General features: G+C 46.5%; 3 protein-coding genes across 15 annotated transcripts in view; 1 reads left to right on the top strand and 2 right to left on the bottom strand.

The window, feature by feature from the left end:
* Positions 1–2364, bottom strand: part of ZSCAN1 (zinc finger and SCAN domain containing 1) — an 18934-nt gene extending 16570 nt beyond the window's left edge. The window contains exons 1-3 of the mRNA XM_027619295.2: positions 2208–2364; positions 1289–1383; positions 1–1152 (exon numbers count right to left, since the gene is read on the bottom strand). The exon at positions 1–1152 is cut by the window's left edge and continues 904 nt beyond it. The gene's annotated coding sequence lies outside the window, so the exon portion shown is untranslated. The remainder of the gene's footprint in view (positions 1153–1288; positions 1384–2207) is intronic.
* Positions 2365–28528: 26164 nt separating this feature from the next.
* LOC113936472 lies at positions 28529–35603 on the bottom strand. Of its 7 annotated transcripts, none has more exons than XR_003524259.2 (5): positions 35275–35592; positions 34760–35123; positions 33639–33846; positions 30915–30995; positions 28529–28861 (listed from the first exon to the last, which is right to left on the bottom strand). XR_003524259.2 is itself a non-coding variant. In XM_035725180.1 (5 exons), exons 1-4 carry the CDS (start codon positions 35576–35578, stop codon positions 30963–30965), a joined length of 792 nt encoding a protein of 263 aa, XP_035581073.1. In that variant the 5' UTR covers positions 35579–35603; the 3' UTR covers positions 28529–28861; positions 30915–30962. The 7 variants fall into 7 exon arrangements, 4 of the variants coding, with proteins under 4 accessions (XP_035581073.1, XP_035581074.1, XP_035581075.1 ...); XM_035725180.1 differs by having other exon boundaries at positions 35392–35603; XM_035725181.1 differs by having other exon boundaries at positions 33645–33846; positions 35392–35603.
* Positions 35604–35992: 389 nt separating this feature from the next.
* On the top strand, positions 35993–56696 carry ZNF606 (zinc finger protein 606). 7 transcript variants are annotated; one of them, XM_027619654.2, is made up of 7 exons: positions 35993–36125; positions 37359–37468; positions 38449–38505; positions 39027–39115; positions 48167–48293; positions 49074–49169; positions 54678–56696. In XM_027619654.2, the coding sequence occupies exons 2-7, from the start codon at positions 37438–37440 to the stop codon at positions 56651–56653; spliced, it is 2376 nt and encodes a 791-aa protein (XP_027475455.1). In that variant the 5' UTR covers positions 35993–36125; positions 37359–37437; the 3' UTR covers positions 56654–56696. The 7 variants fall into 7 exon arrangements, with proteins under 7 accessions (XP_027475455.1, XP_027475457.1, XP_027475458.1 ...); XM_027619655.1 differs by lacking the exon at positions 35993–36125 and adding an exon at positions 36482–36614; XM_027619656.2 differs by lacking the exon at positions 38449–38505.
* The last annotated feature ends 13576 nt before the right edge of the window (positions 56697–70272 follow it).

The following is a 70272-nucleotide window of genomic DNA, read 5'->3' as shown; positions in this document are numbered from 1 at the left end:
GCCTCTAGGAGAACTGGATTCCTGCCCTGGGAGTAGCCAGCACTGCCCCCCAGAACTTCCTGCGGGGTTGGAAATGGTCTCCATCTGTGCCATCCCGCATGGTAGCCACCAGCTAGTATGTGGCTCCTGAGCACTTGAAATAAGGAACTGGACTTTAAATTCCCTTTAAATGGAAACAGCCAGATATGCCATGTAATAGCACAACAGAGGCCTCCTGCCCTGCCTCTGCTGTCTTGCCTTTTTTACTAAGTTAAGGCTGAGGGAGGAGGCGGTGAGGAGGACAAGGGGGGAAAGAGACTTTAAAAACAGAGGGAAAGTGGGAAGGGCAGTGAAAAAATAGCATTTTGTGCATTTTCCAAGCTTCCCATAGTGAACATATAACTGAAGAAAACAAAGTTGTAAAAATAAAAATGAGATTTTTTTTTTTTTTTAAACACTTGTCCCGTGTGCTGATCCAATGGTCAAAGTACAAACTGGCACGACCTTTCTGGAAAGCACTATGGCAGCTTGTATATCAAGACCATTCTGGAAGTTCGCATGCTGTGGAATTTATCTGAAATTGGGACAAAGATTTAGGCACCAAGAATCACAACAAAAGTGCCCAACAGTCCAGCCTGGTGAGATCAACTACCCTCCCATCACAGGGCGGAGAATTTACGACTGCAAAACGCACGGGAACATAACATGCTCAAGGGAAGCAGACGTGACATACAGATGATATGAGGTACAGGGGAAAGTGGGATGTAAAATGATGTATGAGGGTCCCAAAAAGGGCCGCTGGGAAAGGCCCAAGGGCGGCCAGCCAAATGCTATGTTCTTCATACTTCCTTAATCTCCCCCAAATGGTATATTGATGTTTGACCTTCATCATGAAGAAAAAAAAAAAAAGAACAAAAACATTTAGGAAGGATTTTTAATGACATGGGAAATGCTTATGACAAGTGAAAAGTGGAGGAGTATTCCATGTGACTTTTTCCTTCTTGATCCTCTGGAGCACTTTTCATGAGCACGTGTGTGGGTTTTACAATCAGGAAGGAGAGGTGTACAAACGCAGGGAGGGCGACTCACGAGGGCTGTGCCCTGCCAGCCGTCTTCGAGCCTGCTTCTTGCCGCCGCCGCAGCCTGACTGCGCGTTTACAACCTCCGTCACCCCTGCTGAGACCACAGGCAAAAACACTCTTATGCTGTAGTAACACTTTCATATGTGTATTTTTGAAAAAGAAAAAGGGCCCGTCTCGCAGCTTCACAGGTTCAAGCAGTGCTTCTGCTCTGGGATCTCGGACCTTACCCTTCTCTCCGGTGGCAGGGAAGTGCGCCCCGGGCAGATTCTCCAGGGCGAAGAACCGCAGCCCCTCAGCACCCTCCAGGGTCCTGGGATGGAGTCTACGTAGGGAGAAGCGGAGTTGGTGGGGGATCGGGAGGGGGCAAAGCGGGGCTCCTCGCCGACAGCACCTAAGGCCTACGGGCGCGTGTCTGCGGCCCGTGGGGGGGTGGTGACCTCACGCGGGGGTCTGGGACCAACGGGAGACCCGGGCTGAGCAGAGGCCCTGGAAGAAGCGGGGGTCTTACACTGATGTGGGGGCGGGGCTTGAGGTCTGCACGGGGAGTACCGCGGCCCTGGGGTCTTGGAGGTCCACTCTGAGGGTAACCTGGATTGATGCTAGGGGGTCTCCGAGTGTCACTCGCAGGGCTCAGAGCCACATGGACAGGCCAGGCTTACCTGCGGTGGGCACCGAGATCTGCCGCTGACAGTGTCAGCTTCTGGGCGGCTGGCTGGTGGGGGTTGGGAGGGCTTGGGCCGGGCCGAGTGGGGTCCGGAGTGGACAAACGCGGGTGGAGGGGCTCTCCGCCCCGGCTGATGGGGAGGGGAGACGCGACCTGGGCCGGGGCTGGGCGCAACGGCGCGCCCCGGCCCCCTGCCCGCCTCCACCTCGCACCGCCCCCCCCCCCGGGGCCCGCGAGGCGCGCCCGTCTCCCTCATCCCCCGGGCCCCGCGACGGCTTCCCCGGCCCGGCTCGGCCCCGCCGCCGGCCTCGGGCTGCGCCTCCCGCCCGAGCTCGGACTCGTCTCCACCCGCGCTTCCTCTAACGCGACCCCGGCCAGCGCCCGCCGACTCCGGCCCCTTCCCGCGGGCAGGCAGCCCGGCGGGCGCACTGACGGACGAGGGACAGGCGGCGGGACGGCCGGACGGGCCGCGGCGGACTCACCGCGCGCGGGCTCCGCTCCGGCCAGGGCCGCTCCGTCATGGCGGCGCCTCGGCTTCCGAGCGAGCCGAGCCGCCGCCGCGCGGACTACAACTCCCAGAACCCCGCGCGCCGCGGGCGGCCGCCATTGGCCCGGAGAGGCGCGCAGAGTCGTCCCCGAGCGTCCCCCGCCGCGGGACTCCCCGGCGGGGGACGGGGTAGTAACGCGCTGGGCTGCGCGGGCCAATCGGAAGCCGCCTGGAACGGGCTTCTTCGCCCCCGCGGTGCCCCAGAGTTACCCAGGACGTATCCGGTCGCCATGGCAACGGGGCACGCCGCGTCTGAGTGAGGTGAGGGCGGGGGGTGGGTAGGAGGATGGGCGGGGCTGCCTGAGCGAGGCGGTTAGGCGCTCTCACGGCTGTGTCCAGGCGGGACGGCGAGCCAGAGATTCCGTTTCCTCAACGTGGTTTTTTGTTTGTTTGCTTTCCTATAGGAGTGTCTCACATTTAGTATGTTAAGATAGTTTTAGAAAATACAAGTCTGTTTTAGTAGAATATGTGCCAGTATAGGATTGCCAGATTTCGCAAAGAAGTAATACAGGAGGCACAGTTAGCCTCAAATGTCAGGTAACAACGAGGTTTTTAGTATTACGGTTTCACTTTTAGTGTATTTTTAAAACCTAGAAATATATAGTAGTATACGGAATTTTCAGTGTAGCTATGTCCCACGGTAGGGTTGCCAGGTTTAGTAAATAAAAATGCAGGATGCCCACCTGAATTTAAATTCCAGGTAAACAATAAATACTTTTTTAGTATAAGTGTGTCCCATGTTTATTATATTTTAAAATCTTTTTACTAATACTATATTTCGTATAACTAATTTTTGAATATGTATGTGTCAGACTAGGACTGCCAAATTTAGCAAATAAAAATATAGGACAAGTCCTAGTTAAATTTGAATTTCAGATGAATAATTTTTTTATTTTTATTTTTTTTTAATTTTTATTTAAAGATTTTATTTATTGGACAGAGAGACACAGCGAGAGAGGGAACACAAGCAGGGGGAGTGGGAGAGGGAGAAGCAGGCTTCCCGCGGAGCAGAGACCTTGACGCAGGGCTTGATCCCAGGACCCTCATGACCTGAGCGGAAGGCAGATGCTTAACGACTGAGCCACCCAGGCGCCCCAAATAATTTTTTAGTATAAATAAGTCCCAATAGTATACTTTGGATATACTAAATACTAATACTAAATACTATGTTAATTACGAACAGTGTTTCTTATTATTATTTGTTCCAATAGTATATTTGGGACATATATATATATTTTTTTAAGATTTTATTTATTGGACAGAGAGAGACACAGCGAGAGAGGGAACACAAGCAGGGGGAGTGGGAGAGGGAGAAGCAGGCTTCCCGCCGAGCAGGGACCCGGTGCGGGTTCGTTCCTGGGATCATGACCTGAGCCTCGCCAAGGCAGACGCTTAACGACTGAGCCACCCAGGCGCCCCTATTTGGGACATATTTAAACCAAATTCTAATACCAAATACTCTTCTAAATACTAATGCTATATTTTGGTATAAGCACATTCCAGTAGTATTTTTGGAATATACTTATACTAAAAAGTTATTATTTATTTGAAATTCAGATTGGGGGAAGGTAGTGATTCAAGGGGGTTTCACAGCTCTGGGACTGGGCGCAGGGTGGCTGTCGCTGCCCAGTGCTGAGATGCAGTAGCGGGAGGATGTGAGTGGGATCCGGGACCTAACAAAGGAGATGGGAACCCCACCTCCAGGAGCTTTGGACTGAATGCCATTTATCCTCTGGACAGCGGTGCCTACCATGTGCCGTTTGGGTGGGGAGTGAGGGGAGCACATCAGGGAGCAGGACTGACGTGGCTTTGACCTTGGAGGGCCCCCAGTTTATGCCCCAGTAAACAGGGAAAGCAGATGCCTGCTGGAAGTGTGAGTGCCTTAGAAAAAATAAAACTAGGCACGGAAATACAAAGTCTCAGGAGTGACAAGAGGGGCTACTTAGCTGTGTGGTCAGGGCTGTGCCTCTCTCTCATCTCCTGCTGGACGCTGGTCCCTGGAGTGTTGTATCCAAGCAGGTGCTTGCTGTGTGCAGAAGCCACAGATGGGACAATAAAATCCAAGTGCTGAGGGCTTATTATTCTCCTTCTTGCAAGTTATGCACTTATAGTGACATGAGTTCCCTGGCTCATTTTCTTGGTAGTTGAAATTGGCCTGAACCTTTGGACTTATTTATGCCCTTATAACTCTGCAACGCACCTCAGGAAATTGCCTGTGAGAGAACATTCACTTAGTTTGTTTCTAGAGCCAGAGTGAGAGGCATCATCATCATTAGGCAGCTTGAATGCTAGATCCACTGGGAGGCAGTCTGGTACCAGACACAGGTTTCCAAACATTTCTGTAAGCAGCAGAAACTTTTGTCCCAAATGACACTGAGGTACATCATTAAGTAAGTTAGCTAGAGGCTGTACTGTTGTGATCGCCAGGGGTTGGAAGGAGGAGGAGTGCAGAATGCAGCAATAGGCATGGGGTTTCTTTTTAGGGTAATGAAAATGTTCTGGAATTAGTGGTGATAGTTGCAAAACCCTGTGAATATACTAAAAAGCACTGAACTACACACTTTAAATGGTTGAGTTTTATGCTGTGTGAATTATTATACATCAATAAAAAATATCATTAAAAACAAGCAGAACTGTTTGGGTTGTAGGAAGATCTGGTGTGGCCATATCACACCCAAAAACCATCTCCAGATGAATCTGGGACTTGAAGCCAAACACAAAATATTAAAACTTTTTGTGGGAAATATTTGAGGGTATTTGAGTTTTGGAAAACATTTGGCATCTTCTAGTTCAGCTGACCATCTGCACACCCCGGGACTTAGCGTCTCCCAACTTAGGGATGCTCAGGCACCACTATCAGAAAAGCCAAACACGCATTGGAGAAGGAGGGGTGTGTTGTGCTCTATTCACATAGTGGGATATTCTACACCAGTGAAAAAACGTCATCTACAATAGAGGCCAGAACACTTTTTCTGCGAAGGGCCAAATAGTGAATATTTTTGGTTTTGTTGGCCATATGGTCTCTATCACAGCTACTCAGTTGTGCTGTTGTAGCACAAAAGCAGTCATAAACAATTTTCAGAAAGACAGGGTTGGCTGTGTTCCAGTAAAACTTTTTTTCTCTCTGTGGGATTGAACTCATGACCCTGAGATTGAGAGTTGCATGCTCTACTGACTGAGCCAGCCAGCCAGGCACCCCTCCAATAAAACATTATTTATCAAAGTAGGCCGTATTTTGCCTTCAGGATGTAGTTCATGGATCCGGAATCACAACATGGATGAGTCTTTGCCTTGTCTAGAACATCCTTCCCCCAAATGGCAGATGGGGCCTCCGCTCTAACATCAGCTCCTCAGAGAGGATTCCCTGACCACCTCAGCTAAGGCAGCCCCAGAGAGCTCTCTCAAGTCCCCTCTGCTTAGTTCTTCCTGGCACCTTTTACTTTTTAGATGATTTTTGTGTTGACTTGTTTTATTGACTTTTCTCTACACAAGGAAGTCTCTTGTGGAGCAGACCAGATCAAGGGCAAGTAAGGGTTGCATGGAGGGCCCAGAATACACAGGGAAACTGAATTCCTGGTGGGTTTTCCAGGTCACTCTCGGCTTTTGCCTTCAGGAGTTGATGGAGAAGGCGGCGTATTAGCTCAGCCACTGAGACCAGAGCACCTTTACATTAACACAGTCTGCTGTATTTATCACCTATTTTTTTTAAAGATCTTATTTATCTATTTGACAGACAGCAAGAGAGGGAACAAAGCAGGGGGTGTGTGAGAGGAAGAAGCAGGCTTCCTGCCAAGCGGGGAGCCGGATGTCGGGCTTGATCCCAGGACCCTGGGATCATGACCCGAGCTGAAGGTACCCAGACACCCCTATCACCTGTTTTATTACTACCCTCTGGCAGAATGGAGAATGTTCTGTAAGTAGACAAGGAGCATTAAGGGCTTTCCTCCATCATGAACACCCAGGAGTGAGCGGCTGCGTTCTGTGCCCCAACCATGGGTCCAGAGAAAGCGCAGACACAAGCCCTGCAGCCCAACTCTCAAAAGGCACCTCTCGCTCACACCACATAATCAGGTGCCAGAGCATTGCCACCGCCAGTGAAGAATAATCTATCAGATCTGTCAGAGCCCAGGCTGGCCGAGAAACGGAAACATAAAACACAGAAGGAGGGGAGAAAAAAAGAGGGAGAGAGAGGAATGAAGACAAAGTTCAGATGCTCCCTGGGTTTCATTCCAGGAGCCAAAAAAAGTATGGGTCTGAGCTTAACTGGCCCATGAAGTGCGCATAGGCTGGAGGGTCCCCCTGGGCATCCTGGTTGGGGACCTCCATAACTCTCAGCACCATTTAAAAGGTTTATAAAATGGGGCACCTGGGTGGCTCAGTCATTAAGCGTCTGCCTTCGGCTCAGGTCATGATCCCAGGGTCCTGGGATCGAGCCCCGCATTGGGCTCCCTGCTCTGTGGGAAGCCTGCTTCTCCCTCTCCTACTCCCCCTGCTTGTGTTCCCTCTCTCCTGCCTCTCTCCCTCTCTGTCAAATAAATAAAATCTTTAAAATAAATAAATAAATAAAAGGTTTATTAAAACATAACTCTCATACAAAGATGGAATGAACACATGGCAAGGATTTATGTACCTGGAGAGTGAGGCTGATTCAAGCATCACAGGTTTTTAATGATCCCATGGTGCCCCCAGTGCATAGACCTCGCCACGCAAAGTGCAGACCGAGAAACTTCATCACCCTGGGGGTGTTAGCCATGACCTCCCACCCCTGCACCTGTGCCTCCACGGGGTCCCCTGTTAACGTAAGAGGTGCTTTGGGCTCAGCACTTGGATGTTTCTTGATAGATTGTTACCAGAGCACCGGTTCGAAGTCAGGTCCCCCTGCGTGCCACTCAAAGATCAATACTCCAAGACAAGTGATGCTGGGAAAGGAAAAGTTGCTTTATCCAGAAAGCCAGCAACCTGGGAAGATGGCAAACAGACGTCTCAAAGGCCATCTTCCCTGTCCAGGTGAAATGGAGAGTTTTAAAGGGTAAGTCATGGGACTGGGGGGTGGGGCACTATGTGCCCGAGAAGCTGGTGCCCATGGGGTTAGTCGGTTCCTTGTTTGGTGACATGATTCTGAACAAACTTGCTGGTTTCAGCGGCAGCTGTTTTTGAATGTGGTTTGGCCTCATCTTCTTGGAAAGTTTGGTCCTTCCCTTCTCGAGACCAGTGGTCTACAAATCTCAAGGAAAGTACATTCGTTCTGCTACAGAGCAAGGGACTTAGGTCAGCAAGCGAGAGGTGCATAAGCTTGAAGAAAGTTAACCCTTTAGACCAGGTGGAGTGCCATTACAAGGTGACCGTGTCCCAGACTTTGATAGGTAGGGGGCCTGCCACCCCGCCACTGGCCCAGGACTGAGGGTGTCCATGGAATGTGGCGGAGCTTGGGTGGGTCAGTCCCCGAGCTCTGTCCTGGCTCATGTAAACCCGAGAAGCAGCCTGTGCCCGAGCCCCCACTCCACGCTTCCCTCGTTCTCACTCCTTCCCTCCCTGCCCAGGTCAGTCACTTACACAGCCCTGCCAGCCTTGGCGACAAGACCCAGTTCCTGTCCTTCCTTCAGACCCCGGCCAGTGGCCTCATGTGCTCCCGCGGCCCAGCTAGTGGTCCACTTTGGGTCGCCCTGTGTGAACATCTTGGCCCAAGATGAGGAGTGCGGGAAGCCCGGCATCTCTCTGGCCAGCTGGGGCTAAGCCAGGCCAGCGTCTGTGCTGAGCCCTCTCCATGTCACTCCCAGTGAACACTAGGGAAGATGGAAGCCATCCTCTGGGAGACAGAGGGCCAAACACCCACTAACATAGTAGCCCTCCTGAGCGACTTACTCTGGGCCCATGAAAGGCTCGCTAGGCCCAGCGAATTGGGACAGGTCGGGGTCAGCCTCCTACACCCGCGCCGCCCTCTACCAGGCCCTGGCTGATGTAGGAAAGACGTTAGGGTTCGAAGCTGACGGCCAAGAAAGAATTCTTGAGATGTCTTTGGTGCAAAAAGGTGGTTTTATGAAAGCATGGGGATAGGACCCGTGGGCAGAAAGAGCTGCACTGGGGTCGTGAGGAGTGGCTGATGATATACTTTGAAGTTGAAAGGGGGTTAGGGATAGTGTGAGTCTCTAAGGAACTTGGAAGCAAGGTTTCCAGGACCCTGAGGGGGCTAGCTGTTGTTGGGAAAGGGTCATTTATTACCGTCTAATAAAACCTGGGTCATGAGACCCTTCAGATGTATATCGGTGGGTCATATGCTTGGGGGATGATCGCCAAAGTGTATCTTGCGGGGTAGAGTAAAGGAAGTTTCCAAAGGAATTTTTGTACATTAAAGTAGACTTATGGGGTCCTGGGTGGGGCGGGGGGTCAGGCTAGGATTGCCTTTGGCCCTTAGCAAAGTATTAACCTCGAGGCAGTTGAGTCCCTAGAGGAATGTCACTCTGCCTGTTTCAAGGACTTGTCAGTGGGCTGTAGATAGTAAGGAAATTTAATAATTTTTCTTTTGCCTTTGTTTTCCACATCATTGGCCACCCCCAGTGATTCCCGGACCCTGCAGGGCTTGCTGGAACTGGTGGCCTGGGGCAAAGCCAGGGCTGGTCTGAGTCAGGCACCACACACCCCACACCATGCTGGACCAGGTGACCCCAGGAGTATCCAGAACCTCACCAGGCTTTCTGGGCCGGGTGGTCTGGGCCAGGTCCAGGGCAGGTCTAGGTCAGGACCCAGACACCCTGAGCCTGCAGGCCTAGGTCAGGCCCCACATCTCCCGGGCCCTGCAGGAATTGCTGGGCTGAGTGGCTGGGGCAGATCAGGGTCAGGCACCGCAGCCCAGTGCATGCTGGCCTCGGTCACCCCCAGATCGTGCAGGACCAGGTGGGCCCAGAGGCTGGAGACTGGTCCAGGTGAGGCCCCATACACTAACACTGTGCCAGCCCTCACCACCTCAGTGTCTTCTGGGGCCTGCAGGGCTGGCTGGGCCTGGAAAATGGGGGTAGGTCCAAGTCAGGCCCCACAGCACAGCATACTGGCCCTTTAGCTTCTCCTGGACCCTGCAGGGCTTGCTGGAGCTTATGGACTGAGGTCAGTCTGGGTCAGGCCCCACAAACCCAGCATCATGCCCACCCTGGTCCTCCAACATCTCCTGGAACCTTCAGCACTGGCTGGGTCTGGAGGCTCGGGGCTGGTCTGGGTAAGGACCCAAAGGGCCCACACCTGCAGGCCCTAGCCAGCCTGGCGTCTCCTGGAATCTGCGGGGCTTGCAGGGCCTGATGGCCTCAGGGCAGGTCCAGGTCAGGCCCCACGCACCGCACCCCACGCTGGCCCTAGCCATGCCCAAGGTCTCGGGGTACCTCCCAGATCTTGCAGGGCTTGCCAGGCCTGGTGGTCTGGGGCAGATCCTGTCAGCTGCAGTCACTGCGCCTCCTGCTGGCCTTGCAGGGTCCTCCTTCCACAGCTCAGCAGCCAGGCCCCGGTGTCCCTGAATTCTCTGCTCACCTGCACCCCATCTGTACCCCGTCCATCTGTTCTTGGAGTGGTCTGGGAGGCCACCATAGGGTACATGTGGCCCTGCAGGAGCCAGGGCCAGTGGGGAACAGCAGGGTGGCGGGCTAGTGGGGTTCTGCTCTGGAAACGGGAGTCTGAGGGGCCGGGAGCACCCCTTCTAGGAAGTGAGTACTGGGGACACGGCCCATGCCCTGCAGGGCACAGGGATGGAGTGCGTCACTTAACGCTGTGGCAGGTGACAGAGTCCATTGTGGATGATTTAGGGAAGGGCTGGGAGCAGGCCGCTCACTCTGCCCAAGGCTGGAAGGCAGGACGGAGACGGGGCTCTTCAGAGAGCACGGGCAAGAGCAGCCACATGGCTAGGGCAGAGGCAGCGTGGGAGACGCAGGGTCGCAAGCTGGCGGAGGCCCGGCTGAGTACGTCCAGAGCGGTTTGGACTCCACTGGGGCTAATGAGGAGGCTGAGGAAGGGAGTGAACGGCCCCAGTTCCTGGCATCAGCTGCACTATGACTTCTGTGGGCCCTTTCCTCCTTTTTAAAAAAAAAAAATTTTATTTATTTTTAAAGATTTTCTTTATTTTTTTGAGAGAGAGAGAATGCGAGCATGAGCAGGGCGAGGGGCAAAGGGAGAGGGAGAAGCAGACTCCCCGCTGAGCAGGGAGCCCGATGCGGGGCTCGATCCCAGGACCCTGGGATCATGACCTGAGCCGAAGGCAGTCGCTTAATGACTGAGCCACCCAGGTGCCCCCCTTCCCACGACTCTTGCCCAGAGATGGGAAGTGGGCTCAGGGAGTCAGACAATCCCTTTGCAAGTCCTGAGTAGACCCACTGGCTGTCCGAGGGGAGGTTGTGGAGGGGGAGGTGAGCAGCCACGTTCTTTATGTGGGTGTCTCAGACAGACTGAGGCACCACTGCCCACAGTGTCACCAGGCCTGCCACCATCAGACCCACCGGGGGGCTTATTTCCTGTGCTGAATCTGTGGGTGCCTCTCCAGTGTGACTTCACTGTAACTAAGGTGTTTTTCTGGTAAAAGGAGCCTTGTCTTCTTGTGCGTGGGAAGGACACTAGGAGTGCTTCCCTGGACTGCTTCTGGACACGGACCAGTCACTGACAGCACCCTCTGCTGCGGCACGACTTCCAGGATCTAGCCAGATCCCCCAACAGGGATCCCCCCACTGCTGTTTTGAGTGCAGCCCCTGCCCCGACAGGCAGTTTGCAGACCAAAGAGGTGAGGAATTGCAGAGGCTGAATTCAGAGAGGCCAGCAATGCACCTCCAGCCTCCAGATTCCTGACCTGAAGCCCTCTGTGGAACGATTGGGCTATAAAGGAGGGACAGATGCATGTCTCCTGTGTGTGGTCCATTGAATCCTCACCTAGCAAACACCCAGGTGCCTGGGCCCCAGATGGAGAAACAGAGTGTGGCCTGCCCCCCAAAGCCTATGGTACTCCTCTTCATCATTGTCCCTTCCAGCACTGCCATCTGGACTTCAGTCGATGTTGATGGGTTTTGTCTATTTTTTTTAACTCCTGTAAGTGGAATCGCACAGAATGTTCTTTTTTGTCTCACATTTCCCTACACGTGACATTTGTGTGATTCATCCTGACAGCTGTGTGTGGTTGTGGCTCTCTGGGTCTCGCGCCTGGTAGGATCCCGTGTGCGGACACATCACGCCTTCTCTTCGGGGACAATAATGAGCAGTGCTGCTGTGAATGTCACTGTCCTTGTCCCCTGGGGACAAGCAAGTGCATTTCTGTCAGGCGTGGCATCATCAGAACTTAAATGTTCTTGAAAAAAAAATGTAAGGGGATGAATGTGTTAATTAACTCGATAGGAGGAACCCTTTCACCATGTACCGGTGTATCAAGTCATCACGATGTACACTTCAAATATCTTACAATTTTATTTGTCAATTATACTTCAGTAAAGCTAAGAAAGAAGAATAAGTGAATGAATCAATAAATGGAATACGTGGAATGCTCCCTCCGTGTAGCTGGCTTCTCTTTGGCCTTGCTGGCCAGGGGTTTGCCTGGTGCCTTTGACGAGACCAAGTTCCTCACCGTCAGCATGCTGCTTTTCTGCAGCATCTGGAAGGCCTTCTTGCCCCTGTACCACAGCACCCGGGGAAGGCCACTGTGGCTGTGGAGATCTTCTCCATCCTGGCCCCAACTGCAGGGCTGCTGGATGGCATCTTCATTCCCAAGTGCTGCATCATCCTGCTGAAACCTGAGCAGAATGTTCTAGCCTGGTTAAGGCCTGGATGCTGGGCTCACTGGGGAAAGGCATGGTGAGGAACCCCGGAGCAAGCATCTCCCAGGTCCAGGCCACAGAGCCTCATGAGCCTCACGAGTCAGTCCTCACTGAAGATGCTGATGCCACAGGATTTGGACTCATTGTTTTTCTGTGGCTGGAAAGAAAAATAATCGAGAGATGGAGTACATAGAGCGGAATATTAATGACTGTTAGATCAAGATGATGGGCATATGGATGGTCATTGACTATTCTCTTTGTAGGCATTGTTGAAGATCTTCACAAATACAAGGGTTTAGGGGGCACCCGGCTGACTCGGTTGGAAGAGCATGAGACTCTTGATCTCAGGGACATGAGTCACACCCCATGTTGTGTGTAGAGATTACTTAAAGAAATAAACTTAATAAATAACCCCCCAAAAATAAAAATAAAAAAGTTGGGAAAAGGCCCATGATGCAGTAACAACAATATTAACGATAACAAGTGTTGGTGAGGACGTTGGAGCCCTCATCCACTGTTGGTGGGAATGGAAAATGGAAAACAGTTTGGCAGTTCTCCAGAAGATTAAAAATAGAATGACCACATGACCTGGTAATTCCACTCTTAGATAGATACACAAGGACAATGAAAATGTATGTCCACGCAAAAACTTGTGCACAAACGTTAAGAGCAGCCAAAAAGTGGAAACAACTCAAATGTCCTTCAGCTGATGAGTGGACAGAATACGTCATATCCATGCAATGGAATGTGATTTGGCAAAACAGAAATAAGCTACTGGAACTACGACATGGATGAACCTTGAAATACTATGCTGAGTGCACGAAGCCTGTTACGAAAGACCATATATTGTATGCCTTCATTTGTAAGCAATGTCCCAAATAGGCAAGTGCATAGACAGTCAGTTAGTGGTTGCCTAGGGTGGGGGAGGATGCGTTGGTAGGTGAAGGCTAAGAAGTGCAGGGCTTTTTGGGGGGAGGAAATATTCTAACATTGATTTTCGTGATGGTTGCACAAATATGCGAATATGCTAAAAACCACTGAATTCTACATTGTAAAGGGGCGAATTTCATGGTATGTGAATGATACTTTGATAAAACTGTTAGCAAAAAACAAAAAAGGGGATATGTTACAAAGCATAGCCCTTTGTTATATCCTCCTTTAAAAAAACTTTTTTATTTTTGTTTTTTATTTATTTTTAAAGATTTTATTTATTTATTCATGAGAGAGGCAGAGAGAGAGAGAGAGAGAGAGAGAGAGAGGCAGAGGGAGAAGCGGGCTCCCAAGGAGCAGGGAGCCCGATGCGGGGCTTCATCCCAGGACCCTGGGATCATGACCTGAGCCGAAGGCAGACGCTTAACCATCTGAGCCACCCAGGCGCCCTATTTTTGTTTTTTAAAAAGATTTATTTATTGGGGCACCTGGGTGGCTCAGCCAGCTAAGCATTTGCCTTCAGCTCAGGTTATGATCTCAGGGTTCTGGGATCGAGCCTCACATCCAGCCTCATGCTCACTGGGGAGCCTTTCTCCCTCTCCTCCCCACGCATGCTCTCTGTCTCTCTCTCGCAAACAACTTTTTAAAGATTTTATTTATTTATCTGAGAGAGAGTGAGAGAGTGCGAGCGGGGGTAGGGGCAGAGGGAGAGGGAAAGAGAGAAACTCAAGCAGACTCCCTGCTGAGCCTTTAGCTCCAGTCAGACTCCCATCTCCGACCTGAGCCAAAATCAAGAGTCGGTCGCTTAACCGACTGAGCCACTCAGGCGTCCCTCAAACTACTTAAAACCGTGGATATAATTTTAAGTTGTAATACTGAATATTCCATAGTGCAAAAGTTATTTTTTCTAAAATTTTGATAATGGAATTTTAGTTACGTTAGAAGATGGTCCTTATCTTTACATTACATATTGTAGTTAAAATAGGACACCAGAACACTGTTTGGGATTTGCTTTCAAATGACACCAAATGCCGCAGAGGCTGGGGAGGGGGTTGGGCACTAGCCCTGGGTTTGGGGGGCCTGGGTGGTGCGGTTGGTTGAGCGTGGCCCTCGTGGCTTCAGCTCAGATCCTGATCTCAGGGTTTGGGCTCCCGCTCTGCGCAGAGTTGCTTGGGATTCTCTCCCCCCCTCTCCTTTGCCCTTCCCCTCGTTCGCTCTTTCTCTCTCTAAAATAAATAAGTCTTAAAAAAAAAAAGAGGTTTTGAAAATTCCTTAGAGAACCACCACGAAGAGCACAGAGAACACGGATTTTGGTGAACCCGCCCTGCGCAGAAAACGGCCATGACGCCAACAGCGCGTGCACGGCACCGCCCCAGGACGGGCCGGGGCTCGGACGCGCGCGGAGGGAACGCGCCCGCCTCGCACGTGCGGCCGGGGAGCCGAGCGCAGGTCCGGCCGCCAGAAGAGGCGAGCAGGGCTCTGCGCCCCGCTTCCGAACGTAGGTTTCGCTCTCCGAAGTCTGACAGTTCCACTTGCCCGGACAGGAGAGTTTCTCCACCTTTTAGCCCTGCAGGCGGAGAACAAAACCACCCCCAGGATTTTCTCATTTTCCGTATTGTCAAGGAAACATAACCGTGAAAATCTCGGTTACGACAACACCGTGATTTAGCCGGGACCAAACGCCCTTCCATTTTAGGGAAGACGTATCCGATGATTTATGAGGGATGCCTGCCTTCATTCCCCACCCGATGAACGGAAGCGACGGCGCACGGACACAACATTTGAATACGTGTCTTTGTCTTACATAAAAAGGACATCAAGACACTTATTTTTACTTCGTCCCCAGGACGGTAGGTGTATTTGGGAAGACAGCGTCTTCGACAGCGGGACGTGAGGGCGGACGGCCCCCAGACACCGCCAACCCCGCGCTGCCAGAGAGCCTTGTGGGAACTGTAGTCCGAGCCTCAGCGCAGGACCGGGCCGGGATGCGCTACAGTGGACTGCAACTCCCAGAAGGCCACGCTCCTGGGGGACACCCACTCCCTGGCACCGCCCACTACGTGCCTTCCCCGGGAGGACCCGCCTCGCGGAGCCTCTGGGAAATGTAGTACGAGGCCATAGGTGTCTACGCCCGCCACCTGGTGGACAAAGCTAGTGTAACTGTAATTCCCTCTAACTTTTAGAATACTTCTCAGGCTTCGTGGACTCTCCGGAGCCGCCGATTGCGCGCTTCTGGAGTTCGGGAACCTGACCAACGGTAACTTCGGGGAATTACAGTGAGAGAACGCTGTCTCACTGCCACCTAGGCCCGGCAGGGGAGCCTAGGCTATACCAGGCACCGAAGGCCCTTTCCCGAGCCCAGGCCCGGTCGTGCATGCCCATTGGGCGGCCACCCCCACCTCCGCGCCTTCTGGGAAACGTAGTCTGACTCTCCGGGCGCGCCGCGGTGCCGACTGCTGGACTAGGGCCCGGGCTGCGGCCGCAGGACTACAACTCCCGGAATGCCCGCGCGGCGGGGTCCGTCGCCCCGGAGTCCCCGGCCGCGCTCTCCCATTGGTCAGGGGCTGCAGCGCGGGCTTTTCGGGTCGTGGCGGTTCCGCTTCGTCCTCGGAGCCGCCGTCGCCCCGAGAGGCTGCGCCGGCCGCGCGGCTCCGGTCGGCTCCGGTCGTCTCCGTGGTCCGGGGCCGCCCCGGGCGGTCTGTCCGGGGCCCCGAGCCGGTGGCCGCTGGAGGGAGCGGGTGGGGCTGCAGGCGGCTCCTCGAGGATCTCGGAGTCGGAAGAGGCGGTGGCCGCGGGGCCCCTGGCAGCCCGCCCCCCGGCGGGTGGCCGCGCGCCCTCCGGTCGCGGGCTGGGTCCGGACCCTGCTCCCGAGGCGCGGGTGGGAGTCGGGGCGGCAGCCGGTCGTCTGGCCCAGCGAGGCGGAGAACCGCAGCCGTCCTGCAGCCCTCACGTACGCCTGCGAAGTCGCGTAACCGGCGGAGATCGGACAAAACCTCCCAGCGGGGGGCTACACGCCCACGTTGCAGACGGCTTCCGCTACCGCCGTTGCTGTCCTCCCATCCTCCGGAACGATTGCCTAAAGAAGGGAACATCTCTCAGTCCGTTTTCGTGAGGCCACCGTAACCATGACTCCCAGATGTGCGAACTCCGAGCGCAGGCTCGTCTTTTGAGAGAACGAAAACCACCCCAGGAAGTGGGAACGGCTTCCAAGACCGTTCTGAGGATTAGGAAAATTTCCGCTGGGTAAAGTGCTTACTGAAGAGCAGCGCCCAGCGTGGAAAGAGAACCCTTGGCAAATGTTACCATTATTACCAGCAAATATTAACGTTATCATTTTTATGTACCTGGTGGTATAAACAAGGAAGGGGAACCCTAAAGGGAACTGATCGTTTGGTCTTGAAGATAACAGGTTGATCATGAATGTGGGTGTAAACGTTGGAGTGTCGTGGCGGCTCACCTCCGAAACGGCTGACGCGGACCCCGATTCCCCCCAGGAAGGCCCAGGCGCATCCCTCAGAAGCCGGGACGCTTTCAGGACATCTCCCTGTACACGTGGGTGCGATGCTCGCGTTCCCGCACAGCCCCTCCCTGCTCTGGGAGCTTGCAGGGCTGAGGGTCGTGGCTCGGCAGACGTGGGGGGCACGCTTCAGGGGCAGGTAACCTTCGCTGCTGGAGCCGTGGACTTCACCCAGGAGGAGTGGGGCCTTCTGGGCCCTGCCCAGCGGACCCTGTACCGTGCCGTGATGCGGGAGGCCGTGACACCGGTCAGTGTGGCGGAGGCTGTTCCCGGTGTCAGCTTCGAGTTGCCTGGGGTCTTGGCAGAGGGGCTTCCGTTTATAGCTGGGAGTGTGGAGTCCCTGGGGGATTTCTCCTCGTCAAACCTCACAGCCTGAGATGACTGCCTGGTTCATTTTGTAGAGCATGTGACTCGATCTTGGGGTTGTGAGTTCAAGCCCCATGTTGGACATAGAGCTTACTTAAAAATAAATTTTAAAACATGTTGTCACAAAATGTATATGAAAAAAACCCAAACCTCACAGCTTGATCATTCATTTGCACAGGCCCTTGGAACCTCAAGCCAGATATTGTTGCCCAGGTAGAACTCGGAGCAGAGCAACGGATGATGGACAGAGGGCTCTCCCAAGATTCCTGCGTAGGTGAGGTGGGGAAAGGACCTTTACAGTCAGTGTTTGTCTATGTGTTCCTTCGTGTCTTCCTTTTCTAGTGCTTTTCATTACCTTTGGCATTTCCCTAACTATGTCTGGGATCACTTTCCTTTTGCTTAGAGTTCTTTTAGAGTGACAAAATGCCCTCATTTTGTGTTTGCCTGAAAATGCCTTTATTTCATCTTCATTTTGGAAAGATACCATAAACAGAAAATTTTAGGTTGTCAGGTTTTTGTTGTTGTTGTTTTTTCTTTTTCTCAGCACTTTAAAGACACCATGCCCTTGTCTCCTGGACTCCATGGTTTCTGTTGAGAAGTCAACCTCCATCTTACTGTTGTTACTTTGAAGACAATGGGTATTTTTTATTTTTTTGCCAACAATACTTTTAAAGTGCACAAAATTTAAATGTACAATTGAAAAATTTTGATAAATGTATGCACATATGTAATTCTTATCCAAATAAAGTTGACATTTTCATTATTTCACAAAGTTCCTTTGTTACCTCTTTCCATTTAAGAAAGGCAACCACTGTTGAGATTTTTTTTTTTTTCCACCATAGGTTATTTTTGCCTTTTTAGAACTTCAGATAAAGAGAATCATACATTATTTCTTTCTTTCTTTTTTTTTTTAAGATTTTATTTATTTATTTGACAGAGAGACAGAGATCTCAAGTAGGCAGACAGGCAGGGAGAGGGAGAGGCAGGCTCCCCGCTGAGCACAGAGCCAGACATGGGGCTCTATCCCAGGACCCTAGGATCATGAGCCGAAGGCAGCCGCTCAACCGACTGAGCCACCCAGGTGCCCCCATATATTATTTCTTTTGTGTAAGGTTTACCCATCCATGATATTATATGCATTATTATTTCATTCCTTTTTACTTTTTGATGATTTACAATTTATCCATTCTCTTGATAATGAACATTTGGATTGTTTCTAGTTTGGGGCTATTATGAATAATGCTGCTATGGACATTCTTGTGCAATGTTTTTAGTGGACTTGTGTTTTTATTTCTCTTGAGTAAATATCTAGGAGGGGACTTGTTGAGTGATAGATTAAGTTTTGATTGGTAGTGCCTTCGATCAGTTGGGGAAGACTTTATATCTTAACATGTTGAGGCTTCTAATTTTGGGATCATGGTATATTTATTTAGGTAATTCTCTCAGCAGTATTTTGCAGTTTTTAAGCATACGGGTCATGCACATCTTTTACTAATTTTATTCCTAGAAATTTGGCATTTTTGATGCTATTGTAAGTCTTATTTTTAATTTCATTTTCTGATTGTTTGTTGCTAGTGTATATAATTTTTTCTTTGACATTCTATCCTGTGTGAGCTTGCTAAAATCACTTAGTTGTTTTAGTAATTAAGTTTCAATGTCTTTAGATATTTTACACAATCATGTCATCTTCAAATAAAGATTGCTTTATTTTTTCCTTTTCAGACTTTATGCTTTTTCATTTTTTATATTATTATACCAGCTAGGACCTCTAGTACTTTTTAAAAAAATTGATGTGAAATTAACATACAGCGAGATGTGCTGCTTCTAAGAGTACAGCCCAAAAAAGTTTTGCAAATGTATATTTGTGTGACCCATACTCCAATCCACACATAGACTATTTCCATCCCCATGCATTCATTTCCTTATGTGTTTTTCCACTTAGGACTCCCCCAGTATGGCAACCATTCTTCTGATATCTGTCACCATAGATATCCAGTACAGTATTAAATAAAAGTGATAAGAATGAACATCCTTGCCTTGCTCCTGATATTAGGGGATAGAATTCAGTATTTCACCATTAAATATGATCTGTTGCCCTTTATCAAATTGAGAAAGTTCTATTCCTGGATTGCTGAGGGTTTTTTTTGTTTTGTTTTGTTTCGTTTTATTATGAATGGGTGTTATCAAATGCTCTCTATGCATCTGTTGACATGACTGAGTTTTTTTTCTCCGTTGCATTGATTTCTGCTTTCTGTTATTTCCTTCCATTGCTTTGGCTTAATTTGCTTTCCTTTTCTCTGGCTTTTTGAGGTAGAAGCTTAGTTTTTTACCTTTAATGCTTTCTTCCTTTCTCATGTTTGTATTTATAGCTATGCATTTTCCTTTGAGTCTTATTTCAACTGCATCCTGCACATTTTCACATGTTGTATTTTCATTATTGTTTAGTTCATTATTGTTTTTGTTTTCCAAATGCCTTGAACGGAATCATAATGAAAATACAACATATGAAAGTGATTTCTTCTTTGATTTGTGAAGGACCTTGTTCAATTTCCAAATATGAGGAAATTTCTGTTATTGATGTCTAGATTATTTCCATTGTGATTGAAAACATATTCTGTATGAATTCAGGCCTTTTAAATTTATTTATTTATTTAAAGATTTTATTTATTTATTTGACAGGGAGATAGCATAAGTAGGCAGAGAGGCAGGCAGAGGGAGAGGGAGAAGCCGGCTCCCCGCCGAGCAGGGAGCCCAATGCAGACCTCGATCCCAGGACCCTGGGATCATGACCTGAGCCGAAGGCAGCTGCTTAACCGACTGAGCCACCCAGGTGCCCTTCTTTTAAATTTATTGAGAGATGTTTTTATGACACAGCATATGGTCTATTTTGAGAATGTATATTCTGCTACTGTTGGGTGCAGTGTTTGATAAAGACCTGTCATCACTTTAAAGTCTTGGCTTCTTTTTACTTCTTTCTGTCATTCTGGCCTGGATGAAGCTCCCACTTGTGTTTCAGTTCTCTCTGAAAGGCAGGCGCAGTTTATCAACTGTTCTTTCTTTCTTTCTTTTTAAAATATTTTATTTATTTTTCAGTGAGAGAGCAAGAGAGAGCAAGCGAGCACAAGCAGGGGAGCAGCAGGCAGAGGGTGAAGCAGGCTCCCCGCTGAGCAGGGAGCCTGATGTGGGACTCGATCCCAGGACCCTGGGATCATGACCTGAGCCAAAGGCAGACGCTTAACTGACTGAGCCACCCAGGCATCCCTATCAACTGTTTTTTTTTTTTTTAATTTTTTATTTATTTATTTGACACAGAGAGAGACATAGTGAGAGAGAGAGCATGAGCAGGGGGAGAAGCAGAGGGAGAGGGAGAAGCAGGCTCCCTGCAGAGCAAGGATCCCAATGTGGGGCTCGATCTCAGGACCCTGGGGATCATGACCTGAGCTGAAGGCAGCCGCCCAACTGACTGAGCCACCCAGGTGCCCCTCAGCTGTTTTTTAGAGAGCAGAGAGGGTTTACAGGGAACAAATGAATGAAATCAGAGAGAACTGATGGTTTAGTTCTTAAATCCTTGGTTATGGTGCTTTAAACCCACACTGCCTGTGAACTTTCACCTTTTTTGGGGTGTCTTTAATATGTACCCAGTAAAAAGTTATATTTTAAAAGTGGGAATTTAGTCTCATGTGTATCTTTCCCCTATAGACTGTCATTTAGAATGGTTTTACTAGCTTTATTTATAACATTGAAGTATGTAATGAAGTGCTAAAAAGTTTGATACCAGATGTCAAAATCACAAGATTTTCTCTACAGATTGTTGCTGTTGAACACTGAACACCTAGAATGGTACCTTTGATCAGTCTGGAAAAAAATCTCTGCTCTTATCTTTTCAAATGTTTCCTCTGCTGCTTCGATCCCTCTTGCAACTACAGCTACACATTAGTCCTTTTGTCAGGTGTTCTGTTTTTAAATTCTTTTCTCTCCCTTTGTATCATCATAAAATTTCCACTTACTTGCCTTTGAATTCACAGATTCTTTCTTCTTTTGTGTCCAGTCTGCTGTTAAGTCTATTCATGGTTTGCTTCAGATACTGTATTTTTATTTAATTCCAGAATGGAATTTTCAGTTGGTTCTTTTTCAAAATTTCCATGAAATTCTGTGTTATGTTTATAATAGGTTGGGCTTTTTCCCCCAGTCAGTGTAAGTGAAACTTTATTGAGGCCCCAGGGCCATGGGGCTCCGGCAGGAGGCCACCCTGTGGGAAAAGGAAGAACTGATGGAGGGGCTTTATTGACCTTCATCTGAAGGTGCGGATGTTTGGCGTGACCTTGCGTCTCCGGGAGCACAACGTTGTATTTCTGGGCGAGCTGGCAGAGGGAGGGCTGGGTGATGCCACCTCCAGGCCAAGTGCCAAGTGCAGGGTGCTCTTCCTGGATATTATAGTCTGAGAGAGTGCAGCCATCCTCCAGCTGTTTGCCCCTCAAAACAGACACTGTTGGTCAAGTGGGATGCCCTCATTGTCTTGGCTTTGACATTCTCAGTGGTGTCACTGGGCTCGACCTTGAGGGTAATATTCTTGCTTGTTAGGGTCTCCGTGAAGATCAGCTTCTGTGTGTTTGCTGCTTGGCCACCAAGTTGAAGAGAAAGAGCTATAATTGTTATTTTTAAATCTTTTCCGTCTAATGTTTGGTATATCTGCTTCTATTGAATTTTTTTTCTTGATTATGAGTCACATTTTCCTGATTCTTTACCTTTCTAGTCAATTTTTGTATACTGGATTCTGCAGACAATGCATTGGAGAGACTATGGATTCTTGTCTTCTACCAAGAGTATGAGGTTTTTTTCTAGTAGGCAGTTAAATTACTACAGGTCACCCTAATCCTGATGAGGCTTGGTTTTAGGATTTATTAAGGTAATGTTACTTTGGTTTTGCTTTAGTCCTTGGATGTAGTCCTTATCCTTAGGGTATGGTGTTTCCTCCTAAGGTACAACTTTCTAGAGTCTCACCTGAGTGCCTCGGGTGCTTTCTGGGTCACAGCTAAGTCTCCCAACACTGGGTAACTTCTGAAACCTCTGCTCAGCCCTGTTCTTTGTCAGGTCTTAGCCTTCTATGCATTTGCAGTTGGAGTCCAGTCAAGGACTCAAGGAGAAACCCTCTGCAGATTTCCAGGTCCCTCTTTGCTCTGCGTGACCTTGCAAAGACCTCCTCAAATTCAATTCCATAGCCTCTTCCCATGTCAGAAACATAAGACCTACCCCCTTGATGGGAGTCATGCTGCTGGGGAGCATGATCAGGTACCCTCTCTCTCCACCTCATAGACATGTCCCAAGCATCCCTGGGGCTCCAGGTGCATCCCCTCTGCCTGCTGTGCTGATCACTCTTTTTGTTTATCCATCTGCCTGTGGAGTCCTTTTGTTCTCTGTGCATTTTGGGCACTGGAGACACAGTGTGAACAGGATGGGCAAGGTTCCTACCACTGTGGAGCCTAAAGCCTCTAGTCTATGGTGTCTGGGGAGGTGCAGACAATAAAGAACAAAAAGAACAAGATGGTGTTGACTAATGCTAAACAGTGGTATGAGGGAAATGAAACAGGACAATGAGGTGGAAAGTGATAAGGAACCCATGCAGGCTGGGAGGTTTGGAAGGATCTCTCCGAGGAGGTGACCTGAGACTCAAGAGCTGAATGATGAAAAGGGAAAGGGTTGAAGACTTTGGAGACCAAAGGAAGGTCCTCAAGCAGAGAGGAACCGTGTGTTAATGGTGGAAATGTTCGCGCTCAGGGAGAACTAAAGAAACTGAGAATGAGAAGGATCGAGGGTAACTGAGGTAGTCTGACCCTGGTTCTGGGTGCTTTGTAAGACTAGATCTAAATTATTTTTAATTTCCTTCTAGAATGGAAGAAGAAACCTAAAAGCCAGGAGTTGTCACCAACAGAGGCCTTTTCTGGGAAGGAGTTACCCAGCAGCATGAACCTGACAAGATCCGCAGTGCATGATTGCTGATGTTCTCCCACAGCAGATGGCTGGGAATCTGGGGATGAGTCAGAGAAGCAGAAGATGCATGGTGGCAGTTTGGGGCCAATGGAACATAAACAAGGGCAAGTAGTGACCCGTGATGGGGGTTGGGGAAATGCTGAAGTTGTGGGGAAATGCAGTTTCAATTCAGACTTTGTTTCTTCACGGAGATTTCTTGTCAAAGAATATTTCCATCAAATTGACTCAGTTCAAAGCTTACATCATAATTTTATTTTAAAAAATCATCAGGAAATCTTGGTAGGGAAGAAACCTTGTAAAGGCAGTCCATGTGGAACAGCCTTGGGAAAACCGTCTAAGTTGATTGAGCATGGTAAATATACCAACCAGAGCGTATACCTTTCTACACATGAGATAATTAATGTAGGAGAGAAATTCTACGGATGTAAAGTGGAGATTTTTTTACCTATAGCCCACCCCTCTCTCAGGTCATGAGAACTCATACTAAGGAGAAACCCTATGAATGTAACAAATGTGGGAAAGCCTTTAAGAAACTTTCATCTCTTTCTTACCATTTGAGAAATCACGATAGAGAGAAAGCCTCTGAATGTAATGAATGTGGGAAGTCTTTCTGGCAGAGCCTTCACCTCATTTTACAGCAGAGAACTCACACTGATGAGAAACCTTATGAATGTAATAAATGTGGAAAGTCTTTTAGCCAAAATTCTCATCTTAATGTACACCGGAGAATTCATACTGGAGAGAAACCCTATAAATGTGATGAATGTGGAAAATCCTTCAGTGGAAGGTCTAATCTTAATGTGCATAAGAGAACACATACTGGAGAAAAACCCTATAAATGTAATGAATGTGGGAAAGCCTTTGGTGACCGCTCCTCCTATACACAACACGAAAGGACGCACACTGGAGAGAAACCATACCAATGTGATGAATGTGGAAAAGCCTTTGGTCACAGCTCTCACCTTACAGTTCACAAGAGAATCCATACTGTTGAGAAGCAATATAAATGTAACAAATGTGGGAAAACATTCAGTTTTCATTTATCCTTCACTCAACATAAGAATGCACACTGGAGAGAAACCATATAAATGTCATCAGTGTGGGAAAGCTTTCAATCGAGGTTCTAATTTTATTGGGCACCAAAGAATTCATACCAGAGAAAAAAAACTACATATTTCATTTTTTTTTAAAGATTTTATTTATTTATTTGAAAGAGAGAATGAGATAGAGCATGAGAGAGGGGAGCATCAGAGGGCGAAGCAGGCTCCCCGCTGAGCAGGGAGCCCGTTGCCGGACTCAATCCCGGGACTCCAGGATCATGACCTGAGCTGAAGGCAATGGCCCAACCAACTGAGCCACCCAGGCGCCCCATATTTCATTTTAATATATAAAAACTACACACACATTTAAATTTTGTGGTTTTTTGATGCATTCCCGGAGAAGGGCTGAACCTGTGTGGCATTTGATACCTTGGAAAAAAAAATTTTTTATTTAAAGATTTTATTTATTTATCTGACAGAGACACAGCAAGAGAGGGACCACAAGCAGGGGGAGTGGGAGAGGGAGAAGCAGGCTCCCCCTGAGCAGGACCCTGGGATCATGACCTGAGCCGAAGGCAGACGGTTAACGACTGAGCCACCCAGGCGCCCCACCTAGGAAAAATTTTTTAATTAGTGAGACCAAAACTCTCTTCAGTAATATTAATTAATGTGATTACCCAATTACTATTGCTCAGAAGTCAAAATAGGATGATGATATTTGAATGACTGATGTACCATTCGAAAGAGCCAGAGTGCCATTATTTGCTTCATTGTTCCCCCAATGCTAGAAAATTGGGCTGCTTCTAATTTGTTTCAGGAATTCATTATAAACAATAATTATGAACACTGTAGAAACATGGAAAATGCCTATAATACAGTTGACCCTTGAACAACACAGTTTTGAACTGTGCAGGTCTACTTATATGTGGATTTTTTTCAATAAATACAGTAGAGTATTGTAACTTTATTTTTCTTCCTTATGATTTTCTTTTCTCTAGCTTACATTATAAGAATACAGTATATAGGGCGCCTGGGTGGCTCAGTTGGTTAAGCGACTGCCTTCGGCTCAGGTCACGATCCTGGAGTCCCGGGATCGAGTCCCGCATCGGGCTCCCTGCTCGGCAGGGAGTCTGCTTCTCCCTCTGACCCTCTTCCCTCTCGTGCTCTCTATCTCTCATTCTCTCTCTCTCAAATAAATAAATAAAATCTTGGGGTGCCTGGGTGGCTCAGTCGGTTGGGCCACTGCCTTCAGCTCAGGTCATGGTCCTGGAGTCCCGGGATCGGGTCCCGCATCGGGCTCCCTGCTCGGCGGGGAGTCTGCTTCTCCCTCTGACCCTCCCCTCTCTCATGTTCTCTCTCTCTCTCATTCTCTCTCTCAAATAAATAAATAAATCTTTAAAAAAAATAAATAAATAAAATAAAATAAAATCTTTAAAAAAAAAAGAATACAGTATATAATATATATATAATATATAAAATGTGTTAACTGACTGTTTATATTATTGGTAAGATTGCCAGTCAATAGGAGGCTATTAGTCAAGTTTTTGGAGAGTTAGTTATATGCGGATTTTCAGCTGTGCAGGGCGTCAGCACTCCCAACCCCCATGTTATTCAAGGGTCAACTGTAGTGAAATGTGAACTCTTGTGACTGCGTTGCCCTATATGTGCATTTGGAGAAGGGCTTAGAAGAAAACAGAAATGAACGTAGCTAATCAATAAAAGTCTTTGGATATTGTGTGGCTTTCCTTTTCTTTTTATGTTCAAAACTGCTACAATTTAATGGGGCACCTGCATGGCTCAGTTGGTTGAGCATCCTGATTCTTGGTTTCAGCTCAGGTTATGAGATCGAGCCCTGTGTCGGGCCCCACAAGTTTCTCTCCGTCTCCCTCTGCCCCTCCCTCTGCTCACACGTTCTCTCTCTTTCTCAAGAAAAATAAATCTTTTTTTTTTAACTGCTACAATTTTACAGTAAATAAAAAGACAAAGAGGAGAGGGCACTTGGGTGGCACAAAGTATCCGATTCTTGGCTTTGGCTCGAGTCGTGATCTCAGGGTTGTGATATCGAGTCCTGGGATGGGCTCTATGCTGATATGCAACTGTTCCAGAACATGTAGAAAGCTCTTGTGATACCAGTTTGTCAAAACTCAAAGAAGGAACATTCACTCCAGGAATCAGGGTACTGAGTATTAGGAAATACATAACCATAATACCCCATTTTAATCAATCAGTGGGGAAATGTAGTCATCTCAATGATTAATGAGAAAGAAGTTGATAAAATTTACTATTTAAAGATTATTTAAGGGAAAAAAAAACCCTGGTAGCAGGAAAAAAATATACTTTTTAAAAGATTTTATTTATTTATTTGACAGAGAGAGAGCACAAGCAGGGGGAACAGTTGAGGCAAAGGGAGAAGCGGGTTTCCCGCCAAACAGGGAGCCCGATTGTGGGGCTCGATCCCAGCACCCTGGGATCATGACCTGAGCTGAAGGCAGACGCAGCCACCCAGGCGCCCCAGGAAAAAAATATTTTTATCATATGGTATCAGGTTTAAATGGTGACACTAGCACTGAGGTTGGCAAACTATGGCCCACAGGCCAAATCTGGCCCAAGTGTTTTTGTAAATAGTCTTAATTGGAACATAGCCACGCCCAGTCATTTCCATATTGTCTATGGCTGCTTTAACACACTAAGGTGGAATTGAGTAGTTGTGAAAGAGATTGCATAGCCTGAAAAGGTAAAATATTTATTAGAAAAGCCTTGCCAATCCCAGATGTAGAGCCATCTCCATTCCAGTCAGGGAGGACCAAGGCAAAAGGCTGCTCACTCGTCCTTTGTATGGACAGGAAATTCACAAAAGGAATACAAATGGACAACAAATACATTAAAAAGTACATGATTCATAAGTCATCAGAGATTCAAATTAAAATGATGAAAATAAATATTTGCGGGCACCTGTGTGGCTCAGTTGGTTGAGCGTCTGCCATATGCTCAGGTCATGATCCCAGGGTCCTGGGATCGAGCCCCGCATCGGGCTCCCTGCTCCGCGGGAAGCCTGCTTCTCCCTCTCCCACTCCCCCTGCTGTGTTCCTGCTCTTGCTATTTCTCTCTGTCAAATAAATAAATAAAATCTTAAAAAAAATAAATATTTGAGCAGCTGTTATGAGGTAGGCAGTACCCCAATCATGCAGTCTACATTACCTCATTTAATACAGAGATCCTGGTGAAGCAAGTTCTATTATTTCCATTTTATAGATGTAGAAAACACAGTCTAGAGAGGCTAATTAGCAGGTAAAGATTGACAATGATTTAAAAAGACTATGTTGGAGGGGCGCCTGGGTGGCTCAGTCGCTGGGCGTCTGCCTTCGGCTCAGGTCACGATCCCAGGGTCGGATTAAATCCTGCATTAGTGGGGAGTCTGCTTCTCCCTCGCCTCCCCACTCCTGCTCTCTCTATCTCTGTCTTTCTCTCTCAAATAAATAAATAAAATCTTTAAAAAATATTATGAAATGGGGGTGCCTGCCTGGCTCAGTCAGTAGAGCATGGGACTCTTGATCTTGGGGTCATGGGTTCAAGCCCCATGTTGGGGGTAGAGTTTACTTAAGAAAAAAAAGAAAACTAAGAAAGTGTAGGAAATGGATTCCTTTTTTTTTTTTTAAGATTTTATTTATTTAATTGACAGAGAGACAGAGAGAGAGGGAACACAAGCAGGAGGAGTGGGAGAGGGAGAAGCAGGCCTCCCGCCAAGCAGGGAGCCTGATGCGGGGCTCGATCCCATGACCCAGGGATCATGACCTGAGGCGAAGGCAGTCGCTTAACCAACTGAGCCACCCAGGCGCCCCTAGGAAATGGATTCTATTATTCAGCACCCATGGATGGTTACATAGGTATACCCTCTTTGTAGGGTAAAGTTGGAAGTGTCCAATGCAAAGTATGTTCATGAGTTGATTCAGCAATCTCACCTTTGCAGTTTATCCATGGAAATAACTGCTCAGCTATGAAAATGTGGGCAGGACCTTTGTTATAGCATGGTTTATAACAGCAAAATACTAAATGCTCCCCAATAGGAGAAAGTTTACCTTATTATGGTGCAAAAATTAAATGGCATATTATTGGGAGACAAAATTAGGTTCATAACAACATGGATGATCCCAATTCTATGAAATTATAAGTCTTTCCCAGGGGAGCTCTGTGGAAAAATGTCACCCACGTGTTAATAATTTGTTATCTGTTGATGGTGGGATTGTAAGCAATATTTGTTCTTTCCCTTTAACTTCAAGTGATTTTAATTTGTTTAAAATAAGTGTATATAATTGGAATTTAAAAGAACATTATTTTCATCCAGGAATAATATTAAAATCATGAAATCCAAAATTTTCATTATCCCATGTTACTGGGTGGGAAACAGAACACAGATCATTCATGTGTGTGTAGCCAGAGATATTATCAGTGCTGTTACACTGAGAGGTTGAACTAATATACAAGACCCAGTATGTGTGTATATGAGAGATACAGAGAGAAAGATTAAAAGCTTAAAAAATGAGTCCATAAGGAAACACACTTGCTTCTTTTTTTTTTTTTTTTTAAAGATTTTATTTATTTGACAGAGAGAGACAGCAAGAGAGGGAATACAAGCAGGGGGAATGGGAAAGGGAGAAGCAGGCTTCCCGCTGAGCAGGAGGCCGATGCAGGGCTTGATCCCAGAACCCTGGGATCATGACCTGAGCCGAAGGCAGTCACTTAACCAACTGAGCCATGCAGGCGCCCCACACACTTGCTTCTTAAAAGCCAGCTGTATAGGCCTCAGCAGCTGTGCCAGAAAGCAAATGCCTCATCTGGGGACTCTGGTGGAGCAAGACTGGCTCTCCAAGCCAGAGATGTGAGCATCGTGGGTTGATGTGTCCCTCATTTGTGAGAAGTAAAAATGTCTCCATCTATAGATGTTCAGGACGTAAACACAACTGACAAAACCAGGATGCAGCTAATGTGAATTAAAACAAAAAGGAAAAAGTATAGCCTTTAAAGAACCCCCCAAATCTACAACACAATTTCACCAACTCTGAATAAAGTTAACATTCCAGGAAGATACTGATCCTCGATCCCTGTATATGATGTTCATGAATATCTACCTGGATATTCTTCTATGATATGCTACTGAAGAGAGGTGGAATCAAGGAAAACTTGATGAATTCCAAAGAGAGGAAAACCTTTTACAGGTGAGCCCAGTGCCATACTGGAGACAAATACCTGGACTGGGTGCAGGTGGGCATCAAAGTGGCTGGCCACTGATGGAGCAACTGCACAAAGGCTCTGGCCTTTGAGGACAGTGGGCTGGTGGAACAGAGCCCCAGATTCGGGGCAGGAAAAACCCTAAGTGCAAGAATAATTTTCTGAGAATTACTTTTCTTGAGAATCCCCTTAGCCTAGGGGCGTCTGGGTGGCTCAGTCGGTTGAGCATCGGACTCTTGATTTTGGCTCAGGTCATGATCTCGGGATCATGGGGTCAAGTCCCATGTTGGGCTTCGTGCTCAGTGGGAGTCTACTTGAGAGTCTCTCCTCCCTCCACCCCTCCCCCCCCATTGCTCTCTGTCTCTAAAATAAATAAAATCTGTAAGAAAAAAATCCCCTTAGCCTAGAATTTTGCTGAGTACCCAGAACAGTGAAATGCTCTAGGTACACCATTGAATCATTTTTGGCAAACACCTATTAAGACACGAACATTCCCATTACCCCAGAAAGTTCCTTCTTGTCCCCAGATACTTCTTCCCTATATACCCCAAAGCAAATAGTGATTTCTATCAGCATGGGTTATTTTTGCCAATTCTAGAATTTACTACGGTGAGATTGTAGTCATATTTTGTGCATTTTTGTGTCTGCTGCTTTCCCTCAGCAAAAAATTTTTGAGACTTATCTATGTCATTACATAGATCAGTAATTCTTTTTGTTGCTGTGTAGTATTTATTCCATTGTATAAATATAGCACAATTTATCCATTCTCAGATTGATGGAAACCTGGGATGTTCCCAGTTTTTGGTTACTATGAGTAAAGGTGCTATGAACATACTTATCAAGGTTGTTTTGTTTTTTATGGGCATATGCTTTCATTTCTCTTGGGGAAACTCCTAGAGGTGACATGGCTGGGTGGATGTATGCTCAGCTTTTTAAGAAACTGTCAGTTCTACAAAGTGGTTGTAATATTTTCTGCAAGTACCGGCCATGTATTAGAATTCCTGCTGCTCCACATCCTTACCAAATTTTGGCATTGTCTTTTTCATTTTGGCCATTCTAGTGAATGAGCATTTTTTTAAAGATTTATTTACTTTAGAGGGAGTACACCAGGGGTGGCGGGGGGGAAGGAAGGGGAGCAGAGGGAGAGAGAGAGAGAAGCAGATTCCCCACGGAGTGCAGAGGCAGTCACAGGGCTCAATCCCACAGCCCCGAGATCATGACCTGAGCTGAAACCAAGAGTCACTCAACTGACTGAGCCACCCAGGTTCCCCTCTAGTGAGTGTTCAGTGACATCTCATCCTGGTGTGATGATTAATGGTAGTTAATACTTTTTCATGTGCTTATTGGCTGCTTGGCATTGTTTATTCAAGCCTTTTGCCCATTTTTTGTTAGGTTGTTTGTCTTTATTATTGAGTTGTAGGAGTTGTGTATATATTCTGGATACAAGTCCTTTGTTAAATGTATATGCTGCGAATATTTTATAAACAAAATTTTAGCAAATTGAATCCAATAATAATAAAATAATAGAAATTTAAAAAGTCATGACCAAGTGGGATTATCTAAAAAATGCAGGGTTGGTTTAACCAAAATCAATAAATGTACTTCACTGTATTAACAAGCTAAAAAAAAAAGTATATGATTATCTCAATACATGCAGAAAAAAATTGACAAAATCCAACAGTCATTCCTGATTTAAAAAACAAACAACTCTCACCAAACTTGGAATAGAAGGCAATGTCCTCAACCTGACAAAGGACATCTACATCCACAGGTAATATCATACCGGTAAAAAACTGAATGCTTACCCCTGAAGATTAGAACAAGGTGAGGATGTCTGATCGCACCACTTCTATTCAACATTGTAATGGAGGTTCTGGCCAAGGCAACTGGCAAGCAAATGGAATAAAAGGAATCTTAGATTGGGGAAGACATTATTTTACTTTTATTTTTTAAGAATTATTCATTTGAGGGCTGCCTGAGTGGCTCAGTCCTTAAGCGTCTGCCTTCGGCTCTAGTCGTGATCCCAGGGTCCTGGGATCGAGCTCCACATCGGGCTCCCTGCTCGGCAGGAAGCCTGCTTCTCCCTCTCCCACTCCCCCTGCTTGTGTTCCCTCTCTCGCTGCCTCTCTTTCTGTCACACAAATAAATAAAATCTTAAAAAAAAAATTATTCATTTGAGGGGCGCCTGGGTGGCTCAGTCATTAAGCGTCTGCCTTCGGCTCGGGTCATGGTCCCAGGGTCCTGGGATCGAGCCCCGCATCGGGCTCCCTGCTCGGCGGGAGGCCTGCTTCTCCCTCCCCCACTCCCCCTGCTTGTGTTCCTTCTCTCACTGTGTCTCTCTCTGTCAAATAAATAAATAAAATCTTAAAAAAAAAAAAGAATTATTCATTTGTGAGAGAGAACAATTTGGGGGAGAGGGAAAATCTCAAGCCAACCCCCCATTGAGCATGGAGCCCAACGGGGAGCTCCATCCCAGGACCCCAAGAGCATGACCTGAGCGGAAATCAAGAGCCAGAAGCTCAACTGACTGATCCATCCAGTTGTCCTGGAAAAGACATTTTAAAAAATCCTTCTTTGCTTCAAAAGATACCATAAACAAAGTAAAACGTAAGTCAAAACTTGGAAAGGATACATTCCTAATAAAGGATTAATGTTAAATTTCTGTGAAGAACTTCTATAAGCCAGGAAGAAAAAGACAACCTGAGAGAAAAACGCATGAAGTGAGAAGTTAATTCAAAGAGAGAACACACAAATGGCTAACACCGTGAAAAGATGCTGAATCTCACCAATAAGAGAAGAGCAAACATCTCACAATGAAATACAATTTTCTACCCATACTTTTTAATTTAAAAAAGCTGACAGTACCAAGCACTGGTGAGGATGTGGAGCAAGTGGAACTCCTAACCGTTGCTAGGAGGCATATGAAAAGGTGCAATCCTGGGGCGCCTGGGTGCCTCAGTCATTAAGCGTCTGCCTTAGGCTCAGGTCATGACCCCAGGGTCCTGGGACTGAGCCCCACATTGGACTCTCTGCTCAGCGGAAAGCCTGCTTCTTCCTCTCCCACTCCCCCTGCTTGTGTTCCCTCTCTCACTGTGTCTCTCTCTGTCAAATAAATAAATAAAATCTCTAAAAAGAAAAAAGGTGCAATCCTTTTGGAAACATCTACCAACGTTGGATATAAATATTCATTTGCTATGGCCCATCAGTACCACTCTGAGGGCTTACGCCAGAGAGACCCTGCATCTGTCCATAAGGAGACCTGTATATGAATTTTCATAGCAACATCATTTATAGGAGCTGGAAGCCTTTTGCTTGCAATGCTCTTCCCCCAGATACCTGCATGGCTGGCTTTCTCCCTGCCTTTAGGTCTTTGCTTCCATATTACCTTCTTAGTGGGCCCTTCCCTGAGCCACCAACTTAAAATCACAACCACCTCCTCCCCCATTCTTTGCCCCCTCTCCTTACTTGGCCTTTAGCAATTAACCCCATCCGATGTGTTATATATTTTACTTATTTTTTTCTCTCTCTCTCTTTAAGGTTTTATGTCAGAGAGAGAGAGTGAAAGCACAAGCAGAAGGAGCAGCAGGTGGAGCAGGCAGAGGGAGAAGCAGGCTCCCCGCCAAGCAAGGATCCCCTGGTGGGGCTCGATTCCAGGACCCTGGGATCATGACCTGAGCTGGAGGCAGACGCTTAACTGACTAGAGCCACCCAGGCATCCCTTTGCTTATTTTTCTATTGTGCACTCTCCTCCAGAATGTGAGCTCCTTGAGGGCAGTGGGGGTTTTGTGATTTTTACTCACTACTTTATTCCCACCTCCTATATTATTGGTTCTTATTTTTTTTAAAGATTTATTTACTTATTTGAGAGAGAGAGAGAGAGACAGAGAGAGCACATGAGAGAGTTGGGGGGAGGGAGAGACAGAATCTCCAGCAGACTCCCTGCTGAGCCTGCAGCCTGATGCGGGGGCTCAATCTCAGGACCCTGAAATCATGACCTGAAATCAAGAGTTGGATGTTAAACTGACTGAGCCACCCAGGCACCCTGCATAGTACGTTCTTTAATGAATATTTACTGAAGGAACGTAAGTAGCCATCAAAAGTAGACAGTATGAACAAGTTCTGGTATACTCATTTAACAGGAAACTAGACAGCCGTGAAAATAAATAAAGTTTCACATATCAAAAAGGATAAATCTTGGAATGATAAATACATACAGCAAAAAATGCAAGTTGCAGATAAAATCTTATGTAGATACATTTATGTGAATGCAAAACATGCAAAGTAAATGTTTTGTATTGCTCTGGGATACATATATGTTGTAAAATTTCCAAAAACACAGAGCCATCCACATTTCATTCAGGATAGTGGCTGTCTCTGAAAGGCAGTTTCTATGGAAGAGGGGAACATGGGGGTTTCAGCTACATGGATAATTTTTTTTTCAGCTTAGGAGTGTTTTCATAGGGTTTCACTGAATTCCTTACAACTTTATTATATTTTACATGTTTTTCTTAAAAGAAAAATGAGCAGACCTCTACCATTAGGTCCCTGGGACGAGAGAAACGAGGCTGAATGCTGAGCTGGTGGCAAAGGCAGCAAGGAAGAGCTGTGCAAGCGGAAGCTTCTGCATGGCCACTGACCGCGGAGAGGCGTGCTGACTTCCACGTGGAGGACTCACGATCCCACAGAATGTCGAACTTAATGACTCCTGGGCTCCTCGCTGGTGAAGATGAGTTAATCCTAGGATTTGAGAGCATAGACAACTTCAGGTCTAACTTATCTGTACTAGTTATTTTACTCTTGGTGACCCTACGGTTATACTCACAAAAGGTCTTACTCGCTGCAAGAGTGTGCCTGGACTCCCCTTCCTTTACCTTTCGTCCTCATCATCTGGCTGCCCTTCAGGTGGTATGGGGTGACCGCTCTTCAGGCATCTCAGCGGAAGGGCGTGCCCCCGCGTGCCTAGGTTCTCCTACTGCCCTGATCTTGTCCCACTTCCCAAACTGGCAGCTCGGAAGCAGCTCAGACCCCCACAGGAGGGGCATCCAAGACGGCTGCGCAGCCCAGCCTCGGCGACCCCACGGCAGGGAGAGAGCAGGGGGCGGTGCGGCTCGCGTCGGAGCGAGCGGAACCCTCACACTGCCTACCCGGCCTCTCCCCGAAAGGCCCTGGCGCGTAGCCGCTCCTTGAGAAGCCTGCCTCGCTCTGGGCATCACAGGCTGGGCTGCCGCTCACGAAGCAAGACCTTGAGCCTGCTACCGGCTGTGCCCCTACCTTGAAGATACCAGCCTCCGCAAGCGGACGCTGACCACTGCGCCCCCAGCGCCACCCTTCAGACCACTGATGACCGCACCGGCCGCAGGGGTCGTCCCGCCCCTTCCCTCACCCCTCCGTCTGTCCACACACAAACAGGTGACCTTCTGGGGAGGGCGGAGCTCGCCAGGGCTCTGCTCCCAACCTTGCGGTGGCTTCTCGTTTCACGCAAAGCCAGAGTCGGAGCCATCGCGAAGCCCTAAGGCTGCCTGCCGTCAGGCCCCTCGTTGCCCCTCTCTGCGCACCGTGCAGCCGAAGCGAGTAGGGCGGACAAACGCACAGGCGGGACGAACCGGGGACAAGGGGGCAGGTGCGGGTAGGAGCTCGGGGAGCGGCTCACTTCAAACTGCGGCGGGAAGGAGGCTCCGGCAGGGTCCCCGAGAGCCGCCAACGGGCTTGGGGATTCCGGCTCCGGCTGGCGCTGTAGGCTCGGGGGTGGCCCGGGGAGCCCCCCGTGCTGGGTGGCGCTCCGGCTGGCGCTGTAGGCTCGGGGGTGGCCCGGGGAGCCCCCCGTGCTGGGTGGCGCGCCCTTTCGTCATCCCGGTCCACGCCCTTGACGAGCGGCTTGAGTAGGAGCCGCCAGGCAGAGACTTCGTTCCCCGCGTGCCCCGCTCTAGTCTTCAGCGCCTCGCGACGAACGCTCCCTCCAGGAAACTGCACAACACGGGTCGGCGGTGATTTGGGCTCCCCTAAAGCTTCACCCTCTAGGAAGAGATCCGGGAACAATCCCCTATGTTCTAAACACAAGGGCTTCATGTAGGAGGAGACGCCTCAAACCCGCCTCCTCATCTGGGAAGGGGGGGCAGAACAGCCACTTCCTCACAGTATTGTAAAGATTAAATGAAGCGTTCAGACCTGCGTATGGGACGCGGAGAACTATCAGATTTCGTCAAGGTCGCGTTGCTCAGGGCAGCCACCGCGAGCCCCCATTTCACAGACGGGCAAACTGAGGCTCACGGGGTCGCGACCTACCCAGGCCTTCCGGAGTTCGGCAGCGGCGGCAGGGAGGGTGGTCCAGGCCCAGGACAGCACCGTCCGGTTCGCCGGGGGCTAGAACACTAGTCGCCCAGGTAAGTCCCTGACGCCGCGGAGGCGGGACTCCAGGCGGAGCGGCTCCCTGTACCTGCCATGGCGACGCTTCCGGACCAACCGGAAGCATACCGCCCGGAACTACAACTCCCAGGAGCCCGCGCGGCACGTCCTGGTCGACGCCGGGGGAGCGGCCGCCATTGTCCGCCGCCGAGGTGAGGCGGTTGCCGAGGTGGTGAGGCTGTCGCTGCCGCCGACGCCGAGGACTGGGAGGGTCGGGAGAGCGAGCGGCAGGACGCGTCGCCTGCCATCGGGGCCAGCGCGGCGCCAGGGCGGGTCCCGCACCCGCCCTTTCCGCCCTGGCTTCGCGCCCCCGTTTCCCTTGCCTCTGCCACCCTCCCGCCTCCCGCCTCCCGGCTCGCGGCAGCGCTGGGCCGGCTGGGCGGGCCCGGGGGAAACCCTGCACGTCCGGCCTGGCGCCGGGTCGCGGCCGCTGGCCCGGCACGCCTTTGTCTCCCCCGCCGCGCGCGAGGATCCCAAGTGCACCGCCGGGCCGAACCTTGGAGCGGAACAAAAGCCGGACGCCCCCGGCCGAGCGGTCCCGAGTTTGCTAAGTCGCTTGCCGAGAGCGGCGGGGACCGGCTCGCAGGGGCGGGAGGCCGGGAGCCGCTGACCAGGTAAGGCGGGCCGCTCGCCGGTCCGGGCACCTGAGCACCGCATGCGCCCCGGGGGTAGTAGAGGAGGTCGGGCGGGAGGCCCGGCAGCAGGTGATGAGGACGCCTCTGAGGCCCTTAACGGGAATGAACACCTTTCTTTCCCCAGCGGGCGTTTCTCGTCCCCGCGGGTTCACCGGAGGCGCTGAAGGACGACGTCGAACGTGGGAGGGGAACAGGCGTCGGTTCCTTTAAGCTTGCGGTGACCGCGGACTTTGTTAAGTTGCAAACAACGGTGCAGAATAGTTTGCCTACTTTGAATTTTGGCACAGATCCCGGTGTTCCCGGGGCCCAGTAGGCGTCCTGGTGCTTTAAACACACTCTCAGGAATCCGCAGAGCTCTGCCAGTTGGCCTTGAAACCCCAGAGAGGTCTCGGGACTTGCACAAAGACTTGGAACCTAGGGAGTTGGTGGTCTGGGCTCCACACCAGGAAACAGACAGGCTTGGGCCTGGTAGGTTTTGCAGGTTGATTTCTTGCTTGTCTCCCCTCCTTCCTTCTAGGTAAAATTTGCATAACATAAAATTAACCATTGTAGACTACAAGTCAGTGGTTTTTGTTGTATATTTAGAGAGTTGTGAAATAAAAAACTATCTAATTCCGGAACATTTTCATCACCTCCCAAAAGAAACCCCTGCACCCATTAAGCGGTCAGTCCGCATTCCTCCCTCCCCGCCAGCTCTAGGCAGCCACTGATTTTTTGGGTGGTGCAGGTAGATTTTACAGTAATTTTTGTAAGTCACCGAAAAGTTACCTGGAAGTTGTCACTGGCTGTCTCTTGGGAGCCATTGACAAATTTCCACCCTCTCATCCTGGATTGTGCTCTTTTTTTCAGCTTATTCAACTCACTCTTCATTCTGTTGTTTTTGACATGTAAATTGTTTTTTGTTTTTTGTTTTTTAAGATTTTATTTGTCAGAGAGAGAGAGCGCACATAAGCAGGGGGGAACAGCAGGCAGGAGAGGCAGGCTCCCCACTGAGCAAGGAGCCCCACGTGGGACTCAGTCCCAGGACGCTGGGATCATGACCTGAGCCGAAGGCAGATGCTTAACTGACTGAGCCATCCTGGCATCCCTAAATTCTGTTTTCTTATAATGCTCCCCAGAAGTCTTCTGTTGCTTCTGTGGATGGGCTGTCTTTGTTCCCTCTGGATCTTCTCCAGAGAAAGGACCACTTTTGTGTTTTCCATTTGTCATTAGGTTGGTACTGCATTTGCATTCCGTGAATCACCCGAATCCTGTGCACCTGGGCAGGCACCTGGTCAGTTGATCTTGTGAGATGGCAGCCATCAACCCGTGGGCCTCGTGGGGTGAGTCCAAATTCTGTTTCTTCTGGGCCGCCTCAGCAGCAACCTGCTGCAGCCAGGGGTCAACCTGGGCAGGAGCTGAGGGTTTTGGGAGATGGAGGGGGTCTCTTGGTCTTGGTATAGAATTAGAACTGAGTGACATTTAAAAAAGAAAAAAACGGGCACCTGGGTGGCTCAGTCATTAAGCGTCTGCCTTCGGCTCAGGTCCTGATCCCAGGGTCCTGAGGTCAGGCTCCGAATCGGGCTCTGTGCTCAGCGGAGAGCCTGCTTCTCCCTCTCCCTCTCCCCCTTGTGTTCCCTTTCTCGCTGTGTCAAATAAATAAATAAAATCTTTAAAAAAAGATTAAAAAGAAAAACAACTTGGTTGTTGGTGAAAAGGGAAACTTGTTGGTGTAAAACACCATGTGATTTTTGTATATTTTATAGTCCTAAGATGTCTTATTAGTTCTAAGAGATTTTCTAGTGATTTGTGGGATTTCTTAGACAGTCATACATCCAATCAGAATTTCTCTATCACTGCTATATTTTACCTTTATTTTTGTTTTTCGTTTTTATAGCATTGGCATGTAATTTAAGAATAGTGTTAAATAGTGTGATGTCAGTGGTATACTATCTTTAAGTTAGGTTTCATATATCTGTCAGTGAAGACATCGAGGGGGAGTGTCTTACTACTTAGATTTTTTTTAAAAATTAGGTAATGTTAAACATTTTATTAGATATCTCCTTAGCTGTTTAAGGGATTCTGTTCTTAATTGTTCTGTGGCTACATCACATCAAATTTTCTAGTAGTGACTTACCTATGCATTTCTGGTATAAATCTAGCTTATTATGTTGGATTTTGTCACATGCCCTTGGGTTCTGTTTATGGAACTTTGTTACACCCGTTAGTGAGGCAGATCTCCTTTTCCATTTTGTTGCCTTTAGTCACTAGGATTGTTGTCACAGTGCCTTTCCTTTACTTGTCCTTACCTGATCTGGTGCAGGTGTCCTTACAGACCAGTCCTGGGGAATGGCGGCTGTTGACCCATGGGCCTCCTGGGGTGAGTTAAGAGCCTGTGTCCCCATTGGCCATGTTGGCTGCTTGTCCTGGCTTCTCCCAGAACTGACCTTCCTTGGCCAGGAATCAGAGCTGGGGGATTTAGGGCTTGGGAGAGTGGGGGACTCTGGTCCAGATCTGTCTCTGTGCAGAGCTGGAACAGGAAAGGATCAGAACATGGCACTGGGAGATAAAGTGATGGTGACACCTCCAGGACAGGGTGCATGAGAATAAATGTGTGGCCATTTGTGGCTCAGGCCCAGAAAGGATGTGAATGGCACTGCTTCTCCTAGACAGTGCCTCAGAGCAAAGGGGGGCAGTGCAGGGTTCATGTTTAGGCACATCCCTTATCTTCCCTGAGCCCCATTTCCTTCATCTATAAAATGGGGAGATGAGTCTTTTCCTTTGCCCAGCAGAGAGGGCCAGGAACTGGCTCTCCCTGAGCCCTCCCCCCAGGATAAAGGACTTATGTGGGCATAGTTCTGGCAGGGAGAGCTGCCTCTGTGACTTTGTTTTCCTCCCCAGCTCTGTGTCCTCAGGACTCCAGCTGGCATGTGGAAGAGAACCCCGAGGAGGAGAGGAGGGCCCCTGGGCTTCCAACAGCCCAGATCCAGGTGAGGTGGGCTTCTACTTTTTCCTGAAGGGCTGTCCTGTTCCCTAAGGTGTCCAGGTGGTCCCCCGCCACCCTAGTCTATGTGTTCCTCACCGTATAACAGCTAGAGTTTGGGTAGAGAAGGAGTTGGCCAGAAGTTTATTGCTTTCTGAGCATTCAGGAAGAATTTAAACATTTTTCTATGACTTGGAGCCACATTATCAACCAGCCTCTTCACATTCCTGAGCCCTAGCTGTGCTGTGTGTTGTTTTGGGGGATCAGGGGCAACCCTTTTAGCTGGCAGCCCCCCTTTCCTCCTCCCACCTTACCTCATGTATTCAGTGCCTGATTCAGTTTGATGCTGTCCTGTGAGCTCTGTGCTTGCTGAGAGGGGAACATGGACGAGTTCGAGCCCTGGTTCTGAGGAATTCTCAGTCCCTTTTCCAAGATGGTTCACTCAGCTACCGAGACCTCATGGCCTGCTGGTGGTGTGTATGTGGTTCAGGACATGAGCTTGAGACGCTTAGGGAGGCCCCAAGCCTTGGAGGAGCCGAGCCCAACTAATGTCTTGGGAAGTGGGTCAGTCTGCATTGAGTCATTGGGGCGCAGAGCAGCCGGAATCCCTCCACTGTGGGGAGAGAGACTGCCGGGAGACATGACACACTTGCACCAAGAGGTGAAAGGGATTCAGCAGCCTGGTGAGCAGAGGCCTGGCCTTGTATAGCGCCACTGGTGTGTGTTGGGTGCGGGGGGCAGGGATACCGCATGACCAGCATCTGGGTGAAGGCTGACCCCAATTAGAATTTAGGATGGAGAGGCTAGGACGAATGCTGCCAGGCCCCGAATGCCTGCTGCAGAGCCAGGGCTCCATCCTGGTGGTAATAAAGAGCCTCATAAGTATTGGGAGCAGGAGGCGCCCGTGTCTAAGATGTGGCTGGAAGGGTGTCCCTGGCAGGAGCGTGGGGAGAAGGGGGCTGTGGGAAGCAGGCTTGCGTTTCAGGCGTCAGTGTGACCAGGGCCTAGGAGAAGACCTGAGAGGTGTAAGGGAGTCAAAGCAGGGGAACTTTGTGACTGTAAGGGCATAAGGGCGGCTCCTGAGAGAAATAGGGCAGCAGAGTTGATGCGGGAAAGGTGGCAGGAAATAGGGTAGCGCGGGGTAGGTGGTATTGGAAAGGTGTCATCTCCCTTTTCTCCTGCCCAGCCTCTTCATGAGAGGCAGCCACTTACAAACAAAACTTTTTTTATAACAACTGTATTAAAATATTATTCGCATACCATAGGTTCACCCTCTTAAAGTGTATAGTTCTGTGATTTTTCATATATTCACAGAATTGGACAACCGTTACCATCCAATATCTACTTCTAGATCATTTTCATCACCCCAAAAAGAAATCGTGAACCCATTAGTAGTCACTCCCTGTTCCCACCGCCCTCAGCCCCTGGCAACTACTAATTTATTTATTTGTCTATTCTGGACATTTCACATAAAGGGAATCATACAATATATGGCCTTTCGTGTCTGGTTTCTGTTTTTAAGGATCATTTATGTTGTAGTGCATATCAACATTTTATTTCTTCTTATGATTCAGAGGCAGCCATTTTTAACTTACTGTTTTTGGTTCCTTAGGGTTATCTCCATATTTCTAAATGAGAGATTTTCATCCTGATTCATGAAATTTACATTTACCTTTTTGACTCCCTACTATGAAAGATGAAGAAAAATAGTTTCATTACTATATTTAGGTTTTTCTTTTTTAAGTTAAAATAATGGATAAAGCAAATATGAGATATTGAGATATATAAATATTAATAAAATTTCAACTTTATGCCTCCCCCAAATTAAAAAAAAAAATGTAATGGAATCTCCCAGTTTCAAAGCTGACTGGCGAAGTGCATCGCAAGCTCGCTGCTCCCACATGGCAGCACTGCTGTCCTAGGAAGGCAGCCGGGCCCGAACCACGGGACGCAGAGTGGTGGTGGTTTGGCATCAGAACTTGGGTGACTGTGGTGTTCGCTGCTGCTATGATACATAGTCCTTTTTAGATTCTGTAACAGAATCAGCAGTGAGGCTAGGCTGAAAGATGGGCCCCGAATCAGTCGCTTGGGAACAGAAGTTAGCTGTAATAAAATGCTGTGAAGAAACCTTAATAACCACTGGCCTGCACTCTGCTGTTAATTTATGTGAGGGTTTCTGAGAATTACTAGGGTTAATGCTGAGAAAATAAAATGGAGAATTAAAATGACAACACCCTCCAATGTCTGAAGAGTTGTGATTTCTGAGTACATGCTCCTCGCCCCCTCCCCACACTCACTTCGGATTTTTCCCTGTGGAAAACTCAAGACTTGAATCATGGGAGTTTTATATTAAGCGAGGTCATCAGGAACACTAACAAGAGCTCCGTATGTCCTTCTATTGTTCCCTCCAAATTAAATACTGAAATAAAGCATTCACCTGGTGAAAACTTCAAGTGCTGTCATCCCTTGTTATCTGAGTAGTCCATTTTGGGGAACATGTTAGATAGTGAAGTTTCAACTAGTGGGAGCCCAGATCCAATTATTTTGAAGAATAGGGAAAATAATAATATCCCATCTAAAAAATACTCCAGCCAGCTTCCTCAAATGTGGAAACTCTCAAACCCCTGTATAACAATCCACCAATGCTTTCTGCATGATAAACATGCACATAAACAACAGTTATACTCCGCACTCATCTCTTGTTGTCTTGAGGATGTGCACATAGTTAGTTGTTTTCCTTCTCTGCAAAGAACTTGCACTAAAATACTAATGAAATTGTGAAGATGCCAAAGAAGTACATCTGAATTTCCCCAGATTCCATGAATGGGCCAACTGTCCATGATTTCAGATAATGCAGGAGCTGAAACCCATCTCAGCACCCTCTGCATCTTCCCTCAAATCTTCCCAAGGCGGCTGGTTAGCAGATTCCATAAAGTGCTGTAGAGAGCCCTGGTAAGTGCTCATACATATGTACAAGGTGAAATGTGTTAAGAATGATTGTAGGAAATTTGGGTGAGACATTTTCCAGTCATCCTGGCAGATGTTTGTAAAGTACAAGTTTAAGTAAGGGTTACCTGGGAATGGAACGGCTCACTCCTTCCTGTCCTAGCTTCTAGGATCCCTCTTGTACCCACAGCTGGTAAGACTGGTCCCTGACTTCCCCCATCTCTTCTTTCTGTTTAACATCCAGTCTTGGTTTTGCATTTTCTGCATCTTCAAGGCCTCCAATGAACTCTGGGCCCCAACATAGAGCTATTCAGCTGGGGGTATTTTTTTTCTTCCTGTTTGGCAGTCCATGATTTCTTCTACTTTGATAACATCTACTGGAAATCTGGAAATACTTTTTTGTTTTTAAGATTTTATTTATTTATTTGACAGAACACAAGCCAGGGGGAGTGGGAGAGGGAGAAGCAGGCTTCCCCCTGAGCAGGGAGCCCGATGCGGGGCTCGATCCCAGGACTGGGATCATGACCTGAGCCAAAGGCAGACGCTTAACAACTGAGCCACCTGGATGCCCCTGGAAATACTTACTTGTTTAAAGTTTTGTTTGGACAAATCCCATAATTACAGAAAAGTATGAAAAGTAATCAAACACGGTCTCCATTACTCTAAATGAACAGTTAATGTTTTGTCATATTTGCTTAGTTTTCCTTTTACACAGTGTCCAGTCACATTCTTTTCCCATGCTTACGCAGAATGACTGCTTATGGTGTGTACATGGCTAATTTATTTTCACACTCATACATCATCTATTTCTATATGTATCACTTAGTAATATTCTATTTTTTAAAGATTTTTTTTTTTTTTTAAGTCATCTCTATACCCAAAGTGGGGCTCGAACTCACAACCCTGAGATCAGGAGTCTCATGATCTATTGACTTGAGTCAGCCAGGTGCCCCTATTCTATTTTTTTTAAAGCAGTGCTTTTCCTATCTAGCTTTTCTATGCCTTTCTTTGCTTATTCAAGGCCGACTTTAAGGTCCATCCATGTGATAAGTTCATTCCTTTTGTCCTCTGTTCATCCTTTTCATGGATGGGCTTAGAAGTTCCCTGCCCCCACCATTTTTGCTATTCCAGGAAAAGCTGTGTGAACATTCTTGTAATTTCACTTTGTGCACACATATATATGTTAATGTAGACATACCCCTAGAAGCAGAATTATGCTTAGTTTTAGGGTGCATGTGTGTTTTCAATATGACCAGTGCTGCCATGTGGCCCTTTGAAGGTACAAAGCCTCTTGTCACCACTCTGTAGAATAGTGCCTGTTTCCCTGCATCTTTGCTGCCACTTGGCAGTGTCAGGTCTTTTAATTTTTGCTTATCTCAAGACCAAAAAGGTTTATTGTATTACTTTGCACTTCCTTGATTGCTAGTGAGATTGAGTCTGTTTTCATATCATTACTAATCATCGGTGTTTCTCTCTCATTAGATTTGTGTACTCTCTGACCTGTTGAGATGTAGGCATTCTGGATCCTGATTCTTTGCCTTATACGCACTGTCTTTTCCCAGTCTGTAGCTTGTCTTAACTTTGTGGTGTCTTACCAGTCAGCTGTTTTCCAGGATATTTTTGTCAAACACACCTGGCTTTATTTAGGGCTAGTGTTTTTGTGTCTTGTTTTAAGAACCCTTGTATTAAAAAAAAAAAAAAAAAAATCTGTCCTGTTCCTTTATATTTGTTCTGTTTCTGAGGCCTTCTGTTACGTTGGTGGGCCTCCTGAAGCAAGTGCTGTGTCTTCGTGTTCAAGGAATTCTTACTCTTTCAGAGCCCATCTGGTATGGCCCTGTCTTGTTTTATACTGAAATCTCCAATCGGGGAAATGGAATTGCAGTTCACCGAAAGTTGGATGTATCTGCTGCCCATATTCTATTTTCCTTTTGGCCCCTGATTTTGGTGGTCGCCGCCTGTGCTGCACATGTTCCTCATGTGTCCAGGGCTCCTCTGGTCTGTGTTTGCCAGGAAAGAGCAGTGAGGCTGTCTTTGAGCATCCTGCTTTGCTGTGGCTGAACCAGTCTGGTTCCTGATTGGCCTCCCTTTGTATTTATGTGTCTGTGTATCTGCCTCCCAACAAGTCTCACTCTAAGCTCCGTGGACCTGGTTGGGCCAGGACCATCAAGTTGGTTGTGCTTCCGGTTTCCCGGGTATGCAGTTGACTGTCAAGCCACAGACCTCCCAAACCCGTGTCCTGTGGAAGAGGTTTCAACTCCAGGGTTGCTGGTCACCTGAGCAGCCTTAGAACCTCACACATTCTTGTGTGTGAGAAGGGTCTGGGCAGTGTTGCCCAAGTGTAAGTGCAGGGCAGTTGATGGTCATGCTGCCCACAAGGTGGAGTGGCCAGTTGGGAGGTGGGACAACCGGCAAGGCTCTCCTGAGTACAGACTCACCTGTTTTCAGCCTGGTTCTCACTCCTGCCTTCACTGTATCATTTAAGATCAGGGCCCAGAGTCTCCCCTGGGAACTTCTTGCACTGTAGCCCCTTCTAACCTGTGGGGCTGGGATCTCCTCTGCTGTTTCCTTGGTCTGGCACACTTTCTCTGTTCCCCATCTTGCAACAGTGTGTGGGACACCACCTGCCAATGGCCTCTTCTGGGTATTTCCCATTCTTAAAAAACTTTGGGGGATTTTTAAACCATAAGGTGGAATCTGAACCTTGTGTTAGTTCCTATTACCATTGTAACAAATCACTGCAAACCTAACGGCTTAGAACAATATAAATTTACTCTCTTGTTCTAGAGCTCAGGAGTCTAAAATGGGTCTATAGGCTCTTGGCAATCGGCCAGCTCTATCTTCCCATTGATGCCTCTTGTTTGGCATATATTGTTATGTCTTCTCCCCCTCAGAAGTCAATAAATGATAATATTTCTCAAAGACAAAAGAAAGGGGGGGGTCTCTGTAGGGCTGTGTTCCCTTTGGAAGCTCCAGGGGAGAATCTGTTTCTTTGCTTTTTCCAGCTTCTGGAGGTTATCTGCATTTCTTGGCTCACGGTCCCCACCTCCATCTTCAACGTGCATCACGCCAACCTCTGCTTCCAATGTCCCATCTCCTGCTTTGACTCAGACCCTCCTCCTCCACTTAAAGGGACCTTTGTGATTATACTGAGCCCACCTGGATGATACAAGATAATCTTCCCAAATCAATATCCTTAACATAATCACACCTGTGCAAAGTCCCTTTGTCATATTAAGATAACAGTCATAGGTTCTGGGGTTTAGGATGTGAACATCTCAGTGGGGGGCATTATTACAAACACCCGTGTTCAGTAACAACAACCATCAGCTATCAGCTTTCTGCCTTTCTTTTCATCTATCCTGGCACTTTTTGAAAACTGGAATATCTTAAAGCAGATCTCAGTTGTTCTGTCATTTTGCTTATAAACACTTAAGTGTGTATTTCTAAAAGGTACATAATTTTTAGGAAATACCTTTATCACTACCTTTATCACACCCAATAAAATTAACAGTAATTCCTTATTAGCTAATACCCAGGCAATGTTCAGCTTTTTCCACTTGTCCCCAAAATACCTTTTATGGTTGGTTTGTTCAAATGAGGATCCAAAAAAGGACCACACGTTACGTGTGCTTCATATACTGAAGAAATTAGGTCACTTGTCTTGTTGATTTGCCTGATTTTGCTCTCTTGATGTCATTGGGTGAGTTCCTCTTCCCTTTGTCTCCTGTAAACTGATCATTGGACTGGAGGGCTGAGTAGATTCAGGTCCCATATTTTGGGCAAGATTACATCATTGGTGGTGGTGCTGAGTCCTTCCTACTGTGTTGCATTAGTGGGCACAGGATGTCTGGTGATCCCATTTTCGGATGATGTGATGTATTAGGCTAACAATAGCTGCCTCTCCATTAGTCTTCATGTTATTTAGACATGTTCGTTCCCTGTCTGCCTTTCATGTGTGATTCAGCAGTTGTTGATGATCATTGCCAATGTCCACTATTTGATTAAAGGTTGCAGAATCACTTTCAGTCCTTCAGTGTCTACTAGATGTAGTTCTTCTATACCTTTTTAAATTTGTGCACGGGGATTCCATTATGGTCTTGGGAGGGGTGGTTAGCCTGGTGGTTGACTTGTGGCTCAGTTCACCAGGTTGATAGCTGCCAGGGTGTGGGTTTGAACCCTGTTAAGTATAGGTGAGCTTGTAAGCCATCAAGTAGATACCACCTTCTGGGGAAATTAGGTGGTATGAAGTGAGCACAGCAGGAGAATCCTGGTTAGAAAATATGGCCTCCCACCTGTTCCCCCTGGTGTGATGGCTCCGTGAAAGGACACTGAGCTTATGATTTCAGCTCATTTAGGCTTTGTGCACTTCTCTGTCCAAATGTTCATTTAAATTAAAAAGTTTATGTTATGTAAAACATAGAAGCATCACCCATCAAGGAAACTGAGGCCTAGGCAGGTCTAAAAAAGAAAACCAAGGTATTGGCCTTGATGAGTCCAAGGTTAGGCATAGTTTCACTGAGAGGTTGTGCTGAGCAGTTTTAAGTGCGTTTTGGAGTAATGGAATCACTGCAGCAGAATCAGTTCTGTGTTTTAAGCCAAGCATTGTGTGAAGGTGGAAGGGGAGCAATTGAGACTGACAGAGTAAAAGTTGGCACACAAGACCCAGTCATGACAGTTGACCCTGATCAGAGATAACAAGCTCAGTTTGCCTTGACTAGCAGGGGCAGAAAGGATGGCCATGGGAAAGGCAGTGACACAGCAGGCTGTGAAGGCATATGGGTAGAGGCTCACAGGACTCTCAGAGTGGAAGTTCACTGACACAGACAGAGGTAGACCAGAAAGCCAGTGTCCCAATGGAGGGGAGAACCTAGAAGCTGTCAGGGCCTGTGGGGATTCTAACATACTACCCATGTGACAGCTCACTCCCACTGCCACCACAAGGGAGGGCATACTCCACCCTGGACTTGCCGAGATAACTGAGTGCTTAAGAGCACTGTGAGAGGGGCCCCTGGGTGGCTCAGTCGGTAAGCATCTGCCTTCAGTTCAGGTCATGATCCCGGGGTCCTGGGATCAAGTCCTGTGTCGGGCTCCCCACTCAGTGGGGAGTCTGCTTCTCCCTTTCCCCCTCCTCCCGCCCTTCGTGCTCCCTCACTTGCACGTGTGCGTGCTCTCGCTCTCTCAAATAAGTAAATCTTGAAAAGAGAGAGCACGGTGAGGGATGCATTTGTTGCCAAACTCAGACTTATGTTATCATTCATCTTCCTCTCTAGTTTTCTAGTGAGCATTCCTGCTTCTGTTTTTCCTAAAAAGCTCAGTTGGAACATTTTAAAACTCAAGTGCTTTTTTTTAAGTTTTGTTTTGTTTTTTTTATTTGACAGAGAGAGAACACAACCAGGGGGAGGGGCAGAGGAAGAGGGAGAAGCAGACTCCCTGCTGAGTGGGGAGCCTGACGTGGGGCTTGATGTGTGGCTGGATCCTAGGACCCTGGGATCATGACCAGAGCCGAAGGCAGAGGCTTAACCCACGGCACCACCCAGGCGCCCCAAAACTCAAGTGCTTTTTGACAACAGCCATAGCTGATTCTCTTTGGCCTGGGCTGCTCTCCTCAAACCTGTCTCACTCTGAGCTCCAGTCCTTGGGACAGAAAAGATCTGGAAATGGAAACCTCCCTGTAGTGGCCAGGAAGACAGCCTGTGAATATTTAGATCATCCATCCAGGTCCTAGATCCGCATGTTGAGCAGACTCCAGCCCAGCGCTTGTGGTCTTAAGTATCTTCATTTCCAGAGGAGAAGGCGGGCATTGCCCTGGTGGGAGTCACATTCTTACTAGCCAGTATTACTAGAGTTGGATAAGAGCCTTAGGAGAGACCTGCTCATCTTCATTGTGGTTGTTATGGGGCCACATACCCAATTCCCTAAGAGTGCATCCCAAATACAGGGCCCTTGGGTTGCTCCCAGTGGGACCTGACCCAGATCAGTTAGAGAACTGAACGTACCCAGGACAGTTCCCCTATACCCTGTCTCTTGCCCCGTGCAGTCAGCCTCACTCTATCCCTGGAGAACATGGGAGGGTGTGGCAGCAGGCTGAGGAGGAACATCTGTGCTCTTTTAGGAACCAGTGACCTTCAAGGATGTGGCGGTGGACTTCACCCAAGAGGAGTGGGGGCGGCTGGACCCTGTTCAGAGGACCCTGTACCGCGATGTGATGCTGGAGACCTATCGGCATCTGCTCTCTGTGGGTAAGGCGGAGCTGCCTGAGTAAATGAAGCAATTTCCATTGCAATACTTTCTGCTACTCTGTTTAAAAGCTCACAGGCTATAACTGTGGTAATGAATATTAACTAGATTTTTATTACCATTTCACAATGTATACAAATATTGAATCATGTATACCTGAAACTGATATTATCTCAATTTAAAAAGTTACCAATCGGGCGCCTGGGTGGCTCAGTTGGTTGAGCGACTGCCTTCGGCTCAGGTCATGATCCTGGAGTCCCGGGATCGAGTCCCACATCGGGCTCCCTCCTCGGCAGGGAGTCTGCTTCTCCCTCTGACCCTCTTCCCTCTCGTGCTCTCAATCTCTCATTCTCTCTCTCTCAAATAAATAAATAAAATCTTTAAAAAAAAAAGTTACCAATCCTTGGGGCGCCTGAATGGCTCAGTTGTTAAGCATCTGCCTTCAGCTCAGGTCACTGCCTCTCCCTCTCCCACTCCCCCTGCCTGTGTTCCCTCTCTCGCTGTGTCTCTCTCTGTCAAATAAATAAAATCTTTAAAAAAAAAAGTTATCAATCCTTAACACCACCACCACCAACCAATAACACTCTTTGGTAAATCTAAAAAAAGACCTCATGGGCATCTCAGAAGGATTGAGATGATCTTGAGCCCTGATGTTCAAGGACTAATTCCTAATGCTTATAAAGCATGAAGTGGGAGAGACTGTGCTTACTCTGCCTGAGTGAGAACTCAGGGAAGAATAGGCAAAGGCAGTTTACAAAGCTGTGTTTTTCCTCCACGCACAGGGAATCAGATTGCCAAGCCGGAGGTCATCTCTCTGTTGGAGCAAGGAGAGGAGCCATGGTCAGTGGAACAAGCATATCCTCAAAGCACTTGTCCAGGTGAGGGCAGGCCCCAGGTGGGAGCAAGGAACTTTCCTCTAAGCCCTCTTTGTTTGAGAACTGGGCTGAGGCCGTGAGGAGTTACCTTCCTCAGACATTCACAATTCCCTCCAAGGAGCTTTATCCCATGTATTGACTTTTTTGCAGCTGTTGATACAGAGCAAAGATGGCCACCTTGTTAACAAGGTAACAGTTTTTGTGAGCTGCAGTTTCCCTCCCTTGCCATCCACTCTCCTGATACCACCTCTCATATTCTCTGCTGTCCCTCTCTCAATGATTTCTCGCTCACTTACCTGCTTTTAATTTGTTCTTATTTCCTTTATTGCCAGACTTGTAGCGAGGGGCCACAGACCCCCCTTCTTCTTCTTCTTTTCTTTTTTAAAGATTTTTATATAGGTAATGTATTTACATGGCTCAAAAAACCCAGAGCTACATAAAAGGAGTAAGGTGAAAAATCTCATTTACTTTTGCTGCTGTTGTTTACATTATTCTTCCCATACCCCTCCACACACAGGGCACACACAAAGGTAACCACTTTTTTACTATAAAATTTTGAGCTATTTTCTTAGCTCCAGGTTGCCCTGGGGATTATAATTAACATCTGATTTTATGACTCTCTAGTTTGGGGATTATAATTAACATCTGATTTTGTGACTCTCTAGTTTGGATTAATACCACTAATTTTATAGTGTACAAAAATTTTCCTTCTGTATATTTCTGTTCTCCCCCATTTATGCTGTTATTGTCACAAATTACATGTATATATCATATGTCCATCAACATAGACTTACAATTATTGCTTTGTTTTTGTCTTTTAAATAAGATAGGGAAAAAAGTTACAAACAAAAAATGCATTTGTAACATCTTGTTATATTTACCTATGTAGTTATCTTTATTGGTGCCCTATATTTTGACTTACTGTCTAGCGTCCTTACATTGCAACGTAAAGGACTTCATTTCTTTTAGGGCAGATTTACTAGCAGACTCTCAGACGATGCTTATCTGGGAGTGCTTTCCTTTCCTCTTCAATTTGGAAGGAAGGTTTTGTCAGGTACAGAATTCTTGGTTGACAGTATTTTTCTTTCTAGCCCCCATGGTTTCTGAAGAGGAATAAACTGTTAATCATATGAGGATCCCTTGTATGTGATGAATTTCTTCTCTCTTGCTGCTTTCAGGATCCTCTCTTTGGCTTGTAATAGTTTAATTATGATGGGTGTTCTAGATTCCCAGGAATATACTCTAACTTTTCAAAGCCCTGTGACCATCTCATCCCTCAGCTTTTTAAAAATCTTTTTGGTTTTGTGTCTTGTTTCCTCAGCTATTTTCCATCATCTCAGGCAGTACGACTTTTTTAATACATTGCCTGTAAATGTTTAACAAATACCTGCTCCGTAGAGGCTTGTAGCCCCTTACAACCTTTCAAGGGAGGTCTTCCAGGGAACCACCAAATAGGTCAAATAATGACTGTCCTTTGGGAGTGAGGCTTTGGGAAACCTCCAGCTCTAGTACCTCTAGGACCAGAAATAAGGGCTGTAATTTTCCAAGGCTGCTGCTGAGCTGGGGAGCCAGAGATGGGACTGTTAATTTACAGTGCCACAAAGCTCACTGTTATAAAAATTCAGCTGTTTTACTTGAATAAACTCTTCCCTTGGCTGCTTCAAGACTGGTTAATTTATAAAATTCTGAAGAAATTGATTCTGACAGTTTTTGCCAGTGTTATGGTTGCTCTTAGGGAATGGTGAAATTTCCCTTATTTTGCCCCTTTTTTGCCCTTTTTACTGACATCTTGCCGCAGATAATCAGTTTTAATAATTTCTGTTGTATTTTTCCAGTTTCTTTATACAACTACAAACATATAGGGATATGATTATTTTCATCTAAAAGTAGATTATGATATACACTGTTCTGTATCTTGCTGTTTTCAATTTAACAGTGTGCCATAGCCTGCTCTTAAGTCCTGAAGGTGGAGGTCTTCTCATCCATTCTAATGAACTGGTGTTTTTTTGGAGTCTCATCAGTTGCCCCCGTTCAGATCTGAAACCTTCCATCAAGAGCTCATGAATTCCAGTAGCTTTCACTCTGCTACTTGGTGCTGACCATCCTGAGTTACCACCCTGGGCCAGGTGGTTCCACCAGCTCCCTCCTCCCGTTTCTGCCATCTTGCAAACCACCTCAGATATCTCCTTGATCTCGATAAATCAGGAAGCTCATTGCTTCCTTCTAGATGATGTTTCCCCCTCTTCTTGATGCACATCCCTGGCACCAGCCTTCTGTGAGTCCCCTAAGCTGGAAATTGAGAAGTCATCCTGACCTCCCACTCTTTCCTCTCCAAGAAGCAATCTGTCTTCTACCTCCTGAGATTTTCGGCCTCTGAAATGTCAGCTGTGTCATTCAGCTTCCACCAACATCATTCTCAGTTTCCTTACAAAATTCTAGCTCAAGTTAATGTGTAAATTCTTATTATTAGTTACCTCAAGTGTTATATCTAGATTTATCTTCCTGAAGTCGTCCATTATGAGGTCTCTGTCAGTAAATCTATAGTGGTTAGAGTAGCCTGTTAAATAACTCTGACTAGATTTCAAGACCTTCCAATTTTTTCTATTATTTTTCTCATTTTCTGACTAGGTCATGCCGTATAAGAGCAGTCTGTCTGTACTCAAGCAAGGCTTGAAGGCCGAGCTTATGTCATTTCTCTGTGTGAAACCTTCCTGGGTTGTTTCTGTCAGTGCTGATCTCCTTTTTCAGCCTCCCACCCACCCAGCATCTACATCTCTGCAGTCTCTCAGTGATACACTGTGTGTATTGTCCATAACTGTTTAGTATGTCCTCTCATCACATAGATTCTAACCTCCTGGTTAGCCTGTACTTTGTTGTCTTGTGTCTGGTGCTGGATACTCAGGCCACAAGTATTGAATATAAAGTTGGGCAAGAATGATTCATTTGGTCAGCTCTATTTCCTAAAGTTTCTTTTGGAAGGATTCCAAGCTTTATGGTCATCATTCCCTAACTTCTAGGAGCTAAGCTTGAAATTGGTAATAAATGCCAGTTGTTGAGCAGAGTAGAGCCCCTTTTTTAATGGACTTGGATAGTAAAAGGAAGGAAATGGTGTAGAGGGAATAGAGAAGAAAACCGAGAGGAAGAGGACAAGGGTCTAGGTCCGGTCAGGTGTCTGTGGCTTTACACCCTGGGGTAGGGTGAGCAATGACAGCCCCCACCCCTACCCCCCAAAGATGTCTACGTCTTAAACTGATGAATATGGTACTTCATATGGCAAAGGGGCTTCTCAGATGTGACTACATTTGGAGCTGGAGAGATTATCTCGTATTATCTGAGTGGGCAGTCGTAAGGTCCTTATAAGAGTGAGGCAGTAGTGTCAGAGACAGAGAAAGGAGATGTGATGATGGAGACGGGATGGAACGATAGGCTTTGAAGATGGAAGAAGGAGCTGTAAGCCAAAGAATGCAGGCAGCTTCTAAAAGCAGGAAAAGGCAAGGATGTGGATTCTCCCCTAGAGCTTCTAGAGGGAGGCTACCCTGATTTTAGCCTAGGAAAAGCCGTTTTGGACTTCTCACTTCCAAAGCTGTAAAGTAATAAGGTTTGTTATCTGAGGCTGCAACACGTGCGGTAATTTGTTACTTCAGAAATAGGAAGCTAATACAGACCCTTCAGTTGTTGGAGGACTGACACCTCAGCAATGATGATGGGTGGCTTCCTTATATTGAATTTGCCAAACATTTCACTGGATTCACGATCTTTTTTTTTTTTTAAAGACTTTATTTATTTGAGAGAGAGAGAGCACATGAGAGGGGGGAGGGTCAAGGGAGAAGCAGACTCCCTGTCGATCAGGGAGCCCGATGCGGAACTCGATCCAGGGACTCCAGGATCATGACCTGAGCCGAAGGCAGTCGCCTCACCAGCTGAGCCACCCAGGCGCCCCTGGATTCACGATCTTATGGAATTATTGGAAACATCCTGTAAGGATAGTGCAGAGTCAGCCTTTAAATACAGATTATATCAGGCTATCCCTCCCTTGTCTTTATCATAATATGTTGCCTTTCAAGTCTGTCTCTTGTGTCATTACCCTACAAATGATTCCGTAGTTATTAGAAGAATTGTAACTGTACGAGTATCCTTAAAGTGTGGTGATTTTTGAGCTGATGAATTTTGTCACTGACTGAACAAATAGGAAATGATGTGATAGTTTATTATCATAGATAACATCCTTGCTTAAAACTTTTGTTGGTGATACTTTCTCTTAACCCCACCCCCTCCTTTTGGCGGGGCAGGTGTCAAAATAGGGGAGGAGTCAGGATATTGTAACACAGAAATGATTTAGAACACTTTAATCATTAGAACATTAGTTAAAGGCCTGGTTACTTATTTACTTTTGTAAGCAAGTTATTTCTTACTTTTTTACCTTAATAGTATTCACTGTGTCCTTTGTCAGGGATCTCCCAGACCACCCTTAGGTTCAGTGATTCACTAAAAGGACTCAGAGGACTCAAAAGTCATTATATTCAGAGTAATGGTTTATGACAGTGAAAGGATACAAAGCAACGTCAGCAAAGGGAAACGGCACATGAAGCAAGTCCGGAGGAAACCCAGGTGCAAGCTTTTCAGTAGTCATTTTCCAGTGGAGTTGCAAAAGACACGTTTAATTCCTTCAGCAGTGAGTTGTGACAACACGTATGAAGTGTCATCTACTAGGGAAGCTTGCCTGAGCCTGGGAGTCCAACGTGTTTATTGGGGATTGGACATTTGGGTGCACAGTGCCTGCATAACTGACTGCAATCACTGAAGCTCCAGATCCCCAGAAGGAAAGCAGGTGTTCACCATAAATGATATTTGTACGAACTATTTACAGATATCGAGACAGTGTGCTTCAAGACCTCAAGCATGCAAAACACTCTTGTACCATTCTAAGACCTCAATTCCTGGTAGTTGGCCAAAGTCTAGTCATGAAACAGGCCTTTGTGGGAATGTGCAAAGTTTGAACAACTCAGGCATGCAGTTAACTTTTTTTTTTTTAAGATTTTATTTATTTGAGAGAGAGAGAGAGAGAGAACAAGAGAGAGCAGGAGCGGGGATGAGAGGGAGAAGCAGGCTCCCCACTGACCAGGGAGCCTGACGTGGGACTCGATCCCAGGACCCTGAGATCATGACCTGAGCTGAAGGCAGACGCTTAACCAGCCTAGTCACCCAGGCGCCCCATGCAGTTAACTCTTTACCACACACCCTTATTCTGGTCTTCCTTTCCATGGGAAAATACCCCTAAATGGTTTTTGCTGGTATCCAGTACACACTTATTCTGGTTAACATTCTTTTTTTTGTTCACTTTTCACTATTCTCCTTTTCCCTACTACAATCTTTCTCTGTGTTACAGTTTTATTTAAAAATAAGTCCACATTTGCCTTTTCAATAATATGGACAGTAAATCTCACTTTTCCCACTCTGTTCTTAGAAGTTTTTTTCTCTGTGCTCTCATGGCTTTTTTTCCGATTATTTCAGAGTGGATGAGAAATCTTGAAAGCAAAGCATTGATCCCAACACAAAGCATTTTTGAGGAAGAACAATCCCATAGCATGAAGTTGGAAAGATACATATGGGATGATCCTTGGTTCTCCAGGTTAGAAGTCTTGGGATGTAAAGACCAATTAGAAATGTATCACATGAACCAGAGTACAGCTATGAGGCAAATGGTCTTCATGCAAAAGCAAGTGCTGTCTCAAAGAGGTTCTGAATTCTGTGAACTTGGAGCAGAGTATAGCCAGAACTTAAACTTAGTTCCGTCTCAGAGAGTTTCTCAAATAGAACATTTCTATAAGCCTGATACAAATGCTGAAAGCTGGCGGTGTAACTCAGCCATAATGTATGCAGATAAGATTACCTGTGGAAATCATGATTATGACAAAGCCTTGCACCAGTCTGTACAACCTATTCAGCATGAAAGGATGCAAACTGGAGAGAATCTTCTCAAATGTACTGATGCTGTTAAATCTTTCAATCATATACTACATTTTGGTGATCATAAGGGAATGCATACAGGAGAAAAACTCTATGAATATAAGGAATGCCATCAAATCTTTAACCAGAACCCATCATTTAATGAACATCCACGACTTCATATTGGAGAAAACCAGTATGATTACAAAGAATATGAGAATATCTTTTATTTCTCATCATTTATGGAGCATCAAAAAATTGGTACTGTAGAGAAAGCGTGTAAATACAATGAATGGGAGAAAGTCTTCGGGTATGACTCATTCCTTACTCAACATACAAGCACTTACACCTCAGAGAAACCCTATGAATATAATGAATGTGGGACATCTTTCATCTGGAGCTCTTACCTTATCCAGCATAAGAAAACTCATACTGGAGAGAAACCCTATGAATGTGATAAATGTGGAAAAGTGTTTAGGAATCGTTCAGCCCTTACTAAACATGAACGGACTCACACTGGAATAAAGCCCTACGAATGTAATAAATGTGGAAAAGCCTTCAGCTGGAATTCTCATCTAATTGTACATAAAAGAATTCATACAGGAGAGAAACCTTATGTATGTAACGAATGTGGGAAATCTTTCAACTGGAACTCACATCTTATTGGACATCAGAGAACTCATACTGGAGAGAAACCTTTTGAATGTACTGAATGTGGGAAATCTTTCAGCTGGAGCTCCCATCTTATTGCGCATATGAGAATGCATACTGGAGAGAAGCCCTTTAAATGTGATGAATGTGAAAAAGCTTTCAGGGATTACTCAGCGCTTAGTAAACATGAAAGAACTCACTCTGGAGCAAAACCATATAAATGTACAGAATGTGGAAAATCCTTCAGCTGGAGCTCCCATCTCATTGCCCATCAGAGAACTCACACAGGAGAGAAACCGTATAACTGTCAGGAATGTGGCAAAGCATTCAGAGAACGCTCAGCCCTCACTAAACATGAAATAATTCATTCTGGAATCAAGCCTTATGAATGTAATAAATGTGGAAAATCCTGCAGTCAGATGGCTCACCTTGTTAGACATCAAAGGACTCATACTGGAGAAAAGCCCTATGAGTGTAATAAATGTGGAAAATCCTTCAGCCAGAGTTGTCACCTTGTTGCTCATCGGAGAATTCACACTGGTGAAAAACCTTATAAATGTAATCAATGTGAAAGATCCTTTAACTGTAGCTCTCACCTTATTGCACACCGGAGAACTCATACTGGAGAGAAACCATATAGATGTAATGAATGTGGGAAAGCATTTAATGAGAGTTCTTCCCTCATTGTACATCTAAGAAACCATACTGGAGAAAAACCCTACAAATGTAATCATTGTGAGAAAGCTTTCTGTAAGAATTCTTCTCTTATTATTCATCAGAGAATGCACAGTGGAGAGAAACGCTTTATATGCAATGACTGTGGAAAAGCCTTTAGTGGTCACTCAGCCCTACTTCAACATCAGAGAAATCATAGTGAAGAGAAACTGTGAATTGAATTGATAGATTTTTCTTTTATTGTACATTTGGCAACACATTGAAAAAGAAAAAAAAGTATAAATCAAGAGGGGAAATTCTTTAGTAAGAATTCAGGAAGACTTATTATTCAATAGAAAATATCTTCTTAGAAGAAACCTATGAATGAAAAGACTGGAAAAAGCTTTCAGCAGTTATGTAGCCTTTATTTAACATCAGATAATTACAGTGATGAAAACTCCAAACTCCTCTGATGGTCCACCAGGAATCCTACTTAAGGAACATGAATGGAGGGAATGAGACTTCTTTTCTAGGGAGATCTCAACTATTTGTGGATCAAAGTGCATTGTTAAGGGGAAAACCTTATTCTGGGAAGTTTTTCAACTGAAAATACACTTTTGCATCAGGCTGGAATGATAGATGGGAAGCTTTATAGTAACATCTTGTTCATAATTGTGGAAATGCAGATTTTGCTGTTATAAAGGGAGGATGTGGGTGCCCTTTAAGGAACAGAATATGAAATACTAAATCTGAATTTAAGAAAAAAATAGTATTGAATGGGATATTTACTGTTGGTCAAGATTAACCTTAGAAAAGATTAGTAAATGAGATTACTAATGGTGGAAAGATTGTTACCTAGAAGTATGAGACTGATCAAGAGGTGACAGTTTATGACCCAGTGTGTCAGTGTCCATGGTTACTCATGATTGCATCGTTGGACAATTCATTTGTAATTTGTTTTAGGCAATCACTGTAAGTTATAATTGTGGACACCGCATCAATATACAAAATGTTACGGAATGAAAAGGAAACAAAATTGTACATACATATCTATTATAACATCTAAAAAATGTATACAGATAAAGACTGGAAGGACCCATGGAGAAATTAACCTGGTTAATTTAAGATTTTTTAAAAATTTTACAAACATACAGCACTTATCATGTGCTAGACTTTGTTTTAAATGCTTTTCAAATATTAACTTGTTCAGTCTCCTTAATTCTACGAGATAGGTGTCTTTATTATTCCAGTTTTGTAAATGGAGAAACTGGGGCAGAGATGTTGAGAAACTACCTAAGGACACACAGCTATTAAGAAATGGAACTGAGATTGTTTGGCTCCAGAGTCATGTTTTTAACTACTATGTTATGCTGCCTCTCCAGTGATTTTTTTTCCCTAATTTTTTTCTTTTGTTCAGTTTTCTATAGTAGATATTTAATAATAAAAATCCAGAAATCCCAAAACAATGAGAAATAAAGTTACCTGGCTCTCTGTCCTGAATGATTTCTGGTAACATGAGAGCTAAATTCCCTTTGGAATATGAAATCTGGATTGGACATTCAGAATCACTGCATTTTCTGGGACCTGGGTTCCCTAGGATTTCACTACCCATAACCTTGAGGATTACAGCACAACAAATGGCTGGAAGACTCACCGGAGGTTTGGGCAATGCTGAGGAATGCCCCTTGATGGGTTTAGAATGGCCCTCATGGGACAGACAGCAAGAGACACCACTGCACATGGGAGCAATATTTCTCAAGGTCTCCCTCAAATTCAGTGTTTATGTTTTCTTCTCTAGCTGAGAAGATTGCTTGATAGTAGGGGGGCTTCAAAGGGAAGGGAGCTCACCACGTCATCAGAGTGAAGAAGTCTCTCTTTTCCTAGTGGAAAGGAGCCAAGATGGTTGAGAGGATTTAGGTGACTTCTCTCCAGTTCACAAATATTTCCTGTATTTCCCTAAAGTAGGGCTATAATTAGAGGCCGACAATTCTTGGATAGGTTTCAAGGGTATGGGTTAGAAATCTAGGATACAAAAGGTTCATCTAGTTCTTGCAGGGCCCGTGACTTCCCATTGTCTGAGAAAGCGGCCGACTGGTGTGGGGCGGCTGTGTTCACCATATCCTGTAGCTGGAACTCACGTAGGTATGTGACATCTGATTCCCTCCCTACCTTTCAGGGCTTAATGCATAGTGGTCACCCAATAAATGTTGCAGGAGTAAATTACTGAATGGATTTCTCATGTGATTTGTGCAAAGACCTTTAGAGAGAATAGAATTAGCAACATCTCTTAAGAGAAAGCAGTATGTATCAAGTCATAGTGTCACTATATGGGTATAGTATTCTAATACCCGATGTAACACACTTTGAGCAAATTCAGTTTCTCTGATTTAGGGACCCCAAAGGATCTCATAATTCATATACAATATTATACAAGCATACTGACAAATTATTCTATATTACCCAGCTCAATATCCTTTAAAAAAAATTTCTAAAAGTGCCTCTTGTGGCCCAGCTGACATCACAAGTCAAGAGAAAGTCCCAGACTTCTGCTTCCTCCCGGAAGGATCCCCACATTCCTACTACCTGTCACACAGCCCTTATGTGCACAGTGTGCCTTGGATGTTCAGGACTCCCAGGCCCCCTCACTTCCCTTATTCTAACCCATGTATGGCTCAGTTCATTGCCCTTTTGACCCTATCTTCAACTCCTCACCAACTCTGGAACCTTCTGTTGGGCCCAGCTGGAACTCTTATTTGGCCATGAGCTCTCCCTTTTCACCTTCCTGCTGTGATTGAAGTTTGGGTCTCTCCTACACACAGTTTCTCTTACGATGGCTCCAGGGGTGGCTCCTTTCCCTCCCACTTTTCTTATTTGCTGCTTCTAGATTGTTCCTCCCTTCTCTCTAAAACTACCTCTGATTCTTGGGACATGAGACCATCACTCCAGCTTCCCTTCATTGCAGTCATCTAATGCGTCACTCATCCACATATCAAAGATTTCAGCACCTGCCTTACTGCATCTAGAACCGCCTCCATCATAATACTTCTTGGTCCCATCATCCATCTAGATGATCTTCCCATGCGCTGACCTCAGTTCTTTGTCCCCTCTGCTCATGGTTTTGTCAACCACTAGGACTATTCCATTACTAGTGACTGGAACACCTTCACATTCTGTGTCCTAAGCTGGTTGACTATTTAGTATCAAGCTTCCAACAATCCCTTGACTTACCCTTGACTTAACCTTCCCTCGTGCTCACTGCCGGCGGACGACTTTGCTTCCTATTTCCCTGAGAGAACAGAAACAATCAGCAGAAGCCTGCCATAACATCTACCTTCCTTCCACAGTGTCCATGCTTTCCCACAGGTACCTATATATGAACTGACTCGGTTGGCTCCAGAGCCAGCCTCCTCCATACTACTCAAGGTCATTGCTCCAGCAAAGTTTCCCTATCTCGTGTATCATCAGGTTTTCCCTGTGTACTGGATTATTCCCACCAACATGCAAACTTGCTTCAAAAAACAAAAACAAAAACCTTTCAATACCACATTCCCTTCTAGCTCCTGCATAATCTCTGCTTTGTTGTAGGAAGCAAATTTTTCAAGAGTTGTCTTTTTTTTTTTTAAGATTTTATTCATTTATTTGACAAAGAGAGACAGCAAGAGAGGGAACACAAGCAGGGGGAGTGGGAGAGGGAGAAGCAGGCTCCCTACTGAGCAGGGAGCATGACTTGAGCCGGAGGAAGACGCTTATGGACTGAGCCACCCAGGCGCCCAAATAGTTGTCTTTACTTATCCCTACTTCCATTCTTTCTTGAACCCTCTCCAAAGCTGCCTCACTGCCAGATGTCTTCCACATTGTTAAACCTAGTGGTCAATTCTGTTTTTTCATTCCTTGAAATAGCATTATAGATAATGGGTCATTTCCTCCTTAAAACATATTTTTCAGCTGGCTTTCTGGACTTCCCTCCTGAGTCTGGCCTTCATTTCAGGCCCCCTTGACTGTTTCCTTCCCACTTCCCTTCATATTGTGAGGATGCCCTGTTTTCTACCTGTTTACACCTCTGATGGTCTTATCCAGTCTTGAGGCTTCAAACACCACTGGTATGCTGAGGACTTTACTTTTAGGGCTACAGTTTGATAAATGTTGAAAATGTGTACACCCTTGTAACCACTACTACAATCAAAACAGAGTATTTTCACTTTTCCAGAAAGTTTCTTCATGTCTCTACAGTTCATCTCCACCCACCTCACTCCCCCAAGCCCTGGGCAACCACCTATCTACTCTGTCACTACATGTTAAACTTTTAGACTTTTGTACAAATGGAATTACACAGTATTCTATTCATACACTTGCCTTTGTGTCTGGATTTTTTTTGCTCAACATAATAGGGTTTTTTGGAGCCTCAATCATGTTGTAGCATGTTATCAGTAGTTTACTCCTTTTTTTGCCGAGTAGCATTCCATTATGTGGGTGTGCTACCATTACTTATTCTATTCACCTGTTGATAAACATTAAGTTGTTTCCAGTTCTTGGTTGTTGTAAATATAGCTGCTATAGACATTCTTCTACAAGGCTTTTGTATATTCAAGTTTTCATTTATCTTGGGTAAAAACCTAGGAGTGGAGTAGAGTTTTGTGTTATGTTTAAGTTAATAAGACACTGTCTGTGGGACTTTTATTTTATTTTTTTAATTTTATTTATTTGACAGAGACACCGAGAGAGGGAACACAAGCAGGGGGAGTGGGAGAGGGAGAAGCAGGCTTCCCGCCGAGCAGGGAGCCCGATGCGGGGCTTGATCCCAGGACCCTGGATCATGACCTGAGCCGAAGGCAGACGCTTAACAACTGAGCCACCCAGGTGCCCCTGTCTATGGGACTTTTAATCTGATGTCTTTAATGTTTAACATTCTGGGAAATTTATGTCTTTTTTATGATATCCTTTTTTTTTAAATAACAAGAACAATAAAACATTTTTGCACAAGGATATATACATAGGGAGAAGAAAATAGGGATTTCGAAGAGCATCACAAGAGATGAGAGGTCAGTTTTTAAAAGCCTGTGATATGCTTAAATCTGAGACCAATGAATAAAGCCTTACTTTTGTTTCAGTGACAAATGGTAACAGAAATGAAAGAAGGAGAATGATGATAGTGAGGCTTGCACAAGGATTAGTAAATAGAGAAAACAACAAGGAATGAGCTACGCCAGTCTACAGTATTCAGGCTCTTTCTGCCTGGATTTCTTTTAAACCTCCCTGATTAAGACCCTTCTGGGGCACCTGGGTGGCTCATTTGGTTAAGCATCTGTGTTTGGTTCAGGTCATGATCTCAGGGTCCTGGGATTGAGCCCCATGTTGGGCTCCCCACTCAGCAGGCAGTCTGCTTCTCCCTCTCCCCACTTGTGCTCTCTCTCTCTCAAATAAATAAAATTTAAAAAGAATCTTATGGGGCGCCTGGGTGGCTGCGTTGGTTAAGCAACTGCCTTCAGCTCAGGTCATGATCCCGGAGTTCTTGGATGGAGCCCCGCATCGGACTCCCTGCTCAACCGAGAGTCTGCTTCTCCCTCTGCCTCTCACCCTGCTCCTATTCTCTCTCTCAAATAAGAAATCTTTTAAAAAAATCTTACAAAAAAAGACTCATACCCCAGAGCACCTAGCGGGCTTTGTTTTTCTGAACTCCCCCTATTCTTTTTTTACGTCTTTTATACATCCTTGACGGTTATATACAGGCACAGTCATTTATACCCACTCATGTCGCTAATCCACCAGGGTGCTCTGCTCTCCAGTTCTAGCCCACTTCTTTGGGAAGCAATCAAGTATTCCAGACAAATCCATCTTCTGATTCTATGCCTCTGTATTTCCTTTCTAAGCTTTGAACATTTATTTTTCTCTTTTTAATTTTCTTTGTTTACCAGGGAGTAACTGCCTCCCTTCTCATTTTGACTAAAAGAAGAAGAAAGAACTAGGAGGCAGTAAATCATCCCACAGATAGTCAAATTTGACAAATGTTTTAGTTCTTTCCAAAGTCAAATTCCTATGTTTCTGATTTTATCTTGAGTAACCTTGCAGTATAAATGGTGTTATTTCTGTAGTAAAAACAAGGTAAACCATGATTGTAATAGTTATTATTAGCATAGACCAATATACAAATATTATAAAATTTTATAGTATGTAATAGTAGACTAAAAGAATTTTGAGTGACATATTCTGGGATATGTGTTAAACACTTTATGGAAATTTATGTATTTTTTAATATATCATCCTTTTGATTTAAAATGTTTCTCTTTTAGGACTCCTGTTATTCAAATGTTAGCATGCTTATGTCTGTTGTCCAAATTTCTTAACCTTTCTTTTATGTTCTCTAATTCCTTTTCCTTCCTTTTTTCTGGACATTTCCTCAATTTGCTCTTCCAGTTTGCTAATTTCTTTATCAGTTGTCCATTTTGCTATTTATTTCCTCTACTGTGTCTTCAACAATTGTTTTACCTGCCTAATATTTATATTTGGTTCTTTTTTATGTGTTAATATTTTCATTTTCTGTTGCTAATACCATGCCTTATCTCTTTAAATGTATTTAATAGACTAATTTAAAATATTGACCCATCTGTTCTAATATATCTGCTTCTGATGGAATCTGTAATGCAGTGTGTTTTCTCTTGAAATTGTTATGCTCAGAAAATTGCTTATTACTTTGGCCAGTAAGTGTATTTCCTTTGGGGTCATTGGTTATTCCATCAGTTGTAATGCATACATGTGATGGGATCAGATTCTGGTCCCTATAAAGAGTTCAGGCGTGGGGAGAATGGGTCCTGGGCGGGGAAGTCGAGATATCAGAAAGCCAGTCAATGACTCCTCACCTCCTGAGATAACTCCTTGGAATGTGATTCGCCATCCCCAAGCTCTGAGGAGGCAGGGTGGAGAAGCACTTGCCTGACGTAATGTGGTCCTTGCCTGTTTCTCAGCTACTCATAAGCACAGTCTACTGCCTCGCCTTGATTCCATTCCTCAGGAAGCCCGGACCAGAAGCTGGGTTACTGCAGCTGTGGGCACAGACACTGTTCCAAGGCAAAAGCAGGGAAGAAGCAAGAGCAAACTCCAGAAGTTCCTTTTGTTTATTCTCACAGCTCAGCTGTCTCCTGTTGTAGCCACCCAGCCCAGCATACTAGTTCAAATCAGGATCAATCCAGGTCTTTCTAGCAATTTCTGATATTCCTCATCTTTTGCCTCCTTAAGTCATACCGGGTTTATCTCAGATAGGTGCCTGTAGGGCATGTAGGGACCAGAATTAGAATCTCAGTTGTGAATCTTTGAATAGATTGTCTCAACATGAGGTCTGTGGAAAGATACTGGAGACCATGTCCCATTATACCTTCCCTTATTCTCTCAACTTCTCTGTAGGAGCAGCACAGGCAAGTCCAAGGCCAAGACGTTCTATTTAAAATGGCAGAGCCCCCCGCTTCTTGATTCCCTTACCCTGCTCTATTCTTCTAGTCTAAATATTTGTAACATCTATCAACTTCAAGCACGCTATATAACCAACTTGTTATGTTTCTTTTTATTGCCTGTATCACTTTTACAAGATACAAGCTCCAATAGGGCATGGTTTTTCACTTGTTCAGTGTTCTGTCACCAGGACCTGGAACAGTGTCTGGCAAGTTCTCAACAAATGTCTGTTGAATGAAAGGCCAAACCAGCATTAGGATTATTCCCAAACTCAGTCTCTAACCCCCCTCCCATGTTGTTATGACAATAGAAGGGTCCTAAGAGAGTCCAGGGAAGACAACCCAGGCCAAAGGGAAGAACTTGGGGGTGTGGATTTATTAGAGCATATAGAGGAAATAATGGGTGAGATTGATCTGGATTTTGAATAATTGGAAAAACAAACCTCAATGCTTAAGAACTTCCTGGGCGCTATACTTGCCTTGGTCTATTTACTGGATGTTATAATTGTCCAGTGAGTAAACCAGCTGGGTTGGGGGGCTCTGAGCTCATTCTTTTGGAAGTTGGTATAAACTGGGCAGGGACTGCCATATGACTCAATGGATCTTCCAGTGCCTTAACACTGACAGGGGGTGCAGAGACCCCAAACAGAGGGCAGGGAGGAGATCTTTCATATGCATCATGTGTAAATGCATGTAAGCAAGTCTTTTAAGGTCGTGATATAAATAGCCCAGTTACAAACACCCTAACTCTGGACATCTTCATTTCCAATACATTGATACCCAAAACCATGTGTGAAAGCCGTGTTTCTGTATTGGAATGACATTCTAGGGGCTTTGGGAACCCCCAAGCAGCTTTAACCGGTAAGGACAGAATGATTTTGTATTTACAAAGTCCCCTCTGGCTACTCTATGGGGGTAACAGACTAATGGAGACAATAGTATGAGAGGAAGGCAAGCGTAGGGGCTGCCGGTGGCTCCGACCAACGTGGTGCAGACGTTGTGGAGAGAAGCGATGAAAATACTTCCCCCTGCATAGTCAGACAAGGACCTCAAAGCAAGGGGCGCCTGGGCGGCTCAGTGGTTAAGCGTCTGCCTTCGGCTCAGGTCATGATCCCGGGGTCCTGGGATTGAGCCCCGCATCGGACTCCCCGCATCGAGCCCCGCATCGGGCTCCCCGCTCCGCGGGAAGCCCGCTTCTCCCTCTGACCCTCCCCCCGCTCATTCTCTCTCTAATAAATAAATAAAATCTTTTTTTTAAAAAAAAAAAGGACCTCAAAGCGAGATAAACACAAAGCAGCCACATCGTAGCGAAAGTACTGAAGGCCGAGAGAAGCTCAAAAGCAGCAAAAGATCGCGGCCACGGCCGAGAAGCTTGGACCCGATTTACATTTTACTGGGATAATAATTTGCAACTTTCAACCTTGAGCAAACCGCCAAGGCAACCAGAGGACAACGGGAGCGGGGAGAAGCCGCAGGGGACCCTACCCTTGCAAGAAGGGCCCTGGTGAGCTTCGCGCGTGCCGGCTGTTTCTCCCCGGCCAGTTAGCCTCCCGGCATATGGCACCAGGCAGGCGGGTGGTGCAGCTGAGGACCGAGGGAGCCGCAGAGGAGACGGTGGGCACGCGCGTTCCCCTCACACCCGGCGCCCGCAAAGCTGAACAGCCCGGCGGGGCCGCTCGGCCGCTGGAGCGGACCCTCGCGGCCTGACCCGCAGCAGCCGCGTCCCGCCCCGGTCGCTGCAGACCCTGCTCCAGCCTCCTCACGGCTCCTGGAACCGCCCCTGCCTTTCCCGCTCCACGGTGCCCTGGCTCGTCCCGCCCCGCTCTGCCGCGAGAAGGATTCGGGCGCCGATCCCCGACCCGCGTTCACCTCGGGACAGGCCGCCCGGCAACGGGGGTGCGCGGAGGCGTCTCGGGTGCCGCGGTCGACCCGCCTGGCCGCAGAGTGCGCGTGTTATTCGGGAACCTAGGAGACACGGCAGGGCCGCGCGGCCTCCCGGGGCGCGTCCACCAGCTCCGGGGAAGTGCGCGGTGAGGGTTCTCTCTCGTCGCCTTATAGCTGGTGGCCTCGCCCGGCTCCCTCTGCAGGTCGTCCCATTAGCTGGTGGCCTCGCCCGGCTCCCTCTGCAGGTCGTCCCATTAGCTGGTGGCCTCGCCCGGCTCCCTCTGCAGGTCGTCCCATTAGCTGGTGGCCTCGCCCGGCTCCCTCTGCAGGTCGTCCCATTAGCTGGTGGCCTCGCCCGGCTCCCTCTGCAGGTCGTCCCATTAGCTGGTGGCCTCGCCCGGCTCCCTCTGCAGGTCGTCCCATTAGCTGGTGGCCTCGCCCGGCTCCCTCTGCAGGTCGTCCCATTAGCTGGTGGCCTCGCCCGGCTCCCTCTGCAGGTCGTCCCATTAGCTGGTGGCCTCGCCCGGCTCCCTCTGCAAGTCGTCCCATTAGCTGGTGGCCTCGCCCGGCTCCCTCTGCAGGTAGTCCCATTAGCTGGTGGCCTCGCCCGGCTCCCTCTGCAGGTCGTTCGCTCCCAGGGCTGCCGGACTGATCACGGCGGCGGGAAAGTTCTGTGGCTGGTGGCCGCGCTCAAATCCCCCAGATGGACCCCTCGAGGCCCTGCGAGGACTATAGCCTGGGGGCAGTTTGCAAATACTGGAACAACAGGCGGCTTATACGCCAGCCGCACGTGGGGTAGATAAAGGGGGGGGGGGGTTCCGTTTTACAAACACACGGACGTTTTAATGTTGAGGGGAAATTGAGAAGAACTGAAACCTGTGGTGATAAATTTACATACATTTTCACGAGGCATAAATGAAAATGTGAATGATTAAGAGATACAAGTGCTTCTTGCATGAGTAGACCCAGTAATGTAGAAATGTGAGTTTTCACTAAATTAATCTGCAAACTTAAGAACATCCAAACTACTTATCCAAAATAATAGCTTTTAAAAAGAAATGAGCTATCAAGCCATGAAAAGACGTGGAAGAACCTCAAATACATAGTACTAACTGAAAGAAGCCTATCTGAAAAAGCTTCATACTCTATGATTCCAACTATATGAAATTTTGGAAAAGGCAAAATTATGGAAACAGTAAAAAGATTGGTGATTGCCAGGGAGGGGGTGAAGGGAGAGATGAAGAGGTGGAGTACAAAGGATTTTTAGAGTGCAGCTATGCTGTATAATACTAAAAGTTTGGATAAATGTCATGCGTGATACATTTGTCAAAACCCATAGAATTAAAACACCAGGAGTCAACTGTACCCCATGAGGAGCTGCTCAGCGTGGGCACCTAGAGAGTGAGCTCAACCAAGCAGGTGGGGAGCAGAAGGTGAGTATCCGTGGGAAAGTAGTTTTACTGGGGGCCGGGATGGAGTATGCAAGAATACATGAGACAGGGTGTCATTGAATGGTGATAGGTCACGTTCAGGGGAGGGCAGAGGGGAAAACTTGTGGCAGGGACCAGTCTTCTCACTTAGGTAACCTGGTCATCGGGGTGGGGTGCTCACAGCCTATTTGTGTGGCTGTTGAGGCAGCAGAAAAATAGAAAGTTTTAAAATTTACAATACAGCGAAATGGGTGAAGGGGGTAAAAAGGTACAAACTTCCAGTTACAAAATAAGTAAGTCATGGGGATGTAACGTACAGCATAGTGACTAAAGTTAATAATATTATATTGCATATTTAATGCTATAGTTGCTAAGAAAGTGGATCTTAAAAGTTTCCATCACAAGAAAAAAGTTTTGTTGACTGTATGGTGATAGATGTTAACTAGACTTATTGGGGTGATCATTTAGCAATATCTACAAGTATCAAATCATTGTACACCTGAAACTAATACAATGTTATGTCAATTAGAATTTAAAAAATTACAACACAATCTACTTCATGGTGTCTCAGCATCATTAACAATACTAATTGTGATGGGTAACGCTTGGGATTGGCAAACTTTGATATAGGAAGAGTCCTATTAGTCATATGACAAGGGTCTGGGACCCACTTCTCAACCAGGTACCCCACTTTGTGGGAGAAAGCCAAGAGAACAGGTTGGGCACTCTGGATTTAAGGGAATCTGTTGGAAGATTTTGGTAATGTCATGAAAGACTTTTATCTCTTGGCCTAATCTTCACAACTTGACCTGACCTACACATCCGTCAGTACCATTAAATCATAGTGGTAAACCCTAGTGGTATTCTGATGGATTAGTACAAGTCATCCAGCGGGGCTGGGTGCATGGAATGTATGAGCCAATTCAAGAACCAGTCTTGAAGAGCCAGGTGTCCAGAGACCTAAGGGAAAGGACTGGGTAAAGCAGTAGTAACCATTGGGAAGTTGATATCCTAAAACTAACTCCAGAGAAAGCAGTGTCCGTGGGGATCCTGACAGTCCAAAATCAAGTCTAACAGTAGCAGTGCCCATAGGGAAATTGGTAGTCCAAAAACAAGTCCAAAGGGGCACCTGGGTGGCTCAGTCAAGTTAAGCATCCAACTCTTGATCTTGGCCTGGGTCTTGATCTCAGGGTCATGAGTTCAGACCCCGTGTTAGGCTCCACGCTGGGCTTGGAACCTGTTTAACAACAACAACAACAACAAAAACTCCAAAGAGACACAGCAGATGAACTTGTTCAGATGCGTCTGAATGGCAATTCTGAGATTGCAGGACTTACAGAAAGAGAGTGGGAACCACGTTCTTATATGGATCATCCCCCAGGCAAAGCTGGATGGAAGGAAGACAGGAGTGGGAATTAGGGTGTTGTAAGACTAAAGCAAGAAGGGGCGCCTGGGTGGCTCAGTCATTAAGCATCTGCCTTCGGCTCGGGTCATGATTCCAGGGTCCTGGGATCGAGCCCCGCAATCGGGCTCCCTGCTCAGTGGGAAGCCTGCTTCTCCCTCTCACTCCCCCTGCTTGTGTTCCCTTTATCACTGTCTGTCCCTGTCTGTCAAATAAATAAAAATCTTAAAAAAAAAAATAAAGCAAGAAGCTGGCAATATCTAGAGGGTCTTAGCTTCATCATCTCACAAACATTCAGAAAGGATAGCTGGGGAGGCATCTGGGTGGCACAGTCAGTTAAGCATCCGATTTGGTTTCCGTTCAGGTTATGATTTCCGAGTCATGAGACTGAGCCCAAGTCGGGCTACGTGCTCAGCATAGTGTCTGCTTAAGGCTCTCTCTCCCTCTTCCTCTGCCCCTCCCCCTCCTCTCTAAAATAAGTAAATAAATAGAAAGAAAGAAAGAAGAAAGAGAAAGAAAGAAAGAAAAGAATGAATGAATAGCTGTCCTTTGGGTACAGTGCAAGTGGAACCAGTTTCTTTTTTTTTCTTTTTCTTTTTTATTGTTATGTTAATCACCATACATTACATCATTAGTTTTTGATGTAGTGTTCCATGATTCATTGTGCATAACACCCAGTGCTCCATGCAGAACGTGCCCTCTTTAATCCCCATCACCAGGCTAACCCATCCCCCCCTCCTCTAGAACCCTCAGTTTGTTTTTCAGAGTCCATAGTCTCTCATGGTTCATCTCCCCCTCCGATTTCCCCCCCTTCATTCTTCCCCTCCTGCTATCTTCTTTTTTTTTCCTTAACATATATTGCATTACTTGTTTCAGAAGTACAGATCTGTGATTCAACAGTCTTGCACAATTCACAGCGCTCACCATACTGCATACCCTGTGGAACCAGTTTCTAATCCCAGGGGACTTCACAAGCATCAGGAGATCTGGTCTGCTATTGTTTTTTTTTTTTTTTAAGATTTTATTTATTTGACAGAGACACAGCAAGAGAGGGAACACAAGCAGGGGGAGTGGGAGAGGGAGAAGCAGGCTTCCTGCTGAGCAGGGAGCCCGATGGCAGGGCTCAATCCCAGGACCCTGGGACCATGACCTGAGCCGAAGGCAGACGCTTAGCGATTGAGCCACCCAGGCGCCCCTATTGTTAGAGGTGAATCAAAACCTGCCTTGAGTATTTTGAGAACTACTGGATGGACAAAGGACAAGTACAAGGAACAACCTTCTATGCTATTTTCAATTCCATTTCCACATTTTGAGATGATTCAACTAATCTTCTTTAAAGAAACTTCTGGAGGCAGCCAAAGGGGTCTAGGGTTCTGAACAGTACCCAGAGGGTGGAGGTGTACTGAATTGCTTTTTTGCAAATACTCTCCCATATTACAACAAGAACTAACGTTCAGTGCCAACACTATTTTTGAGCTTTGTATAGGTTACATTATAGACATTGCTATAACCCTGTGAGGTAGGTGCTTTCTTTCTCCTGTTTTTACAGATGAGGAAACTGAAACCCAAAGGGCTTAAGTAACCTGATCAAGCAGAAATGTCTAGGAAGCCAGAGACTGGGACTAGCATTCAGGCTTCTGACTACAGAGCCCTACTGTGTTCTCTGTTTGCCTCTTAGGTGTCCCATTGAATTATAATTG

Source organism: Zalophus californianus, chromosome 17, assembly GCF_009762305.2.
Source record: "Zalophus californianus isolate mZalCal1 chromosome 17, mZalCal1.pri.v2, whole genome shotgun sequence".
Lineage (NCBI taxonomy): Eukaryota > Metazoa > Chordata > Mammalia > Carnivora > Otariidae > Zalophus > Zalophus californianus.
The sequence above is the reverse complement of the archived record's forward strand: the minus strand, read 5'-3'. Positions and strand labels throughout refer to the sequence as shown.

Coding starts and splice junctions, on each gene's coding strand:
- ZNF606 (XM_027619654.2), top strand. CDS start 37,438: ATGGCAGCCATCAACCCGTGGGCCTCGTGGG. Junction 48,294..49,073: donor TCGGCATCTGCTCTCTGTGG/GTAAGGCGGAGC, acceptor CTCCACGCACAG/GGAATCAGATTGCCAAGCCG. Junction 49,170..54,677: donor TCCTCAAAGCACTTGTCCAG/GTGAGGGCAGGC, acceptor CGATTATTTCAG/AGTGGATGAGAAATCTTGAA.
- LOC113936472 (XM_035725179.1), bottom strand. CDS start 35,578: ATGCTTCCGGTTGGTCCGGAAGCGTCGCCATGGCAGGTACAGGGAGCC. Junction 35,124..35,391: donor CCGAACTCCGGAAGGCCTGG/GTAGGTCGCGAC, acceptor ATCTCTTCCTAG/AGGGTGAAGCTTTAGGGGAG. Junction 28,862..33,638: donor CCAGGGACCTAATGGTAGAG/GTCTGCTCATTT, acceptor AATTCACATTAG/CTGCATCCTGGTTTTGTCAG.